Source organism: Sipha flava, unplaced genomic scaffold, assembly GCF_003268045.1.
Source record: "Sipha flava isolate LNK unplaced genomic scaffold, YSA_version1 64_pilon_pilon, whole genome shotgun sequence".
NCBI lineage: Eukaryota > Metazoa > Arthropoda > Insecta > Hemiptera > Aphididae > Sipha > Sipha flava.
Window position 1 is genome coordinate 1,544,396 of NW_020273604.1, and position 72,089 is coordinate 1,616,484.

The 72,089-nt window shown below is 30.7% G+C and overlaps 9 protein-coding genes across 12 annotated transcripts in view; 5 read left to right on the top strand and 4 right to left on the bottom strand.

Moving 5' to 3' along the window:
* Window positions 1-9,545, top strand: part of LOC112691520 (inactive tyrosine-protein kinase 7-like) — a gene marked incomplete at its 5' end in the record, with an annotated part of 284,123 nt that extends 274,578 nt beyond the window's left edge. The window contains 1 exon segment of the mRNA XM_025565787.1: window positions 1,150-9,545. Coding sequence (XP_025421572.1) covers window positions 1,150-1,274 — 125 coding nt within the window. The 3' untranslated portion in view covers window positions 1,275-9,545.
* A 4,436-nt stretch (window positions 9,546-13,981) lies between these two features.
* On the bottom strand, window positions 13,982-21,026 carry LOC112691593 (pleckstrin homology domain-containing family J member 1-like). The gene is made up of 6 exons (XM_025565894.1): window positions 20,789-21,026; window positions 20,499-20,686; window positions 18,255-18,340; window positions 17,923-18,095; window positions 16,708-16,771; window positions 13,982-14,810 (listed from the first exon to the last, which is right to left on the bottom strand). Exons 2-6 carry the CDS (start codon window positions 20,599-20,601, stop codon window positions 14,637-14,639), a joined length of 600 nt encoding a protein of 199 aa, XP_025421679.1. The 5' UTR covers window positions 20,602-20,686; window positions 20,789-21,026; the 3' UTR covers window positions 13,982-14,636.
* A 2,583-nt stretch (window positions 21,027-23,609) lies between these two features.
* Window positions 23,610-32,421, bottom strand: LOC112691546 (carnitine O-palmitoyltransferase 1, liver isoform). 4 transcript variants are annotated; one of them, XM_025565828.1, is made up of 19 exons: window positions 32,119-32,421; window positions 29,946-30,099; window positions 29,734-29,867; window positions 29,551-29,660; window positions 29,313-29,476; window positions 29,107-29,228; window positions 28,139-28,340; window positions 27,866-28,065; window positions 27,593-27,797; window positions 27,394-27,501; window positions 27,300-27,325; window positions 27,069-27,134; window positions 26,630-26,692; window positions 24,845-24,956; window positions 24,644-24,778; window positions 24,407-24,541; window positions 24,185-24,334; window positions 23,810-24,019; window positions 23,610-23,749 (listed from the first exon to the last, which is right to left on the bottom strand). In XM_025565828.1, the coding sequence occupies exons 2-19, from the start codon at window positions 30,084-30,086 to the stop codon at window positions 23,651-23,653; spliced, it is 2,382 nt and encodes a 793-aa protein (XP_025421613.1). In that variant the 5' UTR covers window positions 30,087-30,099; window positions 32,119-32,421; the 3' UTR covers window positions 23,610-23,650. The 4 variants fall into 4 exon arrangements, with proteins under 4 accessions (XP_025421613.1, XP_025421616.1, XP_025421614.1 ...); XM_025565829.1 differs by lacking the exon at window positions 32,119-32,421 and adding an exon at window positions 30,163-30,184 and having other exon boundaries at window positions 23,651-23,749; XM_025565831.1 differs by lacking the exon at window positions 27,069-27,134.
* Window positions 32,422-38,481: 6,060 nt separating this feature from the next.
* Window positions 38,482-39,960, top strand: LOC112691545 (uncharacterized PE-PGRS family protein PE_PGRS20-like). The gene is made up of 3 exons (XM_025565827.1): window positions 38,482-38,543; window positions 38,905-39,394; window positions 39,534-39,960. Exons 1-3 carry the CDS (start codon window positions 38,482-38,484, stop codon window positions 39,684-39,686), a joined length of 705 nt encoding a protein of 234 aa, XP_025421612.1. The 3' UTR covers window positions 39,687-39,960.
* A 7,486-nt stretch (window positions 39,961-47,446) lies between these two features.
* On the top strand, window positions 47,447-51,947 carry LOC112691524. The gene is made up of 5 exons (XM_025565795.1): window positions 47,447-47,642; window positions 50,820-50,981; window positions 51,069-51,254; window positions 51,313-51,534; window positions 51,607-51,947. Exons 2-5 carry the CDS (start codon window positions 50,862-50,864, stop codon window positions 51,805-51,807), a joined length of 729 nt encoding a protein of 242 aa, XP_025421580.1. The 5' UTR covers window positions 47,447-47,642; window positions 50,820-50,861; the 3' UTR covers window positions 51,808-51,947.
* Window positions 50,052-57,375, bottom strand: LOC112691523. Its single transcript, XM_025565793.1, has 5 exons — window positions 54,088-57,375; window positions 53,884-54,020; window positions 53,625-53,800; window positions 52,004-52,346; window positions 50,052-50,700 (listed from the first exon to the last, which is right to left on the bottom strand). The coding sequence occupies exons 1-5, from the start codon at window positions 56,549-56,551 to the stop codon at window positions 50,536-50,538; spliced, it is 3,285 nt and encodes a 1,094-aa protein (XP_025421578.1). The 5' UTR covers window positions 56,552-57,375; the 3' UTR covers window positions 50,052-50,535.
* Window positions 57,376-62,337: 4,962 nt separating this feature from the next.
* LOC112691555 (small integral membrane protein 13) lies at window positions 62,338-63,330 on the top strand. Its single transcript, XM_025565841.1, has 2 exons — window positions 62,338-62,552; window positions 63,193-63,330. The coding sequence occupies exons 1-2, from the start codon at window positions 62,483-62,485 to the stop codon at window positions 63,303-63,305; spliced, it is 183 nt and encodes a 60-aa protein (XP_025421626.1). The 5' UTR covers window positions 62,338-62,482; the 3' UTR covers window positions 63,306-63,330.
* On the top strand, window positions 63,300-63,906 carry LOC112691554 (N-alpha-acetyltransferase 11). Its single transcript, XM_025565840.1, has one exon. The coding sequence runs from the start codon at window positions 63,317-63,319 to the stop codon at window positions 63,860-63,862; it is 546 nt and encodes a 181-aa protein (XP_025421625.1). The 5' UTR covers window positions 63,300-63,316; the 3' UTR covers window positions 63,863-63,906.
* Window positions 63,907-68,703: 4,797 nt separating this feature from the next.
* The window catches only part of LOC112691531 (breast cancer anti-estrogen resistance protein 1), a 4,160-nt gene continuing 774 nt past the window's right edge, over window positions 68,704-72,089 (bottom strand). Inside the window, exons 2-9 of the mRNA XM_025565806.1 lie at window positions 71,937-72,080; window positions 71,731-71,874; window positions 71,553-71,649; window positions 71,162-71,481; window positions 70,823-71,096; window positions 70,510-70,730; window positions 69,652-69,819; window positions 68,704-69,140 (exon numbers count right to left, since the gene is read on the bottom strand). Of these exons, the coding sequence (XP_025421591.1) occupies window positions 68,760-69,140; window positions 69,652-69,819; window positions 70,510-70,730; window positions 70,823-71,096; window positions 71,162-71,481; window positions 71,553-71,649; window positions 71,731-71,874; window positions 71,937-72,080 (1,749 nt within the window). The 3' untranslated portion in view covers window positions 68,704-68,759. The remainder of the gene's footprint in view (window positions 69,141-69,651; window positions 69,820-70,509; window positions 70,731-70,822; window positions 71,097-71,161; window positions 71,482-71,552; window positions 71,650-71,730; window positions 71,875-71,936; window positions 72,081-72,089) is intronic.

Consider the following 72,089-nt stretch of genomic DNA (forward strand, 5'->3'; position numbering starts at 1 on the left):
ACAACGTTATAACTGTTGATGAACATACGACATACAAAGATTTTTACACCCGATAAATTGTTGTACGCAAATTCGTTTGGTATAAAAGTGAAGAATATCAACAACATCTTGTTAGATTGAACCGGGCGATGTCGGCTCCGCGGGTGGTTTGGGATCCAACCGGTACGAGACCGGTTTTCGTGTACAAAGAAACGATTTATAGCATTTGGATCGAATCGCAAACCGCCGTGCGATGCTGCGCGCACATGGGCGAGCCAAACACGAAACCGATCGTGAACGTTCGCCAAAATCACTTAGTCACGCTGCTGGGGCGTTCCGACGTCTAATGCCGTCGGCGAGACGAGTGAAAAACAAAAATTAAAAAATTCCAATCGGTTCCCGTCCGCCCGTGGGGGTTTATTCTCGAAACGGCCAAAAGTAGTAGTATGTATTTGTAATCTCGGAGTCCATCGAAAAACCCAATATATATTCTAAGCCCTTTTTTTTTTTTTTTACTCAGAACATACATTGGGTTTCCGATGAACTCAGAACATTTTTTTTTTTTTTTGAACTTAGAACATACATTGGGGTTGTTTTTATGGACTCAGAATATACAAATACATATAATTACTAAAGCTTTCGTAAAAAATACACGTTCACGGTTCGCTATTAGTGCTCGCAGTGCACCCGACGTAACGTATAACGAGTATTCGGCATCTTCCCGCTGGTCACCGGCACGAGTTGGCACCAGTTAAAAATAAACGTCGTTACCGAAACAGAAAACGTCGACGATTCGATGTTTATTTCGCACCTTCTTTCCCCCGTGGGTGCGGGTGGTGAGTATACATTTATTCTTCGAGGGGTCGATTCCCCTTTCGTTCACTCCTTCTGAAATAAACGTCGCGACGATTGTTTGCCGATCGGACGTCAACAGAAAACCGTCCTAACGTGATCGGGCGCAAGCGGTCGCTGTCACGTTGCGACGACTACGGACGAACAGTTAGCATTACCAACTCACTGGAATACGATTGTTCGGTATTCAAGGGGGACCCGGGGACATTGGCTACGAGAACGTTTGTAATTTTGTATCCGCGAAAAAAAAAATATCAGTGTATTTATTACGCTTTCGGACGCACGTGGGTGTTAATCGTTTTTCCGTATTTTCCGCAGGTGAACACCCGGCAGCCATGCAGCACGGTAACCGGAGTGCGGTCAGTGGCCAGATGACCGTACACGTGCTGGCCCTGTTCAGCCTCGTCATAATGATGTCCAACCCGGTGCTGTTCGGCCACTGAGGAAAGTAAACGGCGGACGGGACGGCGGCCCCCCGGGGTTCCGGCCGGCGCCGTCTCTGTCCTTTAACCCTTCATCCCGCGACGGCGCCGATCTTATTCGCCTTCGTCCTTCGCGTGGAGGCGTATAACCGATGGCGAACCACGACGTCCCTTCACTCTTCTCCGCAGTCGTCGTGCAGTCGTTCTCTGAACAACGAACAACATCGGAAAAAAAGGAAGAAAAAACAAAAAAATAAAAAAAAAAAACCCTTTGAAAACCGTCACGCGTGTACATAAGCCAAAGTTTATATATATATATATGTATGTATGTATGTATTATATTATATGATAATCAATGTACGTACCACGTGTTGAGTCCTAGACGATTTTCTCGGTCAGAAGGATGTGTTTCAATACAGTAGACGTGATATTGTATGCATTGTGTGAGCGCGCATGGAATGGCTTACGGTTCGGAATGGTTTCAAAAAAAAAAAAAAAACCCGAAACGATAACAAAATATCGAATAATTTTTCGGACGATATACTCTATATTACTCTATGTAAGCAAAATAGTTTCCGGGGACTCGGCCGCTCCAGCCGTCGTCTCTGTGAATAAATATCGAAGCGGTACATTCGTTCTAGTGGCTTACCGATTGTACATTATTTTACTACGAGTATAAAATATGTCTGTACGCGCACTGGAAAACGAATATATTTTATGTTTTTTTTTTTTTTCACTCGCAAACATTATTATTTCTTCTTCAATCCGTTTGAATCGGAACGAAAACATATATATATATATATATATATATATATATATATATACAATCACTCCAAACACACTGGATCAAGGGTAAACTAAGGACTCGACCATTTTTATATACATTTTTTTTTTTTTTTTGTTACCATACACAACGGGGAATAAATTCGTATCGCGCCTAGATAATTTTTCGAATTTAAACATCATCCACGCGCGAATTATACTCAACGCCGCCGCTACCTTCGCCATGAAAGACGAACGTTTTGAACGCAAATATCGTAAGCCCGGGAACGGCGTTTAGAACATGACGTGTATCGTGTTCAAAATGTAAACAGGTAAAGTAGCATCCCTGTTGCGGTTTATCGCGTCCACTGGTTCCGACAGAATGCGTAGTACGACCCACGTTCTAGGGACGATGTTCTCGCCGTAACGCGCCTGGGGAGTAATTTTATTAGCGCGCGAGTGTAGGTTTTAAAAAAATTTAAAAAAAAAAAAAAAAACTTTTACGTTTTTACCAGAGGAACGAACGTTCACTATTAATACCGTCTACGCGAGACCCGGCGGTAAAACGAGGAATAATGTGACTACGAACGAAATCCAAAGGTAGTGCAGAAGGACTTGCGCAGCAGGTGTACACGTTCGGTGTCGGTAAACGATCAACCGATTTTCACCGGGTCCGAATTTAACTGCGTCGACCGTGGGAAACCGAGCAGCAGTAGATGCGTAACGTAATAGCCCGCGGATAAAACACAAACCGTTTTTACGGCGACGCGATTACACACCGTTGTACGACTGTAACGCGCGCGCCGGGTCGATAATAATATCGCGGGGACTCGCGTAAATCGAACGCGCCGTACGCATTACCTGCTTTCCGTTAAATTGTATAATGCACCGTATAACGTATTACAGGGACCTATTAAACCATTGAAATCCTTTACGGCATTATGTTATTAGTCCGTTGTATTATATCTGTACCGCGCCCACGCACGTGCCCGTCCGGTTAACGTGTACATTTCCGTATCCTTTCGTAATGTTTATTCGCACGCGCACGTATCTATACACGGAGAGACCTTCTGATAGATGTGCGCGCATTAAAATTTAATGCACTGAAAGAATTCGATTTACGGTTGCAGTTCTATATACGTACACGGGTGTGCGGGTATGAACATGGAAGTAGGTTGCAGTCGGCTCAGCCGTATAAAACCAACGACCGAAAGTCAATTACCCGATTGGTGAATAGTAGTATTGTCTGTCAATGGTAAAATATTATCTCACCCCCACCCCTACCGTCACTCGCCACTCACGCGCATCTCTTCTTTTTTTTTTTCTCCCGATACCGCTCAATAATAACGCGAACGTCATCATCGTATCGTATCCGCAGGACGACCGGATATCGTTTTCCGGAGACGTTTCGCGAAAACGCCTATGCCGTATTATTATTATTATTATTATCATTATTACACGACGACGTCGGTCTAGAATACACGGTGACGACGACGTAAAGATGCATAGATATATTATACGACGTATACCTGTCCACAACCGTTTGCGGTCATCGCCGCGTATCGTGAAATGCCGATGTCGATTCCGCCGACAAATGACCCCGTTCATTTATAATATTTCGATTGTCACCGCGTCCGACGTTATATATCATCCCTCCGAACCCCGTGTACGTACATCATGTTGGCACGTGCGTTCTTGTCGTAAATTTTCATCTCGAGATCGTCCCGCGCTCGGCCACTAAAGCAATAGCAATAACAGCGCTGTGCCGGAGATCAGAATATTTGTTTTAATCTACCGGTTTCTTTTCTTTTCTTTTCTTTTTTTTTTTCAATATGTTTTATTTTTTCGTTCCGAACCACTGCATGTTAACCGAAACGTTCTTATTTATTGGATTTCGCGAGACGCAAAGTAAAAGAACTTCATAAAAATAATGTCACAATTCACATTCCGGACGCTCCGCCCGCCGACCCACGGTCAACCGCATCCGGCGACTTCCGACGGGACGGCCGTCGTTGCGGTCCACTCTCGGCAAACGGACGTAATTTCTTCTTAATCCCTCGGGCTGTTAACGAATACGGATTCCTCGTAAGTCCGCATTAAGCCTGCAAATTGAAAATACCACCGCGTCCAGCGCGCGCTCTCGAACAAAGGCTGACTCGTCCGGAACCGACGAGACGAACAACCAGCGTACGCGAGTTGAAAGCTTCACGGCTCCGCGGCCGATTTCACATTTCCATCGTGGTCGATCACTCTCGTCAAACGTCCGGACGGTGCTGGACCGCCGTAAAGTAAACGCGCGACGGTAGCGAAAGAATGCACACGATAGGAAACCCGGTTATGCATGTTACCCGCAAAAAAAGTACACGTGCCGCCGTGGTCCGGTCAAATGAATACAAATCAAAAATAAAAGAAACAACGACGCAAACGAACGACAATCGATTGCATTTACCTACGTCCGGTCATTTACGTCTGAACCCGGCATGCTTCGTAATGGTCGGGTAATTTCCAGTGGCAGATCGCCATCCCCGTCACTCTAAAACCGAGTTTCGATCCTTTTCGTTTGTTCGACATCTTTCGCTAGCGATTTTTTCAGTATTTTCCAACCTCGGCGTCCGCGCTGCTTTTAATACTCACCCACAAAACCTATTATGCAAATGTTTGTATAATTATTCGTCCCCAAGACATTCGACTTCTAATTATTTTAGTTAATAATCCGCTGCTAAAAAACTCTGCGCGATAATTACAACAATTATTCGTTTTACTACAACCGCTGATAATAATAAGCCGTTATCGCGGGTGTAAACGGAAAAAAAAAGTCGAAACTTAAATTGCGAAGCGTCACAGTTTTCGCGATCCCCCCGCGGCCGACGCTTTTATGGACGCGACGAAAACGACGATTCGTGCAATCGTTAAAGCAAACTTCAACCAAAACGGAAGCGAATCTATTAGAAACCGATAACTTCACCGTAGTTGTCCCCTCGAACGTCTCGTGTCGCATGCTAAAATCGTAAAACGAAAAAACGACAGCAACGAAAAGGTCGTTGGGGTCGCGTCGTGTCGTACGAACCTAATACATATATATATAAATATATTTCAAAGACTATCCGGTCATAATAATAATAATAATAATTAATAATAGAAATACGTGAGCTTCACAGATCGGCGCGCGTTTCGTTTCTCGAAAACGATGATCCGATACTAGTTTGCGCTTCGACGTGAATACTTTCGATATTACGGTTTTAATTCGATCCGTTCAACATACGACTTGTTCGTCTCGACGTCGGCTAATCTATTCCCGTCCAAACGACTAAAAATGAAAGGCTGCAGGATCCGCGCATCGGTGCGAGACATCAAACGCGCGTAGTCGTCGTACAGGTTCATTTGACAAATTATTTGCGTTGGCGTGCGGCACACGAAAAGTAACGAACGGCCCGGGAACGACGCCGCGCGCAGTAGCTCGTCAGAACATAAAAGTGAATGACAAATGCACGAGAATCTATTTAATTTAAATATATATATTTATTCGACTATACATATATATATGATGCGTATTACCCGCAGTCAAAGAAACCGAGTTAATGCGTTGGGAGGCATAATCACGGCATGCGGTGCACGCCAGAGATACCCAACGGAAAGAACTTGCGAACCGCGAAAATCTTCGCCGGACCCTTTCCGGACGGCTGGCAAGGGGTCAACAAAACCGCCTACAACGGAATCGCGGACCCACAAGAGCGCGGGAATAGCCATTACGGCATTTACAGGGACACAAACGTTGTAGCCGCAAACGTTTAGTTAATCTCGTTACAACACCAAGAATGTTAATAGCCAAACCGCACACGCATGATACTGCTCAGTGCGGGGAAGGGCCGGGGCTGAGTCCGTACCAAGCTCGAAGCCAAGATCTACGGCACGGTCGAAAACACGCGAAAACATTAGGTTCGCCGGGGCGGTGAGAAAAATACATTACGCACAAAGTGGTGGGCCGTCACGTTTCCCTTCAGTGCAGTCATTTATTACGAGGAAAAATGCGGTAACGCAAATATTGGACGAGGGAGTGGGGGGGGGAGTTTAATACTGTCCCGGAATGTGTGTTTACATTTTTAACGGATCCTATCGTGATGATCCGAATGATTCATAACACGCAATTTATAGTAGTATTTTCTATTTTGTGATTCTACGTCTAAGCAGCTGACTTCCAGTTTGAAAGTCTTGACACCCCTCCCCAATTTTAGCAGTACCGCCTCGGACCTCACTCTGTATATTACAATAAATATAGAAGAGTAAACGAGAGTAGGTTTTCATTTTTTTTTTTTTTTTTTTTGCGCAAACATTGAAAAAAAAATATATAACGCTCAGCAATTTCGGATAAAACACACATTCATATAAATTAAATGTCATGAGTACCGCGGGTCCTACACATTAGCAGTTTTCGATGCGTAAATCATCACCAGCTTTTCGCATTGGAATCGATCGCGGTACAACACTTCGCGTTCGCGTCGTTTTATTTCCCCCCCCCCTCCCCCCCCGTAAAATCCAATCGATACGTTCTCTCGGACGAACAACTCCGCCTGCGTTCTCGCGATGAAACATCCGTCCGTATTAGCCTCCCCAAAAATGAGCACGCGCAGGATTCGCCGCGCGAAAGAAACCGTGCGCGCAAACAGTGATCGCCCCGCGGATATTGACAACGGCACTAATCGGCCGAAGGAAATTTCACGCGTACGGCCGCAGCGGCCTCGGAAATATTGCATTATCGTCTCGTAACCGACGTGGAGAGCGTGTTGACGTCACGCCGAAAGTGCGCGGAGTTAACCCGTTCGGTAACCGTTTTTCGGGTAAGCGTTTTTTTTTTTTTTTTTTAAAGCTCGAGCCACTGGCGCGCACGTTCTCGCGATATTTCCCCGCTCGGAACGTCTACTTAATACGCCCGCGCGCGAAACGGGCTTCCGCAACCGTTACAGGCTAAGAGGCTTAATGACTCTTGAGGGACGTCGGCGACAATTCCGGCACACACATCTCTCACTTGTTCCGGTCATTGAAAGGGACGCCGTCGTCGTCTCCCAAAACCGATGAGCGCCGCAGACCGCGCGCGCGCCGTCAACACGAATATTCCGAACGCGAAACACTCGCCCGGGAGCAACCCACCACGACCGGATCCGCACGCATCGATGTGCATTACGCGTTTTCGAGACGGTACGCGGTGCGCTGTGCGCGAGGAAATAATGAAGAAGAAAATAAAAACCGGATCGATCGATTTCGGGTATCGCGGATTCGTTTCGCGGTGTGAATATACCAATGTATATTTATACGTGTGCGCGCGTCTGCGAGCAGTGCCGGCGCTAGGGGAGGACAAATGGGACGTTTGTCCAGGGCCCCTTGATTCTTAATCATCATCTTAATACCATGAGCCCACTTAGACGTTTCACATGAAAAAATTATAAATCTATATGATCATCAGTTATTTGAAAAATTATATCTAAATTTAGCCATAGTACAAATTACGAAGTAAATCGTTATCGATACGACGTAAGCGTAATATTTTGACGGTACCCGTCGTGTAGGACGCCTACAATAAATAGTAATATAGATTTTTTATTTTCTCTGTAGTTATTGTTTAAAATTCGAAGAAAAACAGTATTTTTTTTAAAAAAATCCTGATTTAAAGAAAAACCTAGAATCTCGCCGTTCTCTGGCAACCTAAAGGCTAATACCTATGTCCAGGGCCCCGCAATACCTAGCGCCGGCACTGTCTGTGAGTCTATGGACGGTATACAAACACGCGCGTTGTGCACATATTTTTGACCCTCCGAAGTTCAAAGGCCGTTCCGCGCGCTTTATTGCCGACGGCGATTAGTCTTCGTTGTCTTTCGAACCCGACGTCGAGAGACGACACCGCGTGCGCGACGACCGATAGTGGGCGGACAAAAATGAAATACAATTTCAGTACCGTCCGGACTCGCGTCCGCGGGATGAAAACTTTTTGCGTGACACGAAATGTCGACGGTTAGCGAAAGCGTAAACATCGTGTTTTTCCTTTTTTCCCGCTCTCGGTTTTTTTTTTTTACTCGCGAGATTTGTATTAATGTTTTCTCAGTGCGGTTCGATAAAGTTATACAACGTTTATTTTCTATTTCTTATCGTTTATTTTTTCGCCATTTTTCTGTACGCCCCCGTGTCTTGCGTTTTCTACTCCTCTCGCTCGGTTTATTCCATTCAACTTATTGTGTATCGGTGACTGCGCAAAACATTCGTAGAGTAATAATAAAATAACATTTTCGCCCCGTCTCGCGAGTGCAAACTGCACACAGCGTACATGTACTTCGAGAACACCGTCTCGCTCGGATCCGCCGTCCAGCGGCGACCAGTTTGTTGACTTTCCGATTTCCACTGAACGTCGAATCGAATGGTTGCCAGTTAATTCTCTCTGCGCTACGTACACCCGAAAACCTACTTTTAGAAACAAAAAATTGATTTCCTATGGAAAAATAAAATAAAACAAATTATACGCGTAAAAGTTTGATGAAGACTATGTTTAGAAACTTTTGGGTAAAAAATAAAATAAAAATACCAAATGTTTACTGCGTTATATTTCTGAAAACCAAATGTCCCTACCTTGCGATATACACCGTAGGGGGTGGTTCCCTTATACATAACATACAACTCCGGATCCGAACTACACGCGCGTTCCCGCACAGATTCGCGGAACATACCCGTAGGGTTTATCGCTTATAATATGTACATAATATATGCACACGTACACGTTTGTGTATGTGTATGTGTACCCATGAACGTGCTCCGCTGATACTGTAAAATACGATTTATCTGAATTTATCGGCGAACAACGACGGCCGCCGGCGGTAGGGGTTGGACCTGCAACGTTTGCGAAACGTTACGTGTACGCTTTGCGATGTTTATACACATTATAACACTTATAACACTGTATGCGCTAGTCGAAAACGTTAAAAGAAACGATTTTCTTCCCAAGCGTCGCGCCATAACGCCGTTTGCACGGTGTAATACGGTGCTTCGGGATAACGAGAAACGTGAGAGCTGTTTTCACGGGAGCCAGGCGGATTATATGTCGCCCCGATCGAGTTGTTGTAACTATGGAGTTTTCGTTGAACGAATGCCCGACCAAAAAACTTTTATTCCTTGTACAATTTCGTTGTTTCTATTGTTTTCGCGGTAATATAACGAATTTTTATGTACACGAAAAAACTACCGTCGTCGAAAACCATACTCAGGGGCGTCTGGAGATCCGGGAGAATCGGAATGTTAGAATTAGAACGCTAACATGTTACCTGCAGAAGGCTTTCAGCCGGCTCAAGAGCACCCCGTTCGCACCACTAGCGCAAAGCATTTACCTAATCGTATTCGAAACGTATCGGCACGACGATGAAAATGTATTTCAACTTTAAATCATAGACGTAAAATCTTTTCGACGCAAAAAAAACCACATTTGTCAAAATGTTCACCGCCAAAAAAAAAAAAAAATAAATATTGGTATAGAATATAATGTATCGGAAACGGTAGAACACTCGTGATAAACTTCGTTGCGTATGCGCATACTCACCTAGAACGTACAACTTACAAACAACCGAATTAAAACATAACTCGTGAGAGGGTGGGTGCGGTCCGTTAGTATTCCGAGGAAATGGAAAAATAATAGAATACGTACTGCAAACGGGGGCGCAAGTATAAAATAATATTGAAATGCAAACAGCAATACCGTTTGAAAACAAATGTGATCCGACCGGACGTATATTAACATTATTATTATTGTTGTTGTTGTTAATATTTGAATATTCTCAACACGAAATTCGTTATCTGCCCCCTCACTACTAACCCGCCGTTTTCCAACTGACCAACGATTCCACGCGCGCTCGCAAATCGTACAGCTGCACTGCAACGCGTGTGTGTATTGTTCGTATAAACATATAAATATATCAGCTTGTTTATGATAATTGTAAGATTATTGTTGTTCGAAATCGCGCGAAAAAAGAGCAGCGTGCCGAAAGCCCGCCCGCTCACACCAGCCTTGTGTACAACATGCATACATTATTGTAAAACTATAATAACTGTAAAAAATTATACATTATATTATTATTATTATTATTATTATTATTATTATTACTATTAATACATACAATTCATAAATAATATAATTTTTTTCATTTACGATGTGCATAACGAAAATGTGTAACGATTAGAAATACTTTTACTTTGACAAACATTTCGTTAATCGATTATTAATTAATATTATTATTATGATTTTCGAATGGTTTAAATAATTTATTGTTAATTCTAATCGTTTATTCAAATGTATTTCCTACCATACTCCACGTAAGTGGCGCAGTCGGCCGCAACGGTTTGAAACACGATTCCTCTCTTTTCACTGTCCGACGTAGTGATTTTCGGTTTTAATCAAATAATCATCGTGATATTATTTATACCCGTCAACGGTAATAATAATAAGCATGGTGATCGATTTGCGCTTTACGGTGTTTGTAAAACGTATGGTCGGCGAGATGTATCATCAGGGTGATGCCGGTCATCTTTTTCTCAATAGCACAGCAGTAGCGTAATCGAACAGATACGTTTGCTCTCTACTAGGTGTTTCGCTCGATCCATCGCGTTGTTCCCGCACAATCCGTTACGATCACGGCGGATTCCGACCAACCGCGCGGTTGAATCCAAACACGTAAGCTGCATCGATTTCGATTTCATTGAGAACCCAATGACGTGGTACTTGTATTGCTGTACACGAGCAAGCGAAAAAAAAAAAAGATTAAAAAAAAAAATACCTGTATCCGTCGTAGGCGTACAACTTTTTATTAATTGGTTTGAATTCGAATTTCTGAAAGTCTGCAATAACTAGGTCAGCTGTTCGCTCTTTTCGACCGCGACGTCCTCGGCAAACCGATTGCGTTTTGCGAAACCCCCGACGTCCCTAATTTCAACATTCAATTCCGGTCTTTCATTAATTCGGGTGCTTTTTTTCCCCACAGAAATTGATTATGCAACATTTTTGACGGTTCCGTTTTCTTTTTCAACGGTCACTTGTCTTGCGGAACGCACTTTTCCGCCGAGTGTAAAACATTAAAAATAAAAACGTTCAAAGCGCGTAGGGAGGACCGGGGGTTTACAGTAAATATTTGTTTGCGGTCCCAAAGTTTTTCCGTTCCTGGTTACGCCACCGAACGCGCTCCGTCAGTCAAAGGGAGCGCACGCGATAATTACAAACGAATTTCCCGTTCGCCCTCCGATCGCGTTAGCACGCACAACATAACAGCGCGATCGGTCGACCGTCACCGTATTAATAAACACTCTCTCCATCAACGATTCTCGTCTCGATTTCCTCCCGGCCGCGAACAAATTCGATTACCGCATTACACCGATAGTCCCTCCACCGGATTACCCCGTTTTCTTTTCCCGTCGCGACCCTCGCTCGATTGGCCCTTCGGTGTACAACAGTGCACGTGCACTGGCGCTACGGTACTGCTCTCAACCCTCCGTTCCGAGTTTTCCAAAGCGATAAATTCAATTTTTCTCCCGGGCTCATTCTCGCCCGTTCTCGACGAACGCGTTAAACGTAATTTTACATATATTTTTTCCCCGTTCTTTCGCACGGGTAATCGTATTTTTTCGGTCCTTCCGTCGTGTGCCGACACATACGTACCTACCTCTACCTGCTTAAAAAAACGCGAAACGTTTTGGTCATAATTCATAAGAAAAAAACACAACGAAAAAAATAGGCATTACTCTCTGTGATATTACACGTTTCGTATGCATTTATTTTGTTCGGTCGTGTGTTATACTTCACTTAGACTCCATAGAATTTCAATCCGACACCGAGGCTCGCACACATGCACACACCTGTACAACAATAATAATAAAAAAATTCTTATTCCTTTCGTCTCGTTGTTAACCGTTTCGTTTTATCTACACCGAAAAGTTGTATGTAATAGTAACTAGCCTCGTCGCTTACGAATAAACGCTAAAATGCGTCGGACATAAATAAAAACCTCAATTATTACTATCATTGTTCCTTGATCTTTAATCGATCTTATTGAAATGTTCAATCGTACTACGTATAGTTTATTGTTCCTTGTTGAAAATGTTCCGTTTTATAATTATTATTATAATTTTTATTATCTGTACGGTATTTCTATACACGTTATATTGTATCATACTACTTGTTATATTGTTTTTTTTTTTTTCATTAGTTCAATATTGTATAATATTGTGTTACTTTTTTCCCTTGGGTTTTTATAGTAAAATATAAAATTGTTATTATTGTTAATATGTACATATACATAGATTTATAATATTAATTTGATGACTTTGTTAAATAATTCTTGTTTCAGATTAGATTTTACGAAAATCTCTAGTCAATTAATGATTGAATATGTTAAAAAAAAAAAAATAGAAAGGAATTCATTAAATTGTGTATGTATATACACACGTTGCGGCTAATAAGTCATAATGTTATTGAAGTGTCATTAAAATAAATCCCCGATACAACTCAAAGTTTACACGATACCAAGGATGAAAAACTGTGGTGTGTAATTATTATACGGCTACATAATATACTATAATACGGTGTACCTACGGAAAACCATGCGGTTATTGTTATTCCTAAACAATACCGATAAATCTATGTTGTACGAACAAAGTTTGAATATCATATTCGTGAATGTATACACGATATATAAGTGCATGCATTGAAGTTATACATTCTCGTATTTGTTAGTGATTATTGACAAACGTAAAGTTGCATACACACATTTAATGCATAGTTCATTCGTTTTCCGATTTAAATTCGACACATTGTGTTTAGCATATTGAAACTCATAATATTGATTTAACTAAGATATTTATCGCTTCGCGTGGTACGCGTGCTTAGGCAAATCATTAGACGTTATTATGCACTCTACATCAGAAATAAAAGTCTATCGAAACACGTTATTGAGTACTTTTCATAATACGCCGCATGCCAAATGAAGTCGTTACGAAATTCCTAAAAAAAAAATACGTCGAATTTTATTCGAAAAACGCGTTAACCGCCGTGATTCAAAAATTATATACTAAAAAAAAAAAGTAATAATAATAGTTCATTAAACCACGTAGTTTGTATTTTCCGAGTACCTTACGCATAAAACATGTGCACCGACAGTCGAATCGAATGCGAAATAAAGTTTACAAAAAAATCACATCGGCCAAGAGAAATCCGTATTTTTCGTAAACGTTCTTAATGTGCTAGCACACAGGGACCCCCGCCGATACAGTCCGGAACGCGCATTGTACGCCGAACTTATTACGGCAGGTTAGTGGCGAGCGGGATGGGTGCACTCAAACGTTGCGATAAAACCGCGCGTTCGCACGACGACGCTTTCTATTGTGCGAAAATAACTGTATAGAAAAGGCGTCGCCCACGCGTACATATAACTTATAATGGACGTGGCGATCGGTATACTGCGGATAAGCACTGCGATCACAAATACATACTCTGGGAGAAGGAGAGGAAAAAACTTGGAACGAGCCCCTGTAATTTTTTTATTTATTTTTTTTAATCTCCGGGCACAGGTGCCAGTCATCTACCGCGTTGGTATCGCGTGCCATTGACTTCCCGAAATAGATTTTTCCGGATGTAGTACACATCACCGGTTTGTTTTTCCGCGCAAACGGATAACTATCATTAACAGTGCCTACCTCAAAGACAAAACGGTAGGGGGAAAAAATATTTTTCACTCCCTCCCCCCTTAGGGTTCAGGTAAAGGGAAAACATATTTATTTATTTTTTTAAGTCGGGGTATGCACGTACATAAATGGGTATCTCCGTAAATGTACGAATATATATATGTTTGTATTATACGTGTATATACAATATCTCTTGCCCGATAAACCTTAGCGAGGATTTAGATAATGTAGGTATTAAAGGTTTTGAAAGAAAAATACGATGAAAATAGTTGTAGAAAAATATTTATTATATAAACACACAATTGCTGAGTTTTCAGTCTGGTCGCATCTGATAAATAAATTGCAACGTAGTAAGAGCATACTTATACTTGTTATATTCCATATATATATATATAAAGGAATATACTGTTACAAAAAAAATTATAGCTTCTCCCTGCTTACAAATATATAATATTAGATAATACTTATGAATATAAAAATAATAATAGTACATCGGAAAATCAATAACAATATCGCCATGTGAAATTAAAAGTATTGCATGCGAACACGAACACACACGAGCAAATCGCATATGATCGACAGATTTAGCACTACGTAATTGTTGATGATCGCTTCGTTTACGACATTGTGCCAACAAAATGATTGAAACCGTACGGGTTACACGGATTAAATGCGAATAGGAATCTGTTAAGGGATACGCGGAAGAAATGTTTTCCGGAAGTGAATACATTTCAGTTGTATACTTCGAACCCCAAATATATGTACAATATATATTCATAGGATTACGGTGGTCCTATATTGTAGTGCATTTAAAACGGGAATCACGAAATCGCGACTGGCTGGCAGGCGCGTCTATTATGTGATGTAAAACACTGCTCAGCCTTCTCAACAGAACAAACATACACACGGTGCAAGCATACCTTACAATTCGATTAAATTCATATGACTCATATTTCCTGGATCCTGCTTGTGTCTGGGAGGTGGATGAGGCGGCGATGGCGCTCTCTTGTAATAAAAATCACTGTCGTTTTCTTCGACTACATTTTTCGTCCGACCAATCTTTTTCCCTTCTTCCGGGTACATTAACAACGGGTCCTGCGCCCAAAGAAATATGTTAGTTTTTCACCGCAATAACAATAACTAAATAAGTACAAAAGAACAATTGTGAAATGCATTTTTTATTTAATTTTGTGCTATACATCGACGGACTCGTGGAATTTTTCTACGGTTACAAATTTATCATTAGAAAAAAAAACAACAAATTATGTGATTGAGTTCTTCGTCTGTTAAAAAAACGAAAATCTAAATCAAATTTAGAGTTAACAACACGTCTGTAATATTATTGTAATACATAGGAGTTACAAGTAACAATTATAGAGACCAACTTTTAACCAAGTCGATAAATTAATGACGCATAAATTACAATTGGAACGCAGTAGCATCTGATTCCCTAAATCCTGGGATAGGTAGGTCACGTAGTAAATGCAACATGATGAATTGGTAATAAATACTTAACAACGGTATTAATACGACAACCTATAATAGTTGGTAGATTGATAGACAGTAACTACAAACATTATAACATTGTTAGCATTTAAATTAAATAAACGCTCGGTCAGGAATATAGGTGTATATTAAACAGAATATAGCTATATATATATATATATATATAAGGTAAAAAGAATAATAAGTTGATCAGCGTCGGTTGCTGTGGAACGGTCACAAATACGTCTGATCACTCGACTGATTCGGAGAAAGTGAAAATGCCGACCCGCACGCCGGAGCAAAAAGGGGGGGGGGGAAGGCCTGTGGTACGGTGTGACCAATCTGGGCCACACAGTGCCACGGCCTTTACTATAATTAAATATATTAACATTAACCGCTAACAACATTTAGTCTGCTATTTAATTTTATTAATTTATTAATTTTATTCATCACCAACAAAACTTTTGTTTAAAAATAAGCGATAATAACAGATTATTGTTAACTAAGAAATCTTTTAAAAGCAAATTTTTAAATATGTTCATTAACTAGTCTTTCAATGATTTAGAAACATACAGTTTTCGAACTACATTCAACAGTACCAAAGCAGATCAAGGCCGGATCACTCGCATGAAAATAATTATAACCATGATCAACTGTAAACAATATTATTTCAACCTATTTTACACCCAAAATATCATGTTTGTGTTATATTCCGTAGCTTTAATTCTTTTAGTACATACATTAATTAAGACTATCATTATAATTACAATTGCCACAAAATAAATTTAATTTACATTCATATTCAAAATAGATACCTAACCAAATCTAATACTAAAACAAATAATATTTATTTTTACGTATCAGGAACAGGGCTTATTCTAAAGCGCAGTTGGGCTTATTTTGCGTATTTGGAAAAGGTTGATGCACACTTGATAATAAACTTTTGCGTATTTGATTTTTAATTCAATGTTGTTTAGTGTTATTTTATACATTACATTATGATTTATAAACAAAGTAAAAAGAAAATTTATTAAAAAATATTAAAAAAAATACTTTGAACACGAATGTAAATTGTTTTATATCTTTTAAATACATTACATTTTAAATTACTTAACATAGAAGCTACACATTTTATCATTTTTAACTATAATTTGACGGTATGTTTTGAGATCATAGTTCTATTTTGATAGGCTTATTTAAACAAAATGCGTAGTTGATAAAAATCCTTAGAATAATCCCTGATCAGGAATATTGAGAAATATTTATACAGAACTGCACCAACATAATGAGTTTTTTTAAATTTATAACATATATTTAATTAGTTTAAGTTTAAAATTCTTGATTTGACCAATCCTGAATAATTGTGACATAATATTATTGAATCAAGAACATGTATTGCATATTGTAATGACAAATCACCATATTTAATCACATGAAAACTAAGATAAAAATAATACCTATAAACGTTACAAAAAATTAAAATTAATTATTAATATATAATACATACTCTTCCACTTAGCTTCAAGATTTTATTTTGTATAGATGACATTTGAGATCTCATGTATTCATACCTGGAAAAAACGGTCTAAGTACAGAATAAAATTGTCAACTAAATTACCTATAGTTCAAGTACATAGTTAATGTTGTTGTTTATTTTTTTTTTTTTTTTTTTTTTTAATGAACAGTTTGAAACCAAATAGAAAATAATTTTATTTTTATTAATATAATATCATCAAAATGTAGCATATTATACTTTAATTTTTTTTTTTTTTTTTTAATAATTTAATATATAGGCAAAATATTGTTTTAATTGAATTACTAAACTGTATCACAGGCATCACAGTAATGCCACTATTTATAAATAATATTAATAATCCATGGAAATAATAAAAAAATATTTGTTAGTTTAAAATTAAAAGGAATAATTATAAATAACATTTTTGAATTCTAATACTTTTAAAAATTATGATAATATATGAAACTAAAATTTATATTCATTAAAAATATTTCATACACATATTTAAGATTTGAAATAGCTTAATCAAAAGTAAAAAATAACAATATTAACATATCAACTTTAAAAAATTTTATTGCTCAATTCAAAATCATAAGTTTTAATTTGAAAAATGTTAAGTACGATTTAAATTAGATTAATATAATTAAATCAAAATACTGAATGATTGTTTAGTAGAATTGTAACTGTATACATCTCAAGTCCTTTTTTTTTTTAAGTCAAAAATGGTTTGTGTATTATTTTTTATTAGTTGATATTTTTCTATTAAAGAATAATTTTAAAAATATAATGCTTGTAGGTTTATTATTGCTGTTTAAAAGAACACAGTTATTGTTGACAATTGATTTTAATAATTATTTTTTTTTATAGACAAAACATAACGTTTAAAATTAAATTAAATTGAATATGTATATATACTTAATTTACATAACAAATAAATAAATATGAATAAAAAGCTTGAAAATACCCTTTGCTAAAAAATAAATTTTCAATGTATTATATAAATAAGTTAATTAGCAATAATACTGTGTATAAAAAAGTATAATATTAAATATGTACCTGTACATGTTTATATTTTTTATAAATATAAAATACTACCTAAATAATTGGTTACAAGCATTGTAAGTATTCTTCAGTTAATGCTTTAAAAGGGTTCAATTAATGAAATATTTGTTTGAAAAATATTTTATTAACCAACAAAAGACTTACGTTGAACATTGAATATTTTTAATCCACTGATGAACATGTTCTTCAGATTGACTTGATATAATATACTTTTTAGTGGGTTCATCTTTAAATGAAAGAGAAAACGAAAATAATGTTCCTGGCATATTACTCTCAAGCCTTACAATAGAATTCTCCAAAACAAAAACACCAGCTGGCTAAAAAAAAAAGATAAAAATTATTTTTTTATTATTCATACATGTAAATTTGAATTACGATTTTACTTTATTATTATTATTAGTATTATAAAACTATTATTACTGAGAATATATTTTACAAAAGCAATAAAAATAAATGAGTAAATACAATTTTTTTACCTGATGTAAATCAACTTGCCCAAAGCCATTTATTTTAAAGTAAAATAAAAGGTTGTACTTAAGTCGAAACCATCTTTCTTTGAAACCTATAATTAATTATAAAAACATTAGTTAAATATGAAAAAAAAAATTGTACACCAACTAGAATAAATTTAATAGTTAAAATGGTTTTATTAGCTATCACATAATACTGTAATAATGATTTCATATATTTACAATATGATATATGTATACTTTTCTCACATATATTAAAACTATAACATAATAAATAAATTTAAATATGCAATATAATATAATATAAAAATTATAAGTAATGAATTACTTTCATTGTTTGTGAAATTTAATAGTATTTATACCGTAGTCTAAATCTTATATTTACTATTAAATTTCTAATAGTTATACTTCTAAAACCTATTATAATTATTATGAGGTTAAGCTTCTATAATGTAATTAGGTATAATAAAGGCCATTACTCCCATCATACATACATAAAAAGTATTAAATTATAACAGCTTAAATGTTAAACAATTGCATAAGTACAATTAAAAAATATAAAATTATAAAACTAATGAATAATTAATATAATTAATGGATCCTACTGAATGCATTTTATATTTTTTTTTTTTTAAATAAATAAATAAAAGCAACCAAATATTGTCAAATTGATCACTGCCCAGAGTTTGAGAAACACTAAATTATGTATGTAATAAGTGAATCAAAACTCATTTGAAGCCTAGTATTTGAAATATTGTAGAAAAGGTACAGCTTATATTAATATATGGTTTTAATTTACTACAAATTGGTAATATTTGAATAACACAAAAAAAAAAACACTTAACATAACAAATCAATAAATCATAATAATCATAATAACATTAGTGACGTTAACTTTGCACAATATGGTACAAAATAAAGTGAGTAGTAGACACTAAACAGTAGTAAAACAGACATTTTAATAATTTATACTCGCCAATAACAATAATTTTTCATACTATTTTAAAATATTAATTACAATTTATCTATTTACTAAAGCTTATAGCTTTAGAGACGGTTCGAACATTTAAATCTTACCGGGGCACCACCCCAGTAGTAAGTGCTTACAAGCCGCCTATGGCTTATATTATGAGTATGATTAAAGATTCATAATGGTAAGAGAAAACCAAATAATGAAATATAATATTATAAAAAGACAAAAAGTATTACTGAGCGTATAAAATAAGTGTGAATGTAATTAAATATTTTAAAAGAAAAATTACAAAAATCTAAAGTACTAATATATAATTTATATAGGTAGCACAAAATTATTACCAAAACTTGATGAATACATTTTTAAAGCAACACAAATTTTAAAAATCACAAATAGTATATAATACCAATTAAAATTTATCGTCATTTTGGAAATACTAGTAAGTAGTATTATCGATACTCAATATTTCAATATTTTCTTAGTACTTTAGCATAAATGGACATACATTTTTATACTATGTATTTATGTTATTTATACCATAATCTTCAAAGATATTGGCACTAAATAAAATTTAATAGAAACTTACTATTATTTACATTTAATTTATAAGTATATAATAAATTATAAGCACCTCTCTAGAAGGACAAACCATAAGAAATAATTAGTTGATACGAGTTAGTATCAATTATGATTCATTTAAATCATTACTTTTGAATCATATTACATGAATCATTTAGGATTTATTATCAATAATTTTGTAACAATTATTGTAAATCAATAATATTATCAAATTTAAAAGTCAGATTCATAAAAATAAAATATGAAAAAATTAGAAAAAACAGTTTAATGCATATTTTTTATGTTTTCAAACAGATAATATTTAAAACACTATTTCATGTAAATAAAGGTATCAATCTTAATCAGACATTTGAGTAAATAAATAAAAATATTTTTCTTGGAATATAATAACAAACACATATAATCAAAATTGGATACCAATCCATGTACCATATTATTTATTTAATCAAATTACAAAATCAGATCTTTTGCTGCGGATATGAATATGGAAAACATGTAATCGTTCAAAAAATGATCAAAAATGTATTCCTAATCCAACCTAATTTGTTTTACAGTTGAAATAAAAATCAGTGTGCTAGAAAACCGATAACAAAGTGTTCAGATCGCAAAGTGAAAACGGTATGTCTAGCACACCTCTGGACGCAGTGATCGTGTTAGTCCGTAAACCATATGCGTTATTCGACAAAACTCGCATTTACCTTTAGAAGGATGTCCGTTGGATAGCTTTGCGTAAGACATTCGTCCTTCGAAAACCGGATTTGAATGGCTGACATGGACCATTTCCTTGTGGTTGAATCGCATAATTTCTACAACGACTGTATTAAACCGAAAACGGAACGAAACAATAGGGTATCCGTAACAGCCGCTCTGGGTACCTACAGATGTTCTGCGAGTACATAAATCAAACCAATAATTGAAATTAGACAGGTTTTTACAAAATAATAATACACTGTTACGCGTTATTAATCGTGGAACAGCAGGTACCTACCTATGTCACTCGGTACGCGTATTGCACATCGTGAATTACGATGGCACATTTGAAAAGCTTTTCATGCGCAATTCTCGCGTTATCTTTTCTGTTGTTATCGTGTAAACGGCCACAGCAGTTATTTATCTCCGACCGCGTAGATAAGGCGGAATAATAATGTATTCTTCTATTATCTGCTACGGGTCGCGCAATGTTCGGGACGAGCGGTGGTCTCTGCACGGATATAATTATAAACTATTCTATGATTATTAATGATGACGTGAAACCGTAATTGATCGTCGCACTGTAAATAGACTGTCCGTGGGTGGGCAGAACCTGGTACAAATCCAAATTGGTCACGTCACGCGCGTACAGACGCTTTAATTTCTTCGGCGTTTCGGACTACGTTAACCAATACGAGACTATTGGTGGACACATTGTTTAACATAAATACAAGACTTTCCGCTAAGTCATCAAAGTATACGTATTGACAACCTAGGCGCAATTCAGTGAAATTGAGTGTGCTTAACGCCCCAAATTTTTTTATATTAATTTACTTTCAAACAGTCATGTATAGAGAAACGGAGTTCTTATCGTTTAATTTTTAATTAAATTATTATTTAAATAATGGGGATGAAAGTTCGTCTTTCGTGACTTTGGTCCTTGGATTTGATACAATAGCGAAATGAGCAGGGGCGTATTTAGACTTACTTCTAGGGAGGAGGGGGCGACTCAAATTTTTTCTTTAATTCAGGCTCAAAATTTACAAGTAAAATTTTTGGTAATATTTATATCAGGTGAATCCTTAATATTTTTGGTTTTTTTTTTTTATATAATTCCGGATCCACTTAGAATGGTCTTTTGTGTAGTTCTTTTTTGCGTTATCTAAATTAGTGTAAAATTTGAAAAGTTTTCAAATGTATTAAATCTATAAAATAAAATGATAACTCATTTCTTTTGTAAAACGATTCTGAGCAAAACATCAGCATAAATATATATCGTTCATATATTTTACCATTTTTAAACTAATTATCGGTAGGTCCATTTTTTTATCAAACTATTTAAAATGTTCTTGTTTGACGAAAGAGAATTTTTTTTCATTAAATATTCAAAACATGCTGTTCTCTATGTATCCAATATAATTATGATTGGATGAACCAATTTTTTAAACAATTAATGTTGGAAATGTATGTATAACAGTCAATTCTGTACAAATCTTATAATAATTTACTTAAACTCTAATAAAATAAAATCTTGAATAACGACTTTTGAAAATGTTTCAGTATCGTTAGATAAATATATGAGTGAGATGTTATTAAATTTTCATGTCATTATATCCAAAAATAAAAATGTAATATTACATAAAAACTTTCAAAAAATAGATGTTTTTCAAAGTTCTATATTAAAACCAAAAGTGCTAAACTATTTTTGAAAATGTTTTCAAATATGAAAAAAAATAATATTTTTAATAAAAAGTAAATGTTATAAGTTCATAGCCACATTACTATTGGAGTTACGACTAAATAACTAACATTTGAAAAGTGAAAGTCTCGTTTACAGAGAATTTTTATCTTTTTTACTCGATTTTCGGCAGTTTTTTCTCACGCCTGAAAAAATTATTGAGATTTTAGAAAAATAACCTCTAAAGCATAACCCTAAACTGATTTTAAATCTATTAACTGATAAATGAAACTTTTGAATCAGTATTTTCATAAGAAAATATTTATAGAAAAAATAAAATAATAAAATTGTAAACCATGAGATTCTTCGCTTTACTCAGAATCTAAAAATTATCATGAATTGAAACATTTGTGTATGCAAGCGGGTAATAATACGTGAAATATTTAGTAAAAATTCAAATATTTCTAAATTTAAATAGTTCTCTTTGGTTTTATATTTTTATAACATATATGCATATATACTCCCCAGTTTTTTCATTGAAATTGTGTCACTGATTGACAAATTAAATGTTTTTTATGTATTATCATAAAAAAAACTAGTATTATTAAATCTATAGTATTCAGTGTAATGTATCAATAAAAAACAACATAAGTTTTCTTTCATATGACATAATCTTGTAATTTTTTTTATAAACATATAGTTAAATAACATGTTTTTTTAGTTAATAAATATACTATTTATTTACAAAAAAGAAAAATTCATAATGTCACAATATATGTATAATCTTAGAACTATACACCTACCACAACTATACACATTCTACCTTGAGATATTACCACTTGAAACGTTAGGAGTGTGGTGCTGTCATAAAAAATTTGATAAAATCACAAAATATCATTTCTGTGATAAAACCATTAGGTATTTGACTATAAAATAAAATGAGAATCTTTTTAGTTTAGAATTTCCATATTTATAAATATAGCCCAATGACGTTCACATAGTTAATGAAATTTAATTTATTGTACTGGTAATCTTGGGGTGGATGGGTAGACGGTGATAATATAGGCCTAAATATATACATTATAGTACAAATTATATAATATATTATTTTATCTAATGTGTGGTAATATCATTAATGGAAACCTGTGGTTGCCACTAGGTACATTTAGAAATTAGAACCCGGATGTAAATCAAACAATTCACAACCGGTTTTTAATATACTGAATAAATATGTATTGAATTGATTTTAGTAATTTTTCATGTATCAATAAAAATATGTTTAAAAAATAGTTATTAAAAATAAAATACTTATCTTTACTGATAATAATACATACAAATTATAGTTTAAGTTGGTTAATAACAAATTAGAGCTAACACATTTTCACTAAATACCATTAATATTTAACAATAATCATTAAAACATTGTTTTCGATCAATATAATAGATTTCAAAACAAAATATATTACATACTATGCATTCATATTATGAGCTTAACTTTTTTGTACTTTTTTCCCAATCTTCATACAGAGTTTTCATATCATTTAAAGCCTCTGTAATACGAACTGCAAATCTATTTGAATCCTATAAGATACCACAGAGTAATTAATAATAGAACTAGTATTCAAAATTAAATGTACATACAGTATGAGGAGAACTCTTTTTGCTCGATATATGGAAGAAAATCAGATTTTCTCCAGCTATAATATAACTAACACCATATCCATCATTGGCTACAGGGCCAAATCCACCACCAGCTGAAATGCAATTAGGAAATTTCTTTAAATCAAACTGAGTAGTCTGTCCATGTGGTGTTTGTGATGTTGATAATCTCCATGGTTCACTCAATACTTGCTGTAAGTAAAATAATTAACTTAGTATATTTATTAAATGATTAGTAACCTTTCACAATTTATTATACTCAACAAGTTTAATTTTGTGGCACATAATTATTAATAGATAATTAGTATACACAAATTTTATTATTTTACTAAATATACACTTATTGTTCATACTTACATTTAAGAATGGCGATTCCACTTCTAAATACTTTGAAACTACATACAAACAAAACAAATGCCTGTCAATTCCTTTTCCACACATGGCATCTTGATAACCTCTCTGGTGAGTTGCACAAGCTTCTCTCAATAGAGTAATACGTTCATTTAACTATTCACAGATTAAACATTTAAATTTTTTTTTTTTTTTTTATTTAGGAAATAAATAAATAAATTAACTAACACTGATATTTGGATCCAACATCGATTTCACCCAAGCTGATGATTGTAGAGTACAAGGTCTAACAGTCTCAGTCCTACCCTCTCTAAATAGTCTGGTCATTGAAGCTTCATATGTCAAACTAAATTTACCAGCATCCTATAGAATTACATTCAAATTAGTATTTAAAAAACTTCTATTCTAACTTTTTCATTTTACAGTATATTATTATTTTATTATTCAAAAATACTTATTAATTACTCTATAATATGCCAGTTGAAGTGCCATTTGAATAAATGCATCAGGACTGACTCTAGCTGTTTTCATAAATCCTTTGCCATAGGTATTGAATACCAAAATACGAAGATCAACATCATTTAATAATTCTAAGGAAACCTAAAATAACAATAACACAATGTAAATAAATTCAAGCAACTGAAATAAATTGTCAATAAAGGTTACTTCATATGATTTTTCAATAGCTTCTAATACTGGTTCTAAATTCCATTGAAGTCTAATTGGTTTTGGTGGTTCAATTTCAGGTACACCTTTTACGTGTCCATTTTCTTGATATCTTCATTTTCAAAAAAAAAATCATAAATATTACATGATTTTATCACATAATGAATATCTAACATTTATTAATAATAAATTTCTTAAAATTATATAAAATGATTGAGTAAGTGAATACATTTGATATTAAATGTTGTTAAAATATATTACATGATATATGAATTTATGAAAACCATATACCACTCAGTGGCGCCGAACTTGGAATTCAAGTCTGGTCATGACCAGAATATATTTTTAGGATGGCGAGCGGTGTCATGATAGATTATTATACAAGTAATATGTGAATTGATCCAAGTAACTTATACATTATAATACTGCCCATTAACTAATTACTATTTAAGATATTTAAGTACCTAAATGCTATAATAAATACTAAAAAAGGTTAAACATTTTTGGGAGGGGTGAACTCCCAACCCCTCAAAGTATGTCCTTAGGTGGGAGTGGGTTGTAAGTTGGAAATTGGGTGGCTACTGACCAGACCATTCAACATTTTGTTCGGCGCTACTGCTGCCAATTTATGAATAGAATATTAAGGTAAATTGCTAAGGAACCCATCCATCATGAATTACTATTCAAACATAATGAGTGAAATGTAAGTAAATATATCGAAGTATATAATAAGTTGAACAATTTTAATTTTCTCAACATGTATATATTTTGTAGTTGGAAATCCGTGCTCTGAACATTTAATTTAATATCTTACTAGATGTAATATTGGAGTAAGTACCTAAAAAAGTTAATTTATTCAATATCTGACCATTTTTAGGGCGCCATTAAAAATTTCAATTGCTAGGAACTTGTATTAAATTTTAACCTATAACCATTTATAATTACTCTTAGGGCTTAAAATTTATTTTTTATGGCTAGGAAAAATAATATAATTAACTAACAGATACAATTATTGTTTCAGATATTTGTAATAAGTGACTTATTTATAATTCATCTTTTATTTTTCAAATTAAATGAATCATCATTGTTCTCAAACGTGTATTAAAAAACATGACAAAGTCTTACAATTAAAACCTGTGTCTTGTCAAGTTTTAAATTACAAGCAAATTCATACAAATAATAATTTATAATATCGCAGTTAAATATTGTTATCAAAATAGTTGTTATTAATCTAAAGCTCATCTATTTGGTTGCTAGTCTATAGTTTTACATTTTATGACCCTTAACATTTCAAACATTTTCCATTCAGTAAAAAATTCAAGTTTAGTTGTTCACAAATTATTGGAAAAAGATAGTGGGGTTAGATTGACTCACTAATACTACAAATATATCTGTTGCTAACATTAAGTTATTTAAACTTACAAAAATTACTTAAATTCTTAAACATAAAATTAATAATTCAAACAATTGAATTACTCTTGATATGTCTCAATTTTAACTTAATGTATATGTTAATAAACAAAATATGTGATTACAAAATTACATAACCTTCAACAAGTTCAAAAACCACTACAATCGTAGAAACGAAAATAACCCAATTCTACAAACATGACATTATAAATTCTCAGGCAATCAATTCAATCAATATGTAGCATTGTAGCCTAGAGAAACAACTTTTTGATACCTCAAATACAGACGAATGATGGTAAATGGATGGATTCCTTAAAAATAAATAGTATGCATAAAAATAATTACAGTGGGTTAGTTAATTATTTAGATTATTACCCTAATACTAGATCGCCGCAAAGAAAATGTTCCCATAAATGACCCATAACCGGTGCATCTGCCCTGTCATCAATAAAAACAATAACTAAATAATAAATTATTTAAAAGCTGCTTTATATTTTATGATGCCTCATATTATTTATGTTTATTAAAATATTTTAGTACATCAATGAAATTATTAATACAAAGGTTAAATGATAATTCAATGATAATGTTTTGAATTTGTAATTTATTAAAAATATATAATGGTAAGTATGAATAATTATGACATGCATTTCTAAATTTACCCAGACTAAATATGAATAACTGTTGTTGCTCAAAAGAAGTACCATGACCTTAAAACATTATACAAATATTCCCAGCGAGCAAAATTAGAAATATACAAATACATTTAATGATTTATTATAACCAAATTATAAGACAGTAACCATTAAATTACCCAGAATATGCGGCTTCATTAAAAATTATGAACTCCCAAAGATGAGACATAACAGCGGCATCAGCCCTGTAACAATGCTCATTCAATGCAAATTCAAAACAATATTTGAAATCAAAATTATACATTAAATGTGTATTTAAGACTATTTATTTAAGTCTGTGAAATACAACACACACACACACACGTTTTAATTGTGAAATTGTTAACATATTCAACTAAAAAAACACTCACCAGGAATGCTCAGCATTAAAACCAACCTATAAAAAAAAAAGTATTAGTTTCAAATTATTTGTCAGTTAAAATTACAGTTAATAAAAGTTTTTACTCTTCCATTCGAGCCAATACAGAGAGTAAATGATTTATCAAACCATCGGTCATATCCTTTACCAGTCATTAATATTCTTCCAAACTCATCCAATTTCTTTGAGTTTTCCTAAAAGTACAGTGAAAACAAATTAATCAATTTAAAATTATTGGGTAATGAAATCAGCAGTATCCCAATAGTATTTCATTAAATAACTTACAGGATCATATTCATATGGAACCTCATCTAATACAACTACAAAGGCGGCTTTTTCAATAGCATCTAAACTTTGTCGATTTATGCCCTTAAAAAAGAATTTAGTACGTGTATTTGCCCAGTGTGTTCGATCAGCAGCTGTCAAAGCAGCTACTTTTTCTTCTCCAACATATGGTTTATCTGTATTCTTGAGAATTGATTGTATTTGTCTAAATAATAAAATAACATTTTTTTAAAATACTAACAAAATGAATTACCTTATAAAAATAATATTTACACTTCAATTTCACAAGGATGAAGTATACGATTTTGACTATAGATAATGACTTTGAAATATCTTCCAGCATGATACACAACAATGTGTCTACTATCGTTATAATGAACTATTTTATCACTTACAGCCCCAGGAACACGTGTAGTATTAAATATCCTTTCATATTGCCATGAACATAAAGGAACCATTCCTTGAACTCGTATCTAAAATTATATAAAAATGAATACATTGCCCAATATATTGTAATACATTATAAAAAGAAAATTGTTTTAATACTGGTTCAAGCTCTTGACGTTCAATAAGCCTTCTATATTGCAAACACTGCCAAATTATCATTGCAGCACGGGCAGATTGAATAGATGTTGAATGTAACATTATAGCATCAGTGCCATAAAAATTTGAATTAACTATTAAAGGTGTTCTACTTCTTAAATAGACATATTCTTCCCACCAATCCGATACATAATTACTCGACCACCTATTATTAAAATTGACAAGAAATGCATTTAAACTCATTTATAAAATATTTATAATTATTTTTACTTAAATAATTTAAATTTGAAAATATATATTAATATAAAATAGAAAAAAAGTGTAACTAGGAATCAATCAAAGTACTATTTTATATATATATATATATAAATATATATATTATATAATGAATGTAAAATTTTCTAGCTGTCTAATTTTAAAAATAAAATGTATTGTATATCCTGTAAAATATTTATACACTAAAATTAAAATACCTGAGAAAATTATATTATATTCATGAGTAATTGTAAAATAATTAATAATAAAATTATTGATATTATTAATTATAAAATATTAAAATGGATTTAAATTGTCTTATTTATATACATATCAAACAATTTTTTTTATTATCTTTTTCTATAAGTATTAAAATGTATCATTGTTTTAACATTAAAATAATCATTTTAATAAAACAATATATCTAAATATAACAATTAACTATATAAAATGAATAACAACTAATCAAACCTAATTAATTGAGAAATAATTTTAATTTAATCTTTTTTCTTTACATAATTTAATCATTAGGTTATTAAAATTATCTATTTAAAATATAAAAAAACAATTATATAACAACATAAAAATTAGACTGATAAGATACATTGAAAAATCATACATACAATGAATAATTATTAAAAGTAAAAAAAACATAACATAAAATATATAATAAATAAAAAATAAAATAATTTAATTAATAATTAATGAATAAATACCATGATTTCAACCATAAGTATCGCTGAAGCTTAACTGCAATACCATTTTCAAATTCATTAGCTAACTTTACCATACTTTCATATTCTGTATCATTCATTAATGGACGGACACTGTTCAAATACTATAACAATATAAAAGATTAAAAAATAATACATTAAATATAAAATAATAAACCATACTTAATAAAATATGCATATAATATTACCCTTTTCATAGTATCCTTAACTGCAGGCAGAGGAAGTTTTGGTAAAGAACCTTGATAACTATAAAGTAATGGTTTACTTTTAGAAGAAAGTAATTTTACGCCTATACTCCAAAGTTTAGTAGTCAAAGACACTTTTTTTCCTCCTCTGCTTTCATACATCCAGCCTATGTATGTAACAGATACATTAATAATATATTATCTTTATATTAGATTACAAAATATAGGTTTAAATAAATACCTTTGTACATCAACAGGAGCTTAAATGTATATCTTATAATGTAAATTAAAATCAACCAAAATACCAAGGATAAAATAAAACAAGAAACTAGATGCCATATAAATGATGTTCTAAAAATAAAAAAAATAATTTATAATATATTCAATTAAGTACATTATAAATTGAAAATGATAATTTACTTACCCCGGTAAATACTGTAATATAACATCAGTACATTTTACAAAGCTATTATTTCCATAACGAAGAGCAAGTACAATACCCATCATAGCCCAAAGACTTTGTAATGGTGCTGGGAAAATTCCATTCCGTACATTATTCTAAAATGTAAGTGTTTTAAAAAATTATAAATTTTAAAGTAATATACAAATACTAAAACGAGTACTAAAATTATATACTTTAAATCTAGCTAAACGTTTTTTCCAAGAACGAATTCCAGATGCCCAAACTAAATGAAGCACTTCACGATCAAAATTTACATCCCAACCTTCGTGAGTGATAGAAAATGAAAATGCAACTGCTGAATGGGCTTCAGCCATCTTGCTTACAATTCTATAAAGTTATATTCAATTATTATTAAATTATAAAATACATACAATTATTTTTATTTTATACTGCCTATAGTAGAATTTTTCAAACACAAAAATGAATTAAAATGCATTGCCAATATATATCATTTTTTTTTTTTTTTTTTTTAAATTTTTCGAAACAAATGAAATTAACTGAAAATATTTTTACAATGTCTTAATCTTTAAACAACAAAAACAAGGTAAGCAACTTAAATCATTATTTTGGTTAGGTTAGTCAACTAGACTAGCCTTGTAACTTTATCAAGGTTTTTTTTGTTTATAGTTTTTATTAGTAAATTTTATGTTAATGCTACTATACAATACATCTTTCAGTTCTTTTAAATTAAAACAATTTAATTGAAATCTTATACTTATTTACACTTATTAATAATATTTATAGTTAATGATATTATTAATTATTTAGAACAGCATATTTTATAAACCATTTAAATAATAATACAAAAATTACAATTCTACATTGGTAATTTTTAATAGTGTTTAATACATATAGACTTGAATAATATTCTAAGCTTTTCTTACAAATAAAATAACAAGTATAATAACTTTCATATAAATTTAGATTGATGTTAAACTGATGAGCAACATTTTTATAGTAATAATTCTCAATTTGAAAAATAACAATAATATGTAACTGTAATTGAAAAATAATAAAAGAGCTAATTTCAATACATGGTTATTTTATTATCTTGAAAATTATTTTTATTTATTCATTTGGTAGATTAAGAACCCTAAAATAAAATCTAAGATCTATATCATAGCAGTTTTAATTGAAATCAAAAAGTGAAATAAACATTAGCCCTTAGCTATATGCATCTAAATAAATTATAATGAAGTATTTTACTTTGTACATAACTCAGTGATATTTGTTTATTATTAATGAAAATACGAATCTCTAAAAAATAAACAATTGTCATACACATCAATAAAGACAATTATAAAGCAACCCTGAAAAAATAGTTAATCCAGTAGGCTCTACAACTACATAACAAAAAAAAAAAATCGCATTTATTATAATAACATAAATAGGTCACCTGTAAGTAGTTATGTGTTTGAGACACACATAATTAAAAATTATTAATAACAAACAACTAGAACCTAAGTATTGATGTTATGTAAATTAATTTGGTTGAAGAAAAAAACAATAGGTTTAACTTTGATTTAAAATTCAAAACTCGAATAAGAAAAATAACGAAATCGACATCATGAAATATTAATGATGAATTTAAATTGATGTCTAAAAATGCGCGTATATATACTTTATACAAAGTTTTTGGAAGGTTGATTGCAAATTAGAAATACGATTGCAGTAAAGAGTCCATTGGTGTTGTAGTCCTAACACCCGTAGAAGTGTGTATAAAATAAAAAATCTAATTTTATACTTAAATAGAATCTATACGACCAGCGATACAAACGTACGCGTGTACATAAATTATATATCTAAGAACAAGTTTAGGAATTGATTTTCACGGTTTTTTCCGCCGAATGAGTCGACCGGCTGTGGGAAAATACTGTCGAACCCCGCGGGGCACGCGTTCGATCCGTTCTGATTGATAGTGCCATAATGTACAACTGTTGACGCAGTGGCGTATACAGAAAATATTTTCGGGAGAGACTACTATTGACAAAGTTAAATTACCACTACTATCTAAGAATTACTAACAAGACACAATAGGTACTTATCTACATTTCATTTACAGAATGTACCAAAACGATTTGACGTTGGACCCAAATTCTAAATAAGCATAGAGCACCATTAAAATATAACATACGTTTAGAATAATTTTTAAGTTTTTTAAAACGTTTCGAGGGGGGGGGGGGCTGTAGCCCACTAGGACCCCCCCCCTTATATACGCCACTGCGTTGACGTACTACTGCGACGTCAAGTGACGTATCAAGACGTGCGTTTTGTAAAAAAAATATTGCAGCCGTACGGTCGGGGCACCGAAATGTTGAAAAAACAAACGAATAAAAAAATACGTACGTTTACGAACACGCAATTTGTACCTATGCGGACAAACAACAACTGTTGGACGCGACCGCTTCAGATTGTCATCGACGCGCGATTTCAGTTCTCCTAGCGACGACGTCGGACAACATCCATTTGATCGCGGCCGCGGGACGACATCGCGGGGAATCGAAGCAAAACGGGAAAGAGAAAGTGGCGTGAAACGATCCGAAGAACAATACGCGACGGCCAAAACGCGGACGACCGTACACAACACCTGTCAGAGCACGGCAAACGTACAGGGAATACTGAAAACGACTGCGGAACCGATCCGGGGCACGACTACGAAGAGGTACCGTCGATAGCGGTTATCAACGGTGGCGCTATCAACGCCCGTCGCGATCCCGTATAATGGCGCCATCTATTTTGCGCGTCCAGAAAAGTTGATCGTTTCCAATGGTTTATTTTCGGGCGCGTGCCGAGGGCAACGCGAAATCAACACCCGGTCGCGGTGCACGGAAAACATGAAAACGACGACTATCCTCGGCGCATTTATTCCACACACCCCGAATCGATTACATTTATCGTGAAAATATTTTACACGTAATATCTGGGTGCTATATGTCGCGAAACTATTGACTAATTTAACATCCAAGTACAAATTGTCCGCAGTTCCTACAAAATAATTGAATACTATATGAAAGAAGAATATCCTTTCGTTACTTGACGTAAACGTATCGCCAACTCTGTATAGGTTAGCAGAATCCGAGAATAGAGACGTTCAATGTTTCACACCACCTTTACCAGTGGCGTAGCAAGGGTATGGCGGACTGTGCCTACGACAGGGGCGCGAATTGCAAAGCGTCGTCAAGTTGTGCAAAAATCGCATTTTTATCCTACAATCAAATCGTAATTTTTACATTGTACTCTTTGAAATACCTAGATGTGGTCTGTTTGTACACACTGCGTGTGAATTTAATGATGGAATTATGATAATAGCACAAGGACATTTAAATAAAAAATTTCATATGAAGAAATTATCGATGAATTTGCTAATCATAAACCGAAAATTCCAAATTTTCGAAGTTTAAAATTAACATCGTAAAAAGTATAAATTATATACTTAAAAATAGTAGTAAAATTAAAGATTAAAAAAATTTCGTGACATCAAATTTTAATTGATTGAGAAGTGTATTTTCCTAAGCTTGCCAGGGGCGCTAGCCAGTCTACCTACGCCACTGACCCTTACGTTCACGTTCGTACTTCGAAATTCATGATTGCATCTATCAAATATGTACAAATTAACACGATTATAAAATACGAACATTTTAAGCGTTTACAAATTTTAATCGAAAAACAGATATAGTATGTTCAACGAATATACGAAATATTACTATATAAATTAAAAATTAATCAAGTAAAAGCCATACATAACAGGGAAAATTTTATTTTCTATTGCATGAAAAACATTAAATACATCACTCTGTGAATTTAGGCAGATTCAAATCATCAAATACATTGTTTTGATGTAAAATATTAAGGAAGAAAAAAAATGGGCTCCACAAAGGCGACAGTGAGGCACAAAAGTGGCTACGTAGCCTTAGAAGTACAACAAGAGATGGAAATGAGCTTTGTCTTTTTCATTGTCACGATTTTCAAGACTCTCAAAGTTACACGTTATCGCAGTCATTTATATACTAATTTATTCATATCTTTATTTCATAGTTTATGGTTTTGTATAATTCATAAAATTTGTTTATTTCAGCTATTAGTTAGTATAATACGGGTATAAAGTTATGTATTTGTTATTCAGTAAATATTTAAAAAGTATATATCTCACAAAAAATGCCATATAAAAAGAAAATAAAATCTACTTAGTCATTATCAAATTTTATGTTAACACTGGGGCACTATGAAAAACAAGACTTCAACATTTTTTCAATCAAAATGAAAAAAATCGATGGCACACTAGCAAAAATGTATCATATACTTATATCTTATATAACTTACACATTTCGTTAACCCAAGGAATTCGCACATGAATTTTACATCACGTGCATCACACATATATATATATATATATATATATATATATATATATATATATAACAGACATCATGATCCATGATGTTTTATACCATATACGAGTATATTTTGATCTATGTAGAAGACGAATATTTAACTAGGATCCATGTATAATATTTTTTTACGGATATAGGGTAAGTACAAAGAAATATTGCTATATATTTATAAGCTGGACGACTAAGTATTAATTCACTGCAACGCAGACTGCTCTTTTTCAGTTCCCAAAATAGAAAAAATATAAGAATTACAATTTTTAATCAAATATCAACAGCATACTGTGACATAAACAGTAGACAGTTATTGACTATAGATAGTAGACATGTATCATTAGTTGTTATCTAACTACCACTAACAGTTAAAATGTTAGATACAAAATGCTTGTCAAAATAATACTTACAAAGATTTATAATATTATTATGACAAGTACTTTTTATAGCTAGGGGCAGTACATTTTATGTTGCCTTAAGCCAGCAAAATCGTAAACATGCCATGACCCATATCAAATTAATGATTATTATTAAGGTTGAACATTAACATTTCGAATAATTGTCGTATTTGTAAAATATTATTCAATATAACTTGGTAATATATGTGTATTACCTACCTGTTAAATATAAATACAAAACAATACACCTAATATTGGTTATAATCTAATATCTATAATGCAGTTGTAGTACAATGACGTGTGGATGTACACGCATTTAAACATAATATCTACGTAGAAACAGAATTTTTTCATTTTACTTTGTATCATTTAACAGTATTTATTTCAGTACAACAAGTAATAACAATAAACATGTTTATCTAGTAGAAGAATTGATAAATATATGATCTTGCAAGTATCATAAATGATTAGTCTATGTTTTTTTAGAAAAGTAATTTCATTTTTTTTTTTTTTTTATGTCATAGTTATAAATTCATAGACATTTATTTATTTTCCTAACTTGATATAATTAACAGTTAATTTTTATGTTAATTTTACTGTATAATTATATCTAAATTTAAAACAAATGTTATAGTCGTTTGTATAAATAAATAGTAAATACATAGGTCATTTTAAATTAATTACATAAAATGGTTTAATGACGTCAAGTTATATTACTCAATCAAAAAACAATACTGTTGACGATAAAAAATACACATTCAAATACAGTTTACGCATTCGTAATATATATATACAAACAACACTATGATGAAATTATAATTTTCTCATCAATGACGTATTTACGATTATTCCTAGAGGAACGGGGTATCCACTTAGTAATTACTATAACAACATTATTAATATAGTTTTATTTATAGCGTATTTTAATCAATATAAATAAAATATGGAAATAACATTTACTCTTTCTACTTTTAAAAATGATAAATATTAATAAAAGACAAAATTACTATTGTATACTACTTATATATATATATATATATATATATATATATATATATATACAAAGAAAAAGATCATGAAGGGATTCACCCTCCACCAACCAGGCTCTTTTCATTAGTACGTCACTACTTGCCGCACCAAATAGCAGTACAGAATATGTTACCAAGAGTTCTTATTTTATATACAATATATTTTCAAAATATATAATTACATTTAACTATTTCGTATACACTCTGATTAAGCCTTTGAAACCGGTCAGTTATAGATTTCTATCAATATTTATTTATGAAATTCAATAACATTTTGCGTTTTATATATTTTATTCAATTAAGAATAAATTAATTTAGATAGTAAAATTATTCCTTACGGTACGGATTCCGTTATTCGGACGGGTTCTTTCTTGGGAAATTTCTATTGTGCATTTAATATAAATTAATAATTTTAATTTATTTTATTGTAGTTAAAATTCATCATCGTATTTAATTAAAAAGTATATATTACAATGCATCAATTATCCATTATTTTATTACAATTCATATTATGTTATAATTGATTAAAGTATACTTCTTTAATAGATGATTTAAATTTAAGCATTATATTCATAAATTGTCTACATTATTTTATTTATTTATATTCATGTTTTACTACAACTGCCCTGTGTAACTATTTTTTAAATTAACTCGTGTTTTCAGAGCTAATAATTCTCATATAGCGATATACAAAGTAGAGTAGGCCATGGGAATAGGTACAAAAATAAATATACATAATTCAGTATATTTTAGACGCACAAACATTTTATTAGTATTTTATTATATGTAAATAAGCGTCATTTAATTTTTTTTTTAATAATATCAGGCATATGATACTCAAATTATTTGTAGCATCAAGCAAGTTCAAAAACTTTAAATTAATGCTCTGAAGAAATTCTTCATTAATTATTGAAATGTCCGCTCTAATCTTATCCTTAATGGTCATCCAAGGTGTGAGGTTTTGATTTATAAACACGTCTTAAGATATCTCCAAAGAAAAAAGTCGTATACCGTCAAGTCAGGTGACTATATGAGGTCAATGCACAATCCCAAATTGTAAGATGCGGTGACCGAGGAACATCTAACGTACGACATTCATTGACAATGCAATGGGTGCCCCATCTTGTTGAAATCAAACATTCATCGGATTGATGGTTTGCCTTTATCTGCGCTACTCTGTTTTCAAAAAGTTAAGCTAGTCAATGTAACTGGCACTATTGACGGTCATATTATTTTCTTGTTCCTCATAAAAATAAGGACCGATGATTTACTTTTTTGAAACAGTACATCCAAAAGTTACTAACACTCCAATGTACCACAGTGACAAATATACGGCATTATCTGATGGATCAAATGGGTTCATTTAAAACTTTCTACTCCCATTAAACGTAAAGAAACCCTATCCGTTTTTTGCTCTTCTCCCGTGCCCCACTCTGTATACTGACCAAATTATACTTAGGAGTTATTGATGTAAAGTTTTGATAGGTAGAACACACGAATAAATAAAAATAATAAATAATCAAAAACATTACAATAGATCACTAATGTAAAGTGTAACATTGTAACATTACCATATATTATATTTGTAATTTATTTACATTGAGGATGAGAAGCAAACGAAAATAAATCTCCCCGAAGCGTGAGTTTCCTGAAACCGAAAATGTATCGATAACGATAAAATATTACTTTGTAGACCTTGGATGACGAAAACAATGAAGTAGCAATTGTCTACCATTACTCACAAATAATATAACTTATTACTTTATTAGTAATTTTCCTGAGGCATCAACATTTTGAAATGATTAATTGACAGTTAGAAATAAAAATATATGCGTGACTTCTAACCTATGATCTACCACGAATATTTATTTAATTTATAACGGTTATGATTTTTACTTTCGTTCTGTACAGCTTACCGATTTACTGTCAGACACTACATTTTTGCATACTTATGACTTTGTTTTTCATTAAATCAACAAATGTTTGTACTCGATACAGTTGGTTAAAGGTCACGTTATTTTGAATACCTAAAGAAGACGTGTATTCGTAATGAATAAGTGTAGGGTATAATTCGTTGGTTTTAATGAAATAATATTTCTTGAAACATTCAATTTTATAATTCACACATTCAACGATGACCGTGGTTTATGAAATAAAGTAACAAAATAAGCCAAATAAAAGGATAAGCCATAGGGATTAATTTCTTAAAAGGTATAACATTATTTATAATGTTATTAAAATGTTGTTAAATAAATAATGTTTATTATAAATATAACATTATTGGATAAGAAATAAGACAAATAAGATATGAACTGGAGTATAATTTTAAAATTAGCTTTTTTTAAGTAAATATGAATAAAATTTTCAATTATAATCATAAATAATATATACATAATTATTTTTTTGTTTAAGTTCAAAATCGTTACAACTTATGGCTGATTATTTTACGCTTATTATATAAATGTTGAATTATTAAATTTGTATAAAGCTAAATAATTAACCTTATAATATTTACTGTATATGATTGATTTAGGTTTTATGGTTAATAATATTTCATTCGACTATAACATTATTAAAGTAAACCTAGATTTTAAAACCTATTGATCTATATTTCATTATTTTTAACATAAGCTTGTAATTATAATACAATTAAGTTAACTGAACCATTGCAACATATTTATTGTACACAATCGTTCAAATTAATTAAATTCGAAATGTGACATTTTAAACAACCAAATATGAACATAATATTTCCTGCTTTTGACATAAATCTCATCCGATACGGTTCTGCGGCTGGAAATAATGGATATAATATTATTATGGTCAGCAGATTTTGTAAACAGATTAATTTAAAAATGTATTATAAATACTCATGAAACTTCAAAAAATCAAACATTAGTCATGGATACATTGAACGTAGATAGGTCTTATGGTATTGAAGATTATAGTCCTTCGAGAAGCGGGTAAGTAACCAATATATTATATTTGACTTATCGTAATACAATTATTTTTCTTATCTTCATAAAACCTTTTTGTTCATTATTATTTTTTATTAAAAACTTAAGCATTTAAAAGTTATCTTGGTATGCTATACTATTAGAAGAAAATTTATATAGTTGAACATATGTCTTTTTATTATGTATTGATGGATATTAAAAATACATGCCATCAAGCTTGGATCCAGAAAATTTCACAAGGGGCTCAAAAAAAAAAAAAGTCCTATAATTACCTTTCATTTATTAGTGCTAAGTATACTTTTCAAATAGTATATCTTGTTGATTGTAAAAAAAAAAAATAATAATAATAATCTATTCATTTTTTCAGTTTAGGCCTGGAACCGTCGACATTAATATCGGTGCTGGCGTTCTTCGCATTTCTTTTACATGCCCTTTTAATACTGCTCATACCAACGCTAAAATCGTTTTTCGCTGGACCGTTCTTCGGTCATGGATACGGCAATGGGATTGGCTATGGAAGCGGTTTCAACGGTGGATTCGGCGGACAAGTGCTGGGTGGCGGTGGTTTCAACAACGGTTTCGGCGGCGGTTTCGGCAGCGGTTTCGGGTATGGGGCTATACCGTCCATACTTGGTGGCGTCAACGGCATTTTAGGCACAGGCTTATTGGGCACAACGGGTCTATTGGGCACAGGATTGTCAGGACTCTTTGGTCCGGGAGTGGCTGGCTTAGGCGTCGCAGCGCCTGCAGCTGCGGCAGCGGGAGGGACGTCGAACACCCGTGTCAGAAGTCACGACGGTCAGACGATTGGCGACGAAGATACTCAAAGATGGCAGTCCGGTGACAATGACGAACAAGTGAGTGAGAATGAATATATATAATTGAAGTATAAATATAAAACGGTTTAAAACAGAACTATCGGCCAACGGTTCAAGGCACGCGAATGTGCTCCGTCGGACTAGTAAAACAAACGAAAATATAATGAATCGTTTTCAGGTTAAACCCGTTGCAGAAGTAGTCGAATCGATGGGTCGAAACACTCGAAAGATAAACACGAACAAACTGCAACGTAAATGTTATTTTTATTTTTGTTTACCAGGTAAAATTAAATTTGATCATATGTTGGTTTTAAAAGAACATAAATTATAATATTAGAATAAGTAGGACAACGAGCTCTTAACATAATTATATCAACGTATAGGTGTACTGAACTCCGAAATAAATACTAAATAGTAAATGCAGACAATACCACAGTGAGTGTAAAAGATCCAATCATCAAAATATATTTTTAATTACCAAAAATAAATTTTAGTTTTTGCTGATATATTAGATTAATTACAGATTAATAATTACACACCTGAGCTAAAATTTAACCAATTTGCTAGAAATAAATTGATATACTTCATTTATGCATCAGCATTTTTTGAGCGCCAAATAAAATTTCAATTCATATAAGTTATACAAATCTTATAAACTATTTTTTTAATAAATATCATTCATAAAAATGATCGATTATACTAAATAACTATTGTATTTAAATAACACATCGATCATTATCAATAATAGTCAATAAGTAATTTACGAAATTTGTTTAGTACTTGTAATAGTTGTAAAAATTTAATTAATTTCTTAATTGTAGATAATTTATTTATTTGGAAATATGTTCAGAGGTAGAAGTTTTTTGTTTGTTTTCATTAATAATAATGAATAAGCTCTTTGATTTGTACGTAAGCTTTAAAAAACAATTAGTAATATGTTTATTTATTATGTTTTTTTTTTATATATTTAATTTACATAACATGCAATATTTTAAATTTAGTATGTTTTTTCTAAGTAGGATTAAGAATTAATAAACTACTATAGCATTAATTATTATTATTATTCATATGGATTAAACGGAAAATCAATATTATACCATCAAATTGAATAAATATAGCGTAAATATAGCGTGAGGTATAAATGTCACCCATAGCCTTTTTTTATTTTTGTAGGTATATAATTTTATATCAACTAAAATTATAAATATTAATTAATTGGCATGAGAATGATAATTACCCAAAGGCTATGAATAAAAATAAGTCCACATGGTCTGTGAATTGAACCGAGAAATATATTACCAAAGATTGAATTGTTAAGACATTTTATTTTTCATAACCATCCCCTTCTTTCCTATCACTCAGTGTTACTATATTATACGAAGAATATATTTTAACTAAACACAAATTACTCCTTAAAAACTGACTAAATAAAAATAAAATCATAAATATTTATGTATATATCATATTATTATGTATGTATACAATATCTATTTTTAAATCTTTACTTATTTTTAAAAAATTAGCAAAAATCATTTTTGTTCGTGTATGTAGCAAAATGATACTTGTCGTGAAGAAAAATTGTATAATAACTGTACAATTCTATGAGTGTAAATGAAAGAAAATACTGAAATATATACTGAGACAAAATCAAATAACAAAACTTTATATTACATCTCTGCATTGTTGTATCACGTATTCATATTCATTTAGAATAAGATAAATAACGTAATTTACGTAATAAATGAATTAAAACATATATTAAACATGTATATTAATTTTGGTTTTATCAGTATTACTTATTGTGACACTCTTTTTTATTTTCTTTTTTATACAAACAATATTTCATTCGTTTTGGCTAGATTTGGCAGTATAATAAACCTAAATATTATATTTGGTTAAATGTTAAGATTTAATACTCAATGTACCCACCTATGTTAGTATGTTACATATTGATTCAAAACTATTCAAGTCATTGGACTTTAGCAGTATAAACTATAGTCCCTTGATTGAAATGACTTCACTTACAGCGTATGTGCAATCCATGAGTAAATTTTTACCTGATCCCTACTCATCATTACGGTGGTCGTAAATCATTTTCGGATTACGAACAATCAAAAATAATACGTTTAAGCGGTGAAAGAAAATAGTTTGGCTGCGCATTGCGTGACAGACGACGGACAACAGTCTGAAGGAATAAGATCAAATTATGATGACATGGTACGTTACACAGATTTTAAAATTACGACAAATAGATACTATTAAAAAATACATTCCTCGCTTCGTACGGAGTCTGATAGTTTCAGAGGAGAAAAAAAAGAGTACTTAACAGACCGTATCAATTCGACATTCATATTTTGTTATATAAGTTGTATATAAATTTTAACATACGAATACAACTGCATTATATTCCATATTTATAAGTATAAAATAATAATATAAATATACTTAGTGTACGTCATATACTCGTTATAGAGTAGACCAACTCGTGAATGGTCCGTATAGCTGTTCTGCGGTTAGGTAATGTTAAAAGATAACCGCTATAACATTACAGCTGTATCATTAAATCACATTAGCAATATTACGATTACTTAACACTAAAAACTTAAAAAAAATTAAGCCTAAAAAATTTTCTTTACAAAAATGTTTACATAACCAAAATTTCTTTTCTGTTTTTATTCGCGTATTGTATGTAATGTCGAATCCGACGTTCACTCGATCTCGTACTCCTCTAATAACTATCATAATTCGAAAATTGTACATAATACTGATGATTTAGTTGATCTCGATTATAGTATAGACCCTTATGTCTGCATGTCCTCACATCACAATGATTTCTGATTGAGCGTTTAAAGTGGATATTAGGAATAAAAGTAACCGGGAAAAAAGTCCCCGTTGAAAAAGTCCCCGGTAAAAAAATTCCACGGAAAAAAAGCTCCCGGAAAAAAAGTCTCCAAATTAATAATTGATTTAAATTCAGTCTTTTATGCACAAACAAAATAAAATATACAATAACGTATAATATAATTATATAATTTATTATAATAATATAATAATATAACATAATAACATCTTAAACATCTATAATATTATTTAAAAAATATAAGAATGCAATTATTCAGATATAAAAAATCTCTTTCTTATATTTTGACCTATTTGCTTTAAAAAATTAGAAATATCTGTAGATTTGTCCCCATCAATACGCTAACATAAAATGTTCAATCGAAATTCAGTTCAAATTTTTTTACCAGCTTTTGTTTTTTTCCAATTAATTTCTCCTACTTCAGCCAATGCCATTCTTGCCTTGTCCATTCCAACTTCTTGACGCATTTTTGTTAGTAATTTCCAAATACTGGGATGTTTAATACCGCCGAGATGGGAAAACCTATTGTTCTAGCCCTCGCAAGCAATATTAGTTCTGTGCGATTGTCAACCAAATTTATTTTATAAATAAAATAACAAGTATAATGGAAATATCGTTTTATTTATACTGTAACAAGAGACTTTATTCCTAGGGACTTTTTTTTCCAAAGGACCTTTTTACCGGGGATTTTTTCACCGGGGACTTTTTTCCGTTCATCTTTAGAGTGTTAGGATTCATAACGCATCTGTCTAAATACTTCAAACTACTAAATTCTTCATATTGCGCTTAAGTTCGTCTGGTTTTATAATATGGATATCTTATACTGCTTTTGATTCTGCTTTTCTTAGAACGCAGATTTTTAAGAATAGTTTATATTGTGTTAGGCATTCCCCATTTACCTCACAATTATACCAATACAATATTATACCAATGCTCAACATGCCTAGTCTTACTGAACGAAGGAGAATATTGAATTTAAAATGTATTCACGGTTTAATTTGATTCTCCATTATTGTTACCTCCTTATCAATTTTAAAATCCTTTCGCATACTTCTCGTTTCCAGAATATCTTCTTATTCCTAGCTCCAACAAAAATTGTTTTCAAAATGAACCTCTAGGCATAATATTTCACTCGTCAATGATCACTCCTCATCTGATAATAGCTTTTTAAATATTCTATTTCTGTAATTTTCCTTATTTTTAAAATTGTATTTATAATGTCCTACTATTACAATGACATGGTTATTGTACTGTTACTCTAATGTTAAAAAAGAAATCCTGTACATCTATAGAAATATAAATAAATAGATACTTTTATTCGAGGTAGTGCAAACAAGCGTAAGTAACGTAAGTTGTAGGCACATAAAAATGCAACAAAACCAAAACAGACTAAAATTAAAAATTTTTCACCGATATCGAGTCCAATATTATTTTATATAGTCCGGTATTCTATTTTTCAGTAAACATTATAATTTATAAATTAAAAGTTTTAAACTGAATTGTATTGTTTCGTTTTAGATCTACTTGAATGCACTGCGTTACGCCGTCACAAAAATGTTTAGGCTGCACTTTCAACGTTATAATTTATAGTCAAATTTTCAACATACATTATACCTACTGCCGTAAGATTAAAAACGCATTGTTACTCGCAAGAATTCAGTAGCCTAACAAAATTATCACGAATAACTTGAAGCGTCCACCTATACGGTCATTTGTAATTAATTTATAATTATCTTGCTGAGAATTCATAGAATTCTTTGAAATGGGCTTGAAACTATTTTATCGTCATTTTTTTAATTAAATTCAATGAAAACACGCATTACTGTGATGTTTGCAACGTTTTCACAATTCAATACATATTTAAGAATATTTAATAAAAATAAAGCTGAGAAACGGATTATGCAATGACTTCCCGTTGTTAAGAACAAGTTGTAGCAGGTACTTGTACTACAAGGTAGACGTCGGAAAATAAATTATCGATTATCAAGGACGTATTCGGGGTAAAGGTATTTTAGATGTAGAAATGTCTCTTCCGCAAAATAACTTCGGTTGTATAGACGCACAACGTAACATAAAGATGGACGTTTAATGATGATAATTTAAAAATCTTAATAAAATTACTCAATAATATCGTCACCCTGCGCCGTGTTTAATTTTACAGTCGTCTACGCATTAGTTTGTTAGTGTCGGTTAAAATAACAAACGCACGTAAAATGTATAATTTCCGATCAGCTCAAATTTATACATGATAAGGATGAGTATTTGCAATATTTAAAAAAAAAAATTAACACAGATATCATAAAACAATTATATGATAGACGTTTAAGATCGTTTTAGGTCTCTCGGTTCAACTTTTAACTGAAATAATGAATCGATAGTTACAAATTAGTGAATCCGACATTGAAAATGTGAGGACACACCAACAGAAATTTAACGTTATTGATCGTATTCTGGGCAGAGTTGGACACTAATCGGATTAAAAAATTATTCGAATGATTGTTTGAATAAAAAATTATTCTTTGACCATTTATTTTTCATTCGAGTATTCTAGTCCATTTTTATTCATCGTTTTAATTTTTACAATTACATATTCATTATTCATTATACAACGAGTTATTCTAGATTTTTTTATTCATCATTTGGTTACTCATTATTCATCGTAGTGTTTAGCTCAAATGATTCGTAGATAATTTAAAATTCCAACTGTATTGAAAATTGAAACCGGTGCGTTTCTTTTTTATTGTAATATTATTTACTATCGAAAATGTCAAAACCAAAAAAATCATAAATAATATTGTTATCTATGAGGAGCTAATCTAACTGGTTTGGCATTCGATACCCATACGTTGGGTTTTACTGCTTTTTTGGGTTTTACATTTTTTTTTATTAATAAGAAATTAGATATTATTCGCAATTTATTTGGTTAATTTATTCAGAATAATAAATGTATTCACAATCAAAACTATTTAAAATAAAATATTATTCTTTATTCACAAAATAATTAGTTGTTCATATTTTTATTTTTTATTCATCATTTTGATTTGTTTTTGTTCAACTTTGATTCTGGGACGATTTGTTGATTTTTTTTACCCGAGAAATATAGCGACCCACCATAAGCTTTTTTTCCAGTAAAAAAAAATGTACTCAAAGAAGAAGTTAAATTGCAAATAAAGTGGCCCACGTGGATAGAATACAAATCGAGGTTAGGTTATACGTCATAAATAACTCAATAGCTTCACGGACTACGAACAATTCAAAATAATAATCTGGAAAAATGTCTTTTTATTTTTGACCTTTCGTCACATTTTGAACGTTAATGCAAAACCGCTTCCGTAGATTATGCCGCGTGTGAACGGTTAAAACCGACAATAAACGTTAAAAATGCAATAATCGGGATATAATACAAACCTATCTCAAAGGAACTATGTGCTACGCTTATTTTTTCAAGAATCATACCGTTCTCTACCAATAGGTCATAGCTGGTTTTTTTCTTTCCGAAAACCGGGAATGAAGGTACACTTTTTTATGTTTATAATGACGTCCGCCTACTTTTATATTTTCCAGACGATCGCTGATTATCCAGACTATACGTACGAAAGTATACAAATGTGATTATAGATTATAATTTATGAGCTAAACGTTTAAAAACCGGACGACAAACGTAATAAGAACTGTTGAAAAAAATTACTTCGATCGAGCGTACATAATCAGTGGTGGCTTTTAGAATTTTTCTTGGGGAGGATCCTTTGAATATTATTATTTAATCATCTTATATGTATCGTCTATAGTTATCCTATCCATAATCAGAAATCGGGGGGGGAGGCTTGAGGGGACAAAGCTCCCCAGAAATGTTAAGTACAAGTCTTATCCCCCTAGCCCTAAAAATTGTTAAGTGACTAAAAATACAATAATTATTATAATTGTAAAATACATTTTTAATAACTGAGTTAAAAAAAAATAAAAATATTCTGTGATAAAAATTAAATCAAATTCGTAAGATTTTACAAACTTATTGTCATGACTTGGAACGATCGTAATTAATGTAATAATAATAATATGTAATAATACCCGCATTGGTTGTTTAATTTAATTAGTTAATAATTTTCGTTTAGAATACATACTTCATAAATTTTTAAGATAAGGCACCTATTTGTTTTTTTGGTTAAATTGTTGAGTATGTCAAATTGTCAAACTTTGTAAGTTGCCTTGTTGAAATAAATAATTGCATACAAGGGTACCTATAGGTTTAAAAAACAAATAATGGTCAGCCCCCTCACTAATTTCACCAAATGTCCGCTTATGATCCTATCACAAAAACGTTTAACCCTGTGATTCTTATACGAACGAAAAAAAAAACATAACATAACATATGATACATCACAAACATTACTGGCAGGGTAGTCATACGTAACACATCAACATTTAATATTAACAACAAATTTAATAATTAATTAAAATTAATAATTTAATAATTATATTTTTCCAATATTCGTATAGACGTTATTTACCGTTTACGGACGTTTCGAGATGGTCGAACATAATATGGTTATTTATTGTTGTGATAAAATTGAACAATTCGTTGGGGGAAGGAAGGTTCACAGAGCAGTCAAGTGCCTGCCACTTGTAGGGTACTTACACGTTTATGATCACAGCCTAAACTCGAGATCCCGGGGAGGGGGTCCATATCCCCTTTACTCCCCCCCCCCAACGCCAGTGGATACCATCGTGCAACGGTGGCCCGTCGTAACCGCACGGAACACGCAAAACGCTTAATTTGTTGCATAGGCTAAAATATATGCTTTTTTTTTTTTTTGTTTATTGCTTTTAACTGCACACTTAAGGATCTTGTCATACTCCCATTTCAAACGTTAACAGCAACGTGTAACACAGTTAAAATAGTTGGTGTATAGTTGATAATACATCTTGGAATTTTAAAAATATGTAAAATAATTTAATAAAAAAAGTAAAATCAAAAAACAAATTCTACCATAATATATAGAGAATAGAACCACAGCACACTTTTTAATTTCGTACGAACACATTTAACATTTCGTATTACACAAAGTATGTCGTACTGTACACAATTTTAGTCCCTGATTTGTTCAAATCGTATTGTTCACGTCCGTAAACGATTCGATACCCGCACGTGTTGTATTTGCCGTGATCGCTCCCGCAGGTAGGTGGCGCCACCGACGTGAGAATAATGCAACCTCGTGAAAAACATGAGAGACGAGTCGCACTTATCGCGATATCAAGTACAACGATTGTACGTAATTGTTTACAATCATCCGAGTCAGGTACAGTATAACTGGTCGATGACTTGAATTAATTGCAACAACAATAATCGTTTAAACCGTACGAATCGGTCACTGCGTACCGTTACATTCACGTGCAATACTGAATTAATTTAGTGTTCAAATATTTTTGGTGAGTATTGTTCACATACCGACTGTTTTGCTTGGACGTATCGCAAACTCCGATTGTAAACAACTGTTCCGGTTGTTTTTTGTTTGTATCTTAAGCTGCGTATGTATTTTTTTCTCGGTTTTGCTGCTATTTTTCTTTATCTTTCTTATTTCGAGATCGAACGACGTTCAATCTTTTTTCGCAACGTTAGACAGCTGTAATAGTTTTTATAACTTTCAATCAGGTTATTTATAATTTGTAATATATTTTCATTAGCCGTAAAGAATACCTAGTGTGAGGGGGGCATTACAAATAAATAATAAAAATTGCATACCTGTTACACCATTTGAAAAACTATTAAAACACCTGTTTCAATGATAATTAACTGGAGTTCAATTTATAAAAATAGTATTAGACTTACTAGTGTACTTTATTATTAGACCTGGCATTGAGTAAAGAGTACCAAATTTCACAATTCATTTATTTTTATTTCATAGTACTAGGGACATTATGTAATTTGTGTACTAATTATTATCCGTTTAAGATTATGAAAAACTATTAGTAACTAATGAGCTTAATAGTATAATGGGCAAGTTAAATATTATTTAATAAACCAATATAAATGTTATGTTATTGTTGTAAATAGGTAATTATTTTACAATTATCATTATTGATAAAAAAAAATCCTTGGCTTACCATCAGATGGGAAACTATAAAATATAATTAAATGTGATTATCCTTTTTAAAGATATTTACACATTTTTACTCATCAATTATACATATTCCTCATTTAAATAATAAACATAATAAATATAAATGCTCTCTGAAGTATAATTAAAGCCAATTTAATTATATATTAAATATTTGTTACCATTTCATTTTTTAAAAATTTAATATTTAATTAACGTCTGATGATAGTTTGCATTTTAAAAACTATATCAATATTCATCTATTACAAGGTGTTAATTAATTGACAGTTACGACAAAAAAAAATCAATAAAAAGATACTTATTAATATTTTTTAAAAAATTATTTAGAAGTAAAATTTAAATTACTTTTTAAATAATATATTATGTAAATAATTAAATTCTCATTATTGTTAATTGTATACCAGTCGCAATTTTATTGATTTTGTATATACCTGACACTTTAATTTCGAAACAAGTCATACCTTACAAATATAATACTCCAGACTAAAATTTTCTTAATTTTTAAAATTATATTTTAAATACTTTTTTTTTACGATTTTTTTTGTTTTTACTAGACAGTAATTATATTTAATATTAATATAGCTAATTCCAGCATTATTTTTTAAAATATAATAACATAAATGACATGGAGTACTGCTGTAATATTTAACCAATATATATGTTAGTGTATGTATGTGTATATGAGTTTTTTTTAATATACAGAATGTATAAGCATTAAGAAATAAAAATAATAAAAAAAAAAGTTAATTTAATTTTCAGATTTGATATAGTTATTTTTTGAGCTTAATTAACTAGAAAAAAAACAAATATTTTTCTTTTAAACAGTTCATATTATTTACAGTTATTATTATAAACATTTAGATATATTTTTCTTTTCAAGAATACAAATTTGTTAATTACTATGTTACTCCTAAAACTTACTGACACATTTTTATTTAATTAGTTTTTAAGTTTAAGTGATTAATTTAATAACATTCAATCTTTACACTTTTAACAAAAATAGAAACTCCATACATTAAATACAAATCCGACCCAATTTTATTTAAATTATTTAACATAATGATCACTACTTAATATCATAGTAACATAAATACACATATATAATGTATATATGTTAAAGATTAAATTATATATTTAAAATCTAAAAAAAAAAAAAACAATCAAAATACTATGATAATAGATAGTAATTTAATATTAGTCTCAAATATTTAATGTTTAAAATGATACTTAAAAATTGAATTTCAAACCAAATACACATTATAAATTAATAAACTGATATAATATAAAAGAAAAAAAATATACCGGGTTGTATGAAATGTTTGCAGAAAAATTTAATAGGACAATTTTTTTTAACTATTTACTAACATTATACAACTAATAAACATGACAATTAACATAACAGTTCAAAATTTATTTTTAATTTTATTGATAAAAATTAAGTTAAATTCCAGTCGACAATAAACTTACGGGGACAATAGTCAAAGTAAATTAAGTTTTAACATTAATTGCACATCTCATTATAATAACATTAAATAATTTTACTTTAGAATTTAGAAAAAATATGAGATTTTCTGGCAATATTATTTAAAATCATATATCTATGTAAGAATTAATGATCGATTTGGTATAATTATTAGTTTAAAAAAAAAAAATATATATATATATATATATTAATGTAGAACAGATAACAATGTGTGGAAAATAACATAATTTATAAACTAAAGTAGTAAAAACTTAAACATTTAAATAAACACACCTAAATAAATAGGAGTACCAAAATCAATGATTTGTGTGATAAAAAAGAAATTAGTTATTAATACTACTAAAATAATATGGGTCAGTGCTAACAAATAAAAAAAACCAATACAATGTAAAAAAATCTCAATATAATATTGACTCTAAAATGCCAGTGATAACCTAATTAAATAAATGAACCCGTATTGGTTGAAAACTAATTTACTAAAGTATATGTATCAATAATTTCTTATTGTTATGAACTAATCAAAAAATACAATTCAGTTGATAAAAATTAGATGTAAAAAGTTTTTCTATATCCACTTTAATATAGGTATTGGCTACCTAATTGTAATAGCCTTAACAATTTTTTCAACAGTGTCAATTTATTGAGTAACAAAAATTCATTATATAAACCTCATAAAAATATTAAATTTTGAGGCCGCATTGTGAATAAAAAATGAATATATTTAAGTATTAATGTTGTCAACGGCATCTTTTAAGTATGTTTGCAAATTTTGTTGACATTCATCGCCAGTCCATTGCTGCACTAAGATATGTGTTTCTGACTCTAATGATTTAGCTAATTTATCTTTGGTTTCTTGTTTTTGGAGTGCTTTTGAAGTTTTCATTGCCTTAAAAAAACAAATATAATTAATTATTATTTTAATTATATTAATACCCTATATAACCAATTACTTCTATTCACTTCTGATAACTATGACTAAATCAGACAAAATAAAACTTTTTTCAGATTGAAACTATTATAAAATCAAGTACATTTAAAAATATAAATATGTGGATTTGTTATATTTTGTATACCTTGATTAGCATAGTTAATGTATATAGTATATCTACATTTACAACAGTAACAGCTAGCAAAACAGACAATGCTGTATTCATATACCCAGGACAAGTATATTTTATATACATTTTTTAGATTTTACATTTATATTACCTTTAAATTATTACTCTAATACACATTTTTCATTTTTTTATCAAGGCGAAAAGTGAACGAGATTTAGGTATATGTGAACAGAATAACGTATGCAATATTGTACACCTAAGGTTTTGGTTTCCAAATCAAATTGAACGTATATGTAAATGTCCAAATCGTGAAGAATGTCCGTGGAAGTGGAGCACAAATGATAATCAAACAATGCCTTTAGACAACCGTTCACAATTGAAGGTTTTTAAAAATATAATTATTATAAAAATTCACTTGGAATTCATAAACTTATGTTTAGTTTTGCAAACCAATAAATGAATTACCTGATTGCACAATGAAATCTAATGAATCAATAACAATAATAAAGAACAAAGAAGACAATAATGTTCAAATTAAAGCACAGGTTCACTGTAATTGCCCACATCACACAAATTGGGTATTATCAAAACATGAACAAAATGACCATCACAACGGAACTACTGATATAAGTTATATTAAAGATCTATTCAAATGTAAAAAGGTATATTATAAATTTACACACAGGAAATATTAATTTAAAAAGTTTATACATATTTAAATATTTGTTTTTCAGTTAAAGGATTGCAATACAGGAGAATTTTGTGGATTTATAAGAAGTGACTTTTATTCAACATATACTAAATGTACTTGTCCATATGGTCATTTATGTTTACACAAAGATAGACAAGAGAATACAGCATATGAAATGTTTTTTCACGGAACATCATACAAAGCAGAGTGCACTCTCTTAAATACTAAATCAAATGAAGTCTGAAAGAAATGTATATTAGGCTTAAATCAGATACTTAATTACTGCAATACTTAATGAGACTTAACATGTAGACTAATTATTACTGAAAAGAGAAATCAAATAATCCGAATTTAAAAAAGAAAAAAAATGTTTATAATTTTTTATAAGTTAAAGAAATTATATGATAATACTTAGTTGTTTAAAGAAATAAAAAACTAACCTGTAAAGATTGTCTAGCTAATGATTTAACTAATGGTATTAATTCATCATGGAATCGATCTGGCCAAAGTGTTCTTGTCACTAAACCATAATAGTGAGCTTGTCCAGCAGTTAACCTTTGGTTACCAATAATCATTTCAGCAACCAAAAGTCTACCCAAAATAGTTGTAGCTGCACCTTCGGCAATATGACCTAGTTGTGCATATGGTGTTTCAAATGTTGCTTTGTCACTGGCAAAAACCAAATCAAAATGAACTAACATAGTAGCTCCAAGTCCAACTGCTGCTCCATCCACACCAGCAACAAGTAATTTAGGAAAATTACTTAGGCTTGAGATAAACTTCCTAAGATAAAAAAATCAAAAAATCAATAATTCAATAGTAATAAGCATGGGTCAGTAATCCATGACTTCTAAACTATTTTTTGTGGCCTGTAAAAAGATGATACAATATTTTAAATTTTTTCATAATTTAATTCAATTAAGTTCATTAATTAGTTAATAAAATAATAATGAAATATTTTTCAAAATGATTTGCATAATTAATTATGAGGAAACTTCTAGTTAATTTGAATTTTTTAATGGTCTTACTATATTCAATTTGGGGTAATCAGGCAATTCTCTCATACAATTTACAGAGGCATTAAAATAGGTAAGTGAGCAAATATTTCCATCATAAATTAATAAAAAAATAATAAAATATATAGTATTACACCAAACTAAGCTTTTATTTATTTATTTATTAACTATTTTCGATTATGAAGTAAAGAAAAAGTAAACACTTCGTGCCCAAGTGATTAATAATCATCAATGTCCTACAAATCTAGACTATAAGCTATATGATATTAAAATATTGATAAATTAATTATAGCGTCAAAATTACACTATTTAAAAATTATTAGAAGTGGTTTTAATTCAAAAATATGGCCTCGAATCGAACTTTTTAGTATGATGTCAAACTTCAACCTAGCATTTTATTCTGTAATAGTAGTAGAAGAAGGAGTGTAGGACTACGGACCAATGTTATAAATAACTAGTCTATAATCAATATTAATATTAGCTTTTAATATTGTTCGGTGGGTTATGAACTTCGATTATATAAATTATAAATAGTACAAAATAACAAAACCAAAATAATTATTCCAGTCTATAAATAATTCAATAACACAAGAAATAATCAATGCCCTGTAACGTTTGACATGTTAGAATTTATTGCTGTTCATATATTTATTGAGTTCGAACTAATTTAATTTTTGAATTATTTTGTTCGAGTTCGGTTCGGTTTTTATAAAACTTGGTTTGACACTCGAACCGAACACCTAAATTTCGGTTCAATTTTTCGAACTTCGAACAGTTTTACTTACCTCTAAAAATTATATATATTATAAAAACTTTTTTAATTTAATACCAAAACTTATATTATATATTATATGATTTATAAAAGTTATGAAATTAATCATTATTAGTTTTATATGTAGAACTTCAATTGTATGGTTAAAAAGGTGATATACTTCAAGTATATAGTACTTTTTTATGTAGACCATCTTATGATTCTAATTAATTGTATATTAATTTAATAATTATATTTAAGATTTATTGTACAAAAAATAAATTTTAAAATTACTTGAGAACAGATGAAATTTCAATAGCCGCTTCTTTACATTTCACTGGATCATGATGTATAAGTGGTGCAATATCTAAACCTTGACAAAATATTCTACCCGCTGATGAAACTAAAACTACTTTACAGGTATCATCATTTTCTAAATTATTCAATTCTTTAATTAGTTCTTTCATTACCTACAAAATTAATATAATGCAATAATTTGAAACAATTTAGATTACATAAAAAAAATTTGTTTTTAATTAATATAATAACTTACTGATATATTTAAAGCATTTTTCATAACAGTTGACACAGGTGTTAATGTAATATGTACTACTCCATCATATCGCCGTATAGTAATTTCATTATATTTAGTATCTTCAACTTCTTGTTTAATGCTTTCCGCTAATGATTCTATTTAAATGAACAAGGTACAAATGTAATTTATTACATTTTTAATTTTAAAATAAAATTTACTTACTCGATAATTTTGATACTTGTAATGATTGTTTTTTAACTTTTTGACTGACCGGAGCCTTGGTTTTAGCACAACTTTTATTTGTTACTTTGCTTGTTTCTGTAAATGGCTGATCATCCAAATTTAACAAAATATCATCAGAGGTCTTATTTTTTCTAGTATATACTCTCAAAGGTTTTACAGGTGCATGTTTTGTAGTCACGTTATCAATAGGTACATGTACAGGTATTGGATGTATTGGACTACCACCAACACTGGATGCTTCACTACTAGATGAATGTTTTCTAATAATTTTAGATTCATCAGCTGGAATTATTTTTCTACCAGAGAAATTTCCTAAGGATTTAACAGACTGATCAGAACCCTGTGAATCTAACGAAGTCTTTCTTGTACATTTATTTTCAGGTGTAAGAGATGGAGTACATACATCAGAACGTCGACCAAGACGATTGGATGATAAAGCAGTACTGGCAGGAGAACTCATCTTAAGCATAGCATTTTTTACCAATTTAGTTTTTAACATCAAGTCTTTCTTTTTACGGCGAGTTGATGGGAGAATATTTTTGGAATTATTATTACCTGGAGATCTTCTTTTTTCAAGAGAATAAATCATATTTATTGCTCCTTCATCACCCAAAAGTCGATTAATTTCTCTCATGGTTCTTGCTTTAGCAACTTCATTAGTTTTAGGTTCAGACTCAACTTCTTCGATATTATCACTAGCAGTCTCATCATTAAAGGTTGGCTCCAATTTTACAGTAGATTGACGTTTGTCAGTATACGATTTAATATATTGATCAATAGCTATTTTAACTTCAGGTACATCACCAGGTTTTTTCCGTTTTTGAGCAGAACCAAGATCCGCTTTGGGCAATAGTTTCTTTTCGGTTTCTGCTTTTCTTTTTGCAAAGTGAGAATCAAACCTCTTTGGCCTGGAAACTTCTTGAAGTTGTTTCAAAGCTATTTGTTTTTCTATTTCTGGATCTAATTTCGGTTTAGACCTTTTAGTTCTAGTTGTGCTTCGAATTATTTTTTTTTTCACAACTGGTTTTGGTAGTTCTGGAACTTTGTTACCATTTGTATCAGCAGTTTCGATAACCTCAAAATCTTCAAGAATAGCAATTAATTCTTCATTAGAAGATATTTTCTCATCATTTTTATCATCTGATATATTATTTATTGACTGATCAGCAGACTGATCTAAACTCTTCAAGGTATTAGTTATTTGATCAATGTGTTGAGAATCAGATTGTGAATCATTATCTTGTATAGACTCTTTAGAAACATTATTGGACAACTGAACATTGGAACTTGGACTTTGACTATTTTCAACAGACTTTGATGTTGTACCTGCATCAATTTTTTCTAATTTTTTATTTGATAATTCTTTTTTAATATTTAATTTTTTTGAACTTTTATTAGAAGTATTAGTTGAATCTTTAGATTTCCCATCGGGAGTTTTTAAAGGAGAAATTTTATTAGCTAATCGATGGGTCAATTTCATAGAAAAAAGTTTATCCGGCTTATCAACTCGAGTTATTGGATATTTTTGTTGAAATCGTTCAAATAGTTCTTTGGCAATTTCATCTTGTGTGACTATTTGACTAGTCATATGAATATAAGGTACTTTGACACCAAATCTAGGTTTTAACATTCGTTTTCCAGAACGAGGCAAAGTTTCTTCGGTTAAAGAGGAAATATCACGTCCAGCAATATGTTGAGGAATTGTAACTGTTACTTGATTTTTTTTCACAACCAGTGTACCATCTGTGTTTTTAGTTTCATAAAGTTGGATATCTTGTTCCATAGTTTGATCAGTATTTAATGATTCATTAGTATTTTCACCCTTAATCTCAGATTCATTGGTACTGGTATCCATATCTTCAGTTACACTCGCATTGGCTAATTCAACAACTTCAACTTCTTGATTATTTTCATCTTCAAATATCTGATTATTTTCAATTTCAACTTCAATTTCCTGATTATTTCCAATTTCAACTTCAATTTCTTGATTATTTTCAACTGTAATTTCTTGATTATTTTCAACTTCAATTTCCTGGTTGTTATCAATAACAATACAATCGAGTTTCTGGCCGTTCTCATCAACAATAGTCATTTCAGACACATTCAATTCGGGTTCATGAGAATCACTACAACTGTTGACAACAACGGTACTGTTGCACATGCTTTCATCCACAATCTCCATCTGATCATCTTGGATACTGTCGTCACACGTTTCAACAACTTCCATCATACCATTGGTGCCACTGTTGTCGCCTTGCTGCTCTTGAATTACTACCTCTTTGTCTGCAGTATCTTCTAACGTCCGGACAGCAATCTCTTCTTCTACGTTCAATTTGTGCATCTCAGGTGAATCTTGCACGCCGTTAGTCTTGTCCATATCCAGCAGAACTACTTCGTCGACGTCGGAACGACAAGGAATCTCGTTCACCTCGACGACTTCCATAGCGGTGCGCAGCAGTAGTACAGCACTCGCGAGGATCGCAACCGCGAGTACGACAGTCGGCGGTTGACGCTACGACCAGAACCACTCGGCAACAGCTAAAAAATGTAAACAACGAACACGAGGAACGTCGACTGGTAGTCGCGAGTACCACACGCACGGGAATTCGCACAGCCGATCAAACGGAAACAACAACACCCCGCTGACGCCCGCACGAATAGATAAGAGAACGAAGATCCACGGTGGTCGGGAACGTCGGTCTTCCGATTCGACGACAATCAGTGTTTGTTGTTCGCGAAGGCTACGGCACGTTATTGGACGTCGAGCATTTTCGTTGATATTTTATTTTTTCTTTTTCTTCTACTTCTTCTTCCTATAAGCTCCGTAGGTTCGGGGTTGAGCACCGCGCGGTCGACGGCGAAAAGGCGGCGACGAGGAAATACGAAACTTGAACGCGAGCACCGGTTACGGACGGGGTTAACGGCGTCTATGGCGGATACGCGGTGCACGACGACGGCACGGACTCACGCGGCAGTACTTGTCGCGGACGTCGGACAAGAAGTAGAAATCGCCATCGAAACGCCGTACCGATCACGACCGGACACACAATTGCAATACGCCGACGGGCCGACAGTCAGACGCGCACAAGCACACAAGAACACAAGCACGCACACACGCACACACAGACGCGCGCGCGCATTGACACGGACGCGAATATACGAGCCGACACACACGCACACATGCGCGCGCGCGAGTTTACAAAGATAAATAAAATGTTCGTGTCGAACACTGGAACGCGGACCGACCGCGTAAAGCGCCGTGGCACACATGTTGCACGCGCGCACGCCGTTCTGTTGGCGGCCCTGACGCGGGTTTCCATTGGGTGCCAAAGTCCGCCATCGACCGTCCCGCCGCGGCGGCGGTTAAACCATGTTTACCGTACTGAGTTCGTGGCCCGTTAATGAGTGATTGTCACCGATTTCGCCGGTACGGTACCGCGATAAATCGTGTCGTTCGATCTCGCGCGATGCGTTCGCGCCACGTCCCCGGGGGGACCTAGGAAACGTGAACCGTAAAATATTCGCCAACATCCGGGTCTCGAGAAGACCGAACATGAGCAGCACCGACCGTCATGGTGATTATTTGATAACGGTTATCATTCGGCTGGCACCTATGAAGCCCGCGTGTTTTTGAACCGTCGAATTATTGCGCGCGTGATACCGCGTAAACCGAAGCGTTCGCGAATTGTTTTCCTACACAGCGGTTCTCGATCTTTTTGAGACCGCGATCCCCTTATGCCGCCAACATTTCCGACGACCGTTTTAATATGATAACATTTCGAAATGGTTATAAATTAATATGCTTTATTTACAGTTTTGATTGAATACCCCGAACTTTTAACAATTGTAATTCTCAACAATAATGATGATACTTACGAAAACACCTCGCTAATTATTTTATATATAGGCGACCCCCAGTTTGAGATGCGCTGTACTAATAGATTATGTTAACCGTTTAATTTAATCTGTACTGTTATCGTCATTTATGATTTTTTCAGTAGTAGGCCATTTGACACTCGTTTCCCAAAACGACTCCCGTTTTACAAATTGGTCAATTTCCAAACGGCTCCCGTCAAAAAAGTTCCAACGAACAGGTAAATTCCTAAACAGTTCCGGTTATTTACAACAGAAATTCCTTCCCACTTTATTTTACTTTAATTCACTTCATTTTAATTTTGGTAGCGATTTTAAACGAACATAATATACAAATTTACAAATAGCGTTGATATCTTGAGTCGTCAAATCATTTAAATCGTTCGGTTCAAGTTGATTTAGGAGATGTTTTGATTGCTTTTCGTGTATATTTTCTTGAGCTTTACGCTTTAAACTATTACTTATCTCCCTCCTCCTTAGACATTGTCATCTAAATGTGAGTGGTGAGTGGTTGTGTTCCAGATGTCCATCATACATTTCACCAATACTGTTTCGCTTATAATAAGACTTATAACCACGCGTTGTACATTTCCAACTCTATATTACTGGTGAATTTTATATAGAAAGTTAGTGTAAGCAAAATTGTTATCGACATTATATTGTCAATATTTTAGTTATAGTTATAGTTAATAATTAGTTATAGTTCAATGTTTCGGTTTTTTCCGATATTATCAATATATCCTATATTTTCGGTATTCCGTTTTATAAATTTTAAATTTAAAAATTTGATACACAGGAACTGTATATACTATATAACAACAGCATTACGAGGAGCGTAATCACGCGTTTATTATGTTGGCTATTTTGGAAGACAGGCGTTCATATGTCCAATAACTATTGTAGAGTTTACAATTATATAATTATACCTGTTTGTACATTTTTTTCGACGGGAGCCGTTTGGGATCCTATGATTTTTTTTATTATATTCATCACATTCTTTGTTCTTGAAAATTCAACTTTGTCGCCAAACTCATGAATTCTTGTACGAACTAAATTCCCATCAAAATCATTAATTTTCATAAATTTTTAGCTAGTATAATTTTCCATTTACGTAGAGATTTAATCTTTGGCATTTATTGTATTTATTTTGTAGCTCCTGGATTAACAGACTTGACCTCTGCGCATATTCGCCTAACTGTAATATGTAGAACTCTCAAACTTCAATCGCAAATGTTGACAGCTTACGAAAAAAATTAGCAGTTTTAATATTTTCGCTTATGAAATTTTTAATACATAAATTTAAAATTTAAAAATAAGAAAATACAATTCTTATTGCTCCGATCAAGTGTATCATGGTTTACAAATGTCATTTTTTTTTAAACGTTCAGACGTCAAGTAAATACAACAACTCTAAAACAATAAATATTATTAAATAATTTATAGGAAGAGCACAGAGAATAGTGTATAATGCTCAACAATGTCTATATAAACAATAGACGAAAAAAAAAAATTTTAATATTTATTTACCCATAGTAAAAACGTAAGCCAGTAACAGAACAAGAATGTCAGCACGGCGCCAGTTGTACAACGCGACGTGCATGCGGTCGAGTTCTACACTCGCTCTACGAGACGGTAAAATGTTGAGCACCAATGGCTATACGGACTATTATTTATTATAGAACAATCGAATAGGTCTATTGTTTTTTTCATAGTCTTAAACTAAATTTTTATTTTCAAAAGTAGTACAATAAAAGTACAATAAACGTGTTACGAATTTATAATATTGTTTTGATGAATCTTCTCTTGGGAGTAATTAATTAACAAAAGAAAATGTCTACAACATGTTTACTGCCTTTTAAATACGCTTGTCACGCACATTAGGAAATCTGTCACATTTGTTTGGTTTTCTCATACTGGGACAAATATTTACACTACACTGGTTTACTATACTTTGATGATACGTATAATTTTACGAAAAAAACCAGATGGGTGCGAGCAAACCCGGATTATGGTTTTTAGGGCCGTAAGCACATTCATATAAATGGCCTACATATAATTTTCATACACTTAAAGAAATTAATTTTATTTTCAATTATTTATTAGGTATCACAAATAAAATTAAAATAATTATAATTTACATTTGAATCTAAATTTATAATTTTGAATTCTTATATCAATTTTCTTTATTATTGCATTATTTAATTATTAACTACTATATAGATATATACTAAATATCATCATTATTATAATTTTATTTATTTAATATTATTTTTAGGAAAAACCCGAGTCGCTATAGTATTAAACTAATAAACTTCTGAGTACTGATCACATCATAAAGTTAAATTAATATGATGAAATATTTTTGGAAAATTAGTTGAAATAACAAAATAATTGATACAAATCACAGTTACAAGTTTTCAACAAATTTGATAACTATAATATTAAATTATTTATGATATAAAATCATAAATTCATAACTACTCATGAGAAAAAAATTCTTAAATTTTATTTTTATTATACATAAATTTGATTTTAAAAATTATGGGCCGAATTTTTTTTGGGCCGTAAGCAATTGCTTATTTTGCCTACCCTTTAATCTAACCTGGGTGCGAGTAATAATAAAAATATATTTATATGCTGAAATATGCTTGTGGATAGCCGTCGTAGAACGAAGATAACCTATCCGTATGATGTGCATGCTATAAAAAATATATCTACTATCTCGGCAGTACAGTAGCGCAATCAGGAATTTTTCATGGGGGGGGGTCTGACAAAATAAACTAATATACAAATAATAAAAAATTATAATGTATATATCTAGAATATGATATTAATATACTATTATACGTACCAAGGGGGGGTCCAGACCCGGAGTCCACCCCTGGTTGCGCCACTGCGGCAGTATTTATTTTATGATTACGACGCACATTAAAATGAAACACTGTTGCTCATTGAAAACGAGAAGACTGTCGATTTCAACATTTTAAGTTCCAGCCAGAGCGAGAAATACAATTGTTTAGCAATTACCGATTAATTATCATGTGCCTTTTATCTGTGATCATTTTTATATTATGTATACATTTTATATCCTGCAGAAGTGGAACTGATCCCTCTATTTAGCTCATGTTCTGATCCTATAAAATCCCATGAGATCGGAAGTAGAAATCTAAAAAGACATATAAGATATTCGAAGGAGAAGATATCGAAAATACTATTATTTTAAAAACCCAGTAATTTCTTAAAAATATAATTTAGTTCTGAACTTAACGAAGACCTGATCTCAATTATCAATTAAAATTTAGATGGCACATTTTTTCAAAGAGGATTGATACAAGTTGTCCTGCGGAACTATACATAGTAATCAGTAGAGTGTCTTAATTTTAGTCAAACTTTAAATTTAGGGGGCAAAAAATTTCGTATGCAGACTTGTGATTATTTTGTGCGTGGATCTAAGGTAATGTTTATAAAATGGTTATATAAATAGTTATTAAAGTTCATTAATAATAATTACCTTGTATAGGTACTATGTTTTTATACATGTTTTATATATCTCAGATGATTTTTGTAAAAAAAATGCAAATTTCTCATTGGGGAGGGGGGCACAAATACAGTGATTCACCTGGAACACCACCAGACCTCAATACAGCCCTGGAATGGCAAACGTTTAGGTATTTCAAACCACTTTTTTAATTGTTCCGGTTAAAAGTTATAACAATTGTTTGATGGAGACAATGAAATCCCTTTCCGACGGCGATCTAAACAAAACAAGGCGTTTTGGTACTTTTTATTCGCAGTCCAATTATAATACATATATAAATATACATACGCTAATCGATACAATATTTTAATGTTCATGGAGCTGCTGTACGACAATGGCGTATTCTAGGGGGGGAAGGGAGCATTCGCCCCTCCATGACTCGAATTTTTTTGAATATAATACATTGATTTATTTAAAAATGTAATGTATAAATAATTAAGAACATAAATTACTACTATCATTATATGTTATTATTATAACAGGAACATGAGCTGTAGAGGTAATGAACTGTAAATTTTTAAGTTTGTATTGAAGAAAAATTAGATCCCCCCCCCCCCCCCCGTGGCCTCAACTGAAATACGCCCTTGCTGTACGATTGACGGGTCCGAATTTCCGAACATTTTAACACTCGTACTCGTCAGTGATCGATCGTAATGTTAACTCTTTTATGATTTTTTTTTTTTTTGTTCCTCGTAGCTTACCATAATAACGTCAACGCCGCCAAGACGATTATCGGTACGGGTATCCACTCGTGCGCAAAATGTGGACGCACTGGTCCTCGTCATCACCGCGATAAGAACACGTGATAAGAACGGACGAAATTGCGATACGCATGCGAGTGCGAACCGTATTGCACATAACAACTTCGTGTATTGTCGTATCAGTAGAGTAGAAATAGTTCGTTTCCTTGTTCGTGTTCCTAACACCCAAGTAAATTACCAATAACCCCGCGGTAATGTTGTTATGGAGTGGTTGTTCATCGTAGCTTCAGTAGTCGCGTCTTTCGTCGTCGTTATATTTTTCATATTCATCGGTAAGCTTCCATAATGTCTGTTTTCTTCTTCCCTACAGCACGCATGACTTGTATGTCGTTGTTCCATTGTTCCCGCAAAGGCTTTGTTCTAGTGTTGGGACCGTTGAACTAGTAATAGCGACGTTATAAGTACATGCACTGTCGCATTTATTACTACGTTTCATTAAAATCTAAACAAAACCTACTTCGAAATCTGCTTTTAACCTATTACCATGTTCTGCTCTGTGTTTGTGCCATAAAATATTTTTGTTAAATCACTACAGGTTTCTACATAACTTTTAAAAATTAAAATAATTATTTTTTATTTTTTAAATTTACAAATAAAATATTGCTTAATAGTCGACCATTGAAAATTCCTTCATACTTTTTATATCCTCATGTAAACAATATATTTTTATTAAAATTAAAATAACATTTTAACTAGAATATTATCATTTGTTAAAAAATTTAATAATTTAACATGGTATTGATTTTTGGTATTTATCAATATAAATGCTTGACGTTCATTTTAATCAAATTAATTTATGATAGATATGTAATCAGATTATTTAAATCTATAAATATTTGTGTAAAAAGCTAGAAAATATATGTAGAAAATTGCTGTGCCTAGTTTTATAAATAAAATATGTTATTTTTGTAGGTTGGTGTTTAGTGTGGAAGCTCTATTTGTCAAAATTTAAACTAGTCAGAGAACTTTTTTCTCAGCAAACACCAGAAGTTGATAATTCGAGTAAAACTCAAAAAATTCTTTAAACTGCCAAAAAATGAATATTCGCTGTGCTAAACCTGATGACTTAATGAATATGCAACACTGTAATCTGCTTTGTCTTCCTGAAAATTATCAAATGAAGTATTACTTCTATCACGGTTTATCATGGCCCCAATTGAGCTATGTGGGTGAAGATGAAAAAGGAAACATTGTTGGATATGTGTTGGCAAAAATGGAAGAAGACTGTGAAGATAACCCCCATGGACACATTACATCATTGGCTGTGAAACGATCACATAGACGATTAGGACTTGCTCAAAAATTAATGGATCAAGCAGCCAGAGCTATGGTAGAATGTTTTCAGGCAAAATATGTATCATTGCATGTACGCAAGAGTAACAGGGCTGCATTAAATTTATATACTAACACATTGAAGTTTACTATTTCTGAAATTGAACCGAAATATTATGCCGATGGTGAAGATGCATATGCAATGAAGAAAGACTTATCCCATTTTACATTATTGTGTGCTGATGACGATATACCAAGTAGTGACACTTTGTCCAATTTGATGAAAAAAATTGAAATTGATTCTAAATAAATTGTAAATGTACTTTTTCATATAATATAAAAGATTATCGGTTATAAAAACATTGTTTAATTCTTATATTTAATAGTTATTGATAAATAATTAATATTTAAACATATAAATACATCTTGCCACATCAAGTTCTGAAATTAATGTTATGTATTGTATGGATAAATATTTAACCATTTTAGATATATTATATTATTTTAAATATCACTTAATCATATTTTATTGGTGCAAGTATAATTAATCTTAATATTAATCTCATGGATAGGTTATAATTCAACTTTATTAATGTTTCATCAAACAAATAAGTAAGGTGCTCTCTCAAAAAAACTCTCATATAAACATATAAATAAAGATAAATTTATAATTCTTATATTATACTTTTGTATTAAATTCTACAATTTTTTTTCTTAACTGTATATATAGATTTTCATGATACCTATTTCAGTTACATTGTACAGTAAAATTATATTTTTTAACTTATAATTACTTTGTATATTTTCATTTATTTTATTTGAACAAGTTGAAAATTAATTGAGTATATTAATTTAAAAATTTAAAATTCATTAATGATTCTTACCCAACATAATTATCATTTATTCGAAGGATTTTGAATTGTATTTGATTAGAAACATTTTTTAATAAAAACAATTTTTAAACCGATATTAACTGTTTTACTAAATAAAATTAACTTATGTCAAGGGTATAACATTTATACTCACAATATTAAATTATACAACTGTTAAATTTCTACATTTATATGAAATCAAGAGAATTTCAACTAAGTAAAGTTCATAATTTGATTAAAACTTTTTTTTCTTATTAATCGACAATACACCTGCCACCTGGAAACGCCGTTAAGCAATGCTTCAGGTGGCAAGGTTTGATGATTTAACATCTATTCCAACATAGAAAATTAATTCAGTAGGTAAACTTTTTTTTTTTTATTATTAGAAAAGCATAATTACAATCTATACATGATTTGTACGAGTAATTTTTTGACAATGGTTTTGTGTCTGAAAATTACACAGTAGGAAGGTATTCAGTAGTATCACCGGACATATTAAAAAGGCAGGTCTCTAGGCCAAGACCGTTTTAGTGTTTTTTGAGGATTGTCATGAATTTCATATGAAAAAAGTCGATTTATTAGTTGATTTTTATGGTGGAATAGCTTTGAATGGAATGAGAGAGTCAGATTTATTCAGTTGTGATTGTGTTGGGATTTTTAAGTCTTTATGAAGATTAATGCTTTTGATGAACCAGGAAGTGGAGACATTAGGACTGGAATATTTGGAAGGCTCTCAAGTTAAAGGGTTTGATGAAACCCAACTGAATATCATATCTCTACACTGCTCTTATAATTGCTTTGTAAATTAATAACTTATTTTTGATATTTAATTTGGAACGAAGAAATTGGCAGAGAAAATGTAGTCTGGAGTTGACGGATTTGCTTTTGTTTTTTAGATGTCGGGCCCAGGTAAGTCATCTGTCAAACGTCAAACCCAGATATTTGATTTCAGTGGTTGTTGGGATAACTTTATTATTTAATAGGACTGGAATTTAGATACTGGCGCTTAGTGAGAATATGATATAGCATTGGTTAACAAACTTTTTTGGTTCACGCATCCCCAAAACAAAATAATTGTAATCCATTCGCTCTCTGTGAATAAATACAATATACAATACAAATATTTGGCTTACGCCTAATAGTTTAAAAATCACTGTGATATAAGATGATTTAGAATCATTTATTTTTATTTTTCAGCGTTCAGACCATAGCTAGATCATATTTAGGTGGTTTTGTAACATGTAGGTAAACTTAAGGGTAAAAAAAAAAAAGACTAATTATTTTATTGTAAGGTATATCGAATCATTTATTTTCAATTAATTGATATTTTTAATAAACAATTTTGTTAGAAATAGTTATAAATTTGGTAAAAATATTGCTTGTAATATGGAATGTTAAATTATTTTATAATATTACTTATTTTATATTTCTAAAATACAGCAAAATTTATAAATCAAATATTAAGTTATATATTTCTATCCAATCCAATGTTATTATAAAAGTAAAAAATTATGGGTTGATTAAGTTAATTGTAATATTTATTTTTTTACATTATTTATATTATTTATTGACATTAAAAACCCATTTCCAAATGCTCTAATTATTAAATACAATATTATTGTATTAATAGTATGTATAAACCATCTAATATAAAAAGATATAGTTCTTAAATAATAACAACACATCATATTAAACTAAATATATTATATAATTTAAATAGTTATTGATATATGAATATAGTTTATCTATTAATTAGATATTTAAAAAAAATTAATAAAAATTATTGCACAACCTTTTTCAACAAATAAACACTATTATTGTTTACGAAGTACATAATAAGTTATGGGAACTATAGAAATATATCAAAACCATGATAAAACACCATTTATAGATAAAATATGTCAATAAATAATATTGCAATAGTAAATTGTATTTACTTTAGAACAAATTTTAACTAAATACAGTAAAATCTGAATTCTTGACATTTTTAACCATATTTAAATATTATGAAGTTGTCCATAAAAACTAAATATAATTTTCTATTCAAGGTAAAAAATATATACACCCAGTTTTTGAAAAGATCAGTCACTCCCAACAAGTCAACCATAGGGTAGGTAGACCACACACTTGAACACAAAATGTTCCTCGAATTTATTTTTCAGCTTAAAAAGAGTATATTAATTTTGTTCTATCTACTAACTTGTTTTACTATAGAATGAAAAAATCACTAACTATTATTTATTATTAATAAATTAAGATATACTTTTAAGATTATAGAACAAAACAAGTATTTTAAATTACATTTGAACATAGAGATTAATGAATACAACACAAATAAAAAAAATTAGATTCATTTTAAAATAATACTTTACAAAATGTTATACAAAATATATGAAATAAAAAAATATATAATCACACAAAAAATGTAGGAACAAATTAAAATCACAGGATAAAATATAATTGTTTAAAAAATAAATTAAATATACTAAAATCAAAAAAAAGAATACTACATCATATACTTGACTGGTTAAAAATCATTTTTTTAAATATATCAAACATGTAAGAATGCCTTACATCTAAAATCACAAGATTTAAATACTCACAATGTGATTAATTTATATTTATAAACTAAAATTAGAAGTCCGTTAATACAATAATTATAATGAGCTAAATAATAAGGACTAGATTTTTAAATAAAAAAATATGAAGAAATAGAAATTTACAGCTACCTTGCATTTCTATACAATTTGGCATACAAGAATATTATTTAATGGTTTAAATAAAACCTTTTTAATGGAAATCAATACTATTAAATAATTTAATTTATGACATTCATAAGTTGTACATATTTTCAAGTTGATAAGTTTAAATACATGATTTATCAATCGAAATTTAAAAATAACCAAAAATCAAGGCTAGCGTTAAAGAGGTGCAATACCTATGAATGACCAATTTATATAAACGGCAATCATCAACAAATGATGCAATATTAGTATTGTGAAATTTTTTTTTAGAAAGAAGTTGGCAAATCTGTAAGTTTATAACCTTACCCCTCCATAAATACTTCCTAACTGCCAAAAAATAGATGAATATGACCATTATACAGCATGGTTATAATTTATAACAATTGTACCAATGCTCTATAGATTTATTTGTGCGTAGAAGGTATTCCTTCATCAATTTTCATCTAATTACTGACTATTTATAATTATTTCAGGTACTCTAGTATAAAATTGTAGATTTTGATTAACTTGAAAACAATATATATGTATCTTAATCTATATTTTATAGTGAAATAAATGGTATGGTTAAAGTTAATCAATGTTTTAAATGTCTTCTTTGAACATCCTTAGTTATATAAAGCAGGAGCTTTATGGTATTTTTAATTACATGAATGAAAATATTAATTTATAAATGTATATTTTTGTTTGAACTGTAAAAATCAGTTGAGCATACGATTTTGAGCGACTGTTTTATTGATTAATTTTTAAAAACTAAATAAATTAAAATTATGTAAATAAAAATAAATTCTTTAAACTAAAATTGAACATATTTTCTCAATTTTAAATATCAATAATTAAAACCACAGTTTAAAAGTAAATTTAATCTATCATGAATAGAGGACTAAAAAGCTTGTTTAGTATCCTTTTAAAAGTTGAAATGAAATTCCTCAAAACCTAAAATTTTAATAGTATTTAATCATTTTGTTATATGGTAACATTTATATATTATTAAAAAACTTCTGTTAAAATCACTATAATATTAAAAGATTCCATAATTTTCATACTAAATGAATATTCTAATAAGAAATTATTTAGCTATGAATATAAATATATTTAATGCTAAAATTTGATATAAATTCACCTTTTGTTATTGTAAATAATTGAAAATTCAAAACATTAATTAATTTTTGGGCACCATACACAAAATTCTTATCTACAATATTTGATGTTTAGTTAATATTAATATTATTCTCCATTATCTTAAATTAATTAAAAATACAATATTGTTAACTAGTTAAAAAAATTATCAACTGCTAGAGAAATTTTTTTGAGCTGCTAATAATTTTCAAATTTATTATATGTTATATGAACTTAAAAATTAAAAAAAGAGGTTAACAATACTTGGAAAACACATTACAATAAATTTACTTAAGTTATAATTGTAATATTGTATGTTAATGTTTACTGTCAATAATACCATCACCAAATTAATTATAGATTATATAGTTTTAGAGATTTTAATAGATTTATTGAAGTTAATAATAATAACTAATTATTTTCAGCGTAAGACACCATACTAAATAATACAAACCAAATATAATATATATTCAGTTTAATTTGTTTTTAATACTGATACTTTAAGATCATTCACAATATGAGAGATTTCAATAACAGCATCTGCCATTTCTTGTACAGCAGTTACACTAGGGAATAACTGAGCAGCTCTTTTAGATTTTTGAACAACTGTTGAAATACCTGCAGATAAAGCACTGGAACATTGCTCTATATGATTTTTTGCAATTGATTCTTCTACATTACGACATATTGTATCACCAACAACAACTAATTGATGTGCAATTAATATTATAAACTTGAGTTTTAAAATAAATACTGGTGGTGGATGGTTTTCTTCAACTATTTGTAAGAACTTGGTTATGTGACTAGCTAACAAATCTGATTGACTAACAATTTGATGACTATAGAAATTGAATACCTAAAATAAAAATATGTTTTGAAAATTAACAATGTAAATTATTTATTAATTTTTACCATTGTAATAATCCAATTAAACCACAGTTGATTTTAAGATAAAAATTAGTTTAGTCAGTGAAATGCATTCTTTGCTTCAATCAGAATTTATAAAAACAATTAATGATATACCAACTATTATTTATTAAATTTGCTATAAGAATTAAGTAGTTAAATACAACCAAGCTTTATGTAACAAATTTTATATATAAATAATTTTAAATTGAATATTTACACTTAAAATAATAAATATAAACATTAAAAAAAAAAAAAAAAACTTATAAAATCTTATGATAGTTTATTTATTATAAATAATGTACATTGTACTTAAATAAACATAACATAAAGATGACAAAATTAAAATAAATATTATCAATATTAACAAAGTAATAAAATTAATATAATTAATTGATTAATTATAGATAAAAATTGTTTATTTATATTCTATTAAATAATTAAAATAAAAAATTGCTTACTTTTTTATCTTTACTAGTAATACCAGAAGAACTATTTGTTTTAATTGAAATTGTACTCGATGCATTACTTATATTAGGCTTAATTCCATTATCATTAGCTATATATTCATAATCATCATCTTCATTTTCAGTACATATTATTTTTTTAAACAAAAGCGTAGAATTTCCCTATAAGAATAAAATGTAATAATATATAATAAAAAGTTTCTTTCATAAAATTCAATCTATAGGTTTTTAATATACTTTTAAAATGAAAATTAATAAATCATTAAACTCAATTTAATATTTTAATTAATTATATATATATATCAATAATTAAGTTTATTTATATAAAAACATGTTTGATATTATTTTAAAATTTATAATTTATAATTATTGAAAAAGCAAGTGTTACCAAAACAAATTAATTAATACAACTAGATCATAGACAACTTGATTCGTATACTTTACGTAATAAAATTTCATCAAACTTCTTAGAATTAATAGGCAATTTAATTATAATGTAACAGAACTAATGTTTTTCCCAAAATTATGGAATTGTGAAGCATTAATTTTGTGAAAAAACTCAAAATGAACATTAACGTCACAAACTGGGAACGAAGAGAATTCCAAAAAAAATATTAGCACTAAAAAAAAAAACTACACAAAGGTTCTAAGTTGGAACTAAAATATAATTATATAAAAAATAGGTGTTTTTATTATTATTTAATGTGTAAGAGGGGCACATTAAAAAAAAAAAAACTATTGTTATTTTGTACTTTGATAAAATGTATGTTGATATATTAATACAATTTCAAATTATATTTTAATATTTTAAGTTATAAAAAAATTATATTACTAAATAAATATTAATATTACCTTAATAAAAGATGTGATTTGACGTATATCATCAGTCAATAATTTAGCACAGGAAATTAACTTATCTAATGCATCTTCAGTATATTCACATTCAATATTTGAATCTCTGTTTAAAATATCTGGTTTCCAACCAAGACAATCCAAAGTATTCGTTGAATAATATATTATTTTATTAATTTTAACTAAATTGAAAACTAAAGGATGAAGTTTAGTTGAGATCCCTAGAACAATGAACAGTTATAGTTATATTTAAAAGTTGTTGGTTTTTAATTAATAAAAGTTATTAAATGTTAATATCATGTATTTTTTTAACCTTTATCACGAGCATTTACAGCATTTCCTAGACAACCTTCTGAAAATTCAATAAATTGGTGCAAACTACTTTTAAGTCGTAAGGAAATAATTTTTATGTCCGAAATGTTGGCTTCTAAATTTCTGATATTTCTCCAATTAGGTCCAACAAAATTTAAAAGTCGCGTTGTATTCAAAGATACCTCTGATGTTAATTTATCTAATTGTTCTAGTGCATTATTTAAGTCAAGAGGTAGTTCTTTAGGTTGCAAACTACTTGATGGAACATCATAATCCTAATTTTAAATGAAAAAAAAAATTAGTATTAACATTAACATATATTTTATTAATGAATTCATACTTGACAATTTATAGATAAATTCTGAAATTCAGAGGGAAAAGAAGCTAAAATTCGGTTTTTAGGAACATCATAATCCGGAGCAATACTAGACCGATTAGATTCACTTCCACTTGCACTACTACAAATACCACCAGTTGATAATGAACTGATTGAACTACTTGGAGTGACTTGTATATTCAGTGGTCTAGGTATATCATAGCTTTCTTTTGAAATAGGAGGATGTTGGTTTGGTAAAGGATCATAGCTGTCACTACAACAGCCACTACTGCTCCCAACACTATGTGGTCGTTTTATAGAATCACTAGTTATACGATCTAATGCTACAAAAATATATGGATATTTTAAAAACATAGTTATTAAAAGTGAAATATTATACAAATAATTTACGCACTGTGATTAGTGGGTGGAATATTATACCCATTAGTATCAACTATTTTTTGAGGTGTATCATACGTAAGGAGGTCACCCAATTTTTGCTGTGACGTCACCTATTTATAGTTACATAACATAACACAAAACAAAATAATGATAATTAATGATTTCTAAAATGTTTAGAAAATTGTATTTACTTTATTTAGATTTGCATGCCAACTTTGATGTTTATTATCATGGTTGATATTATTTTGGTCTTGAGCACAATTTGATATTATTTGGGATTCAGTCACTTCATAGACACCTGGAATCAGTCTTAAACGATTTCCAGGGCATATTCCCTAAAGAAATATAAACTATTAAGATAAATATTTTAAGATGATTAGTTTGAAAGAAAACAAACTTGACGGCCTCGTAATGAACATAACCACCATCCTTCAAGACCAGCAGTATTCTGTTCTAAAACTGTTAATATATCATCTTTTCTAAATGCTAATTCATCTGGTGCTTCAGCAATATTATCATACATGGCTCTAGCAATGCAATTCTAAAATGA

Bases quoted from the DNA above. Each gene is read 5' to 3' on its own strand.
- LOC112691593 (XM_025565894.1), bottom strand. From the start codon at position 20,601: ATGCGATTCAACCACAAGGAAATGGTCCATGTCAGCCATTCAAATCCG. The intron at 18,341-20,498 runs GTAAATGCGAGT...AATTAATTATAG, and splicing joins CAACGGACATCCTTCTAAAG to GTTTCAAAGAAAGATGGTTT. The intron at 16,772-17,922 runs GTAAGTCTTTTG...CGTTTTTTCCAG, and splicing joins AAAAATATTCAATGTTCAAC to GTATGAATACATGAGATCTC.
- LOC112691546 (XM_025565828.1), bottom strand. From the start codon at position 30,086: ATGGCTGAAGCCCATTCAGCAGTTGCATTTTCATTTTCTATCACTCAC. The intron at 26,693-27,068 runs GTAATTTAATGG...TATTGATGACAG, and splicing joins AATGAAGCCGCATATTCTGG to GGCAGATGCACCGGTTATGG. The intron at 24,542-24,643 runs GTAATTAATAAG...GTAATTCTATAG, and splicing joins TTCAACTGGCATATTATAGA to GATGCTGGTAAATTTAGTTT.
- LOC112691545 (XM_025565827.1), top strand. From the start codon at position 38,482: ATGGATACATTGAACGTAGATAGGTCTTATGGTATTGAAGATTATAGT. The intron at 38,544-38,904 runs GTAAGTAACCAA...TCATTTTTTCAG, and splicing joins TATAGTCCTTCGAGAAGCGG to TTTAGGCCTGGAACCGTCGA. The intron at 39,395-39,533 runs GTGAGTGAGAAT...AATCGTTTTCAG, and splicing joins CCGGTGACAATGACGAACAA to GTTAAACCCGTTGCAGAAGT.
- LOC112691524 (XM_025565795.1), top strand. From the start codon at position 50,862: ATGTGGATTTGTTATATTTTGTATACCTTGATTAGCATAGTTAATGTA. The intron at 50,982-51,068 runs GTATATTTTATA...TTTTTTATCAAG, and splicing joins TATTCATATACCCAGGACAA to GCGAAAAGTGAACGAGATTT. The intron at 51,255-51,312 runs GTTTTTAAAAAT...ACTTATGTTTAG, and splicing joins ACAACCGTTCACAATTGAAG to TTTTGCAAACCAATAAATGA.
- LOC112691523 (XM_025565793.1), bottom strand. From the start codon at position 56,551: ATGGAAGTCGTCGAGGTGAACGAGATTCCTTGTCGTTCCGACGTCGAC. The intron at 52,347-53,624 runs GTAATTTTAAAA...TTTTTATCTTAG, and splicing joins GAAATTTCATCTGTTCTCAA to GAAGTTTATCTCAAGCCTAA. The intron at 50,701-52,003 runs GTTAGTTTTTTA...TGTTTTTTTAAG, and splicing joins TAGCTAGACAATCTTTACAG to GCAATGAAAACTTCAAAAGC.
- LOC112691555 (XM_025565841.1), top strand. From the start codon at position 62,483: ATGGAGTGGTTGTTCATCGTAGCTTCAGTAGTCGCGTCTTTCGTCGTC. The intron at 62,553-63,192 runs GTAAGCTTCCAT...TTATTTTTGTAG, and splicing joins TATATTTTTCATATTCATCG to GTTGGTGTTTAGTGTGGAAG.
- LOC112691554 (XM_025565840.1), top strand. From the start codon at position 63,317: ATGAATATTCGCTGTGCTAAACCTGATGACTTAATGAATATGCAACAC.